General features: G+C 44.0%; 1 protein-coding gene and 1 long non-coding RNA gene across 2 annotated transcripts; both read right to left on the bottom strand.

Moving 5' to 3' along the window:
• Positions 1–23,488: 23,488 nt before the first annotated feature.
• LOC130544905 (uncharacterized) lies at positions 23,489–30,797 on the bottom strand. The gene is made up of 3 exons (XR_008961604.1): positions 30,511–30,797; positions 25,564–27,698; positions 23,489–25,235 (listed from the first exon to the last, which is right to left on the bottom strand). It is a non-coding gene; the product is annotated as an uncharacterized LOC130544905 (long non-coding RNA).
• An 8,674-nt stretch (positions 30,798–39,471) lies between these two features.
• mafba (MAF bZIP transcription factor Ba) lies at positions 39,472–42,778 on the bottom strand. The gene has a single exon (XM_057319068.1). It carries the CDS (start codon positions 42,314–42,316, stop codon positions 41,240–41,242), a length of 1,077 nt encoding a protein of 358 aa, XP_057175051.1. The 5' UTR covers positions 42,317–42,778; the 3' UTR covers positions 39,472–41,239.
• Positions 42,779–72,089: the final 29,311 nt, after the last annotated feature.

Below are 72,089 nucleotides of genomic sequence, written 5' to 3' on the forward strand. Positions count from 1 at the left end.
AAACACAAATCCATAACTTCTCACCCAATTCCCTCAACATTCTATGTTCAGGTCAAAATGAAGCTCTCCACTCAAAACCATTCAAACTTGCTGAAAAAGCAAACGTTTCCCCCAAATATGACACACAAGCCCTCAGAAACATTCACGCTAGTCTGAGACACTGATGAGATCAATTCACAACACAGAGTCATTTGACAGCTCAGTGTCTATTATTTTATACAACCTAAATGAGTGCAGAAAGAGCAAAATGCAACAATGAGCTTTAGGGAAAAATAAAAAATGATGAAAGATAATCTTAGATGAAAGTAGATGAAGTATACAAGACAAGAAAGTTCAAAAACCTAAAAACAATATACAGTAAAAAATGCCACACATAAACTTGACAATCACAGATGTGAGGGTGTACACATGCTGCAGTGTACTGAATACAGAACAGTGAAATATCTCTCATATAAAGTGTGTACTGTAATTACTGTATGTTTACAGTAAGTAGTATAAAGCCCTGTAGATGATTCTAGGATGAGCTCCTATTGACATGATCTTGAGATTCCGATGGGTGTGTCATCAGTTTTGCTTCTGATGGATACGTGTGCTATTTACATCTTGACACTTCAGTTAATTATATTATGTGTTTTCTGAATGAGAACAGGGTTCAACCTTTGCAAAATGAGGAGGTTTTTGTGTGGGGTTTGTACAAGTCGGTGTGTTGTTCTGGGAATGTGTTTATTGTTGTGAGAAAATGGTGAATTGTTTCATGAATTGTGTGTTAGCAATCGAGAAAAACTGTAAACTACAGTTGAAGGGTAGCTTTCCTAACACCACGTGTCTGGTGCTAATAGTACCAAAAGCACGTTATGATGGACTCCCTCAGGGGATCATTACAGCCTTCTCAAGTATCTTTCAGTGGGTATGATATTTTCCTTGAGAGAGAACAAAAAAAAATTGTTACCAATCTAAAACCACTGAGTCCATGTACTGTAACATACACACTCAAGGCACTGTAGGTGAAGCACATTACAATCAGTCAATTGCCGTCTTTTCTTGTGCCACATTTCTGTGGTATTTAAGTGAGGTGATTTGGCCTCTGCAGGACAACGGTGCAAGTGCTGTATCTGACAGCTGTAAAGGGTGTGCAGTTACACAACAGAGCAGATACACACAGTTAACACTCCACAGGCACAACAAATACCCTAAAGACTCTCTAGGGGCACATTCAGCAAGCACTTAGCAAAACAACACAGTAAGCGGGGGAAAACGATAAGCAACCGACAGAGACCAGCTACGCAGAAACAATTTCATGATCCAGTAATTGATTGGAAAAGATTTCATCAGACTGTGTTTCATGCTAACAAGAATTCAGTGAATGTACAGTAGAGTCATAACGTAGCTTCTTACACAGCTGAAGTGTGTCATGGTCAGTAAGGTCAAAGTGTTCTCAGCTGAACATGTGTGCTTCCACTACCATTGGGCCCATCTGGCAAACGCAAAGCTGGCGCTAGCATTTCATGACTTATCGGCAGCTGTAGTTTACATTAAGGCATCGCTTTCAATTGAGAATTTAGGGTGAGACACCATAGCACAGACTGCCAAACTTGTTGCCAGCATTGTACATACCTTATAGATACGATTGAAAACTTCCATCACAGGTGGCCAATTGAGTGAGGGAAACGTCAATTATAAACAGACTTTTATTCAGAAAAGCATAAGTAGGACACATAAACATTTGTAATGTGTCATTTAGCTGTTCTTCCATGCTTCATTGCACATCTTTATTCTTGCTTTGTCTGTTGTTATGATCCTTCTATTGTACACACAACCAACACGTACATAAACAGAAACAGTGGAAAGTTGTATTCAGAGAACCACTTGCTAATAGGCTTTAAGCGGCCAACAAGAAACCTGCTCTTGTTTCTCTAGTCAACTCTGCAGTCAAACTCCCCCGATGGAGATGATGCGGCTAAATCCATCAATCCCCCCACGCTTGCTCCTCTCTGTTATTCTTTAATTACACCATGTTTGTTTTAATGATGTCTCGACAGACGCATACTCCTCACATTCAGAGAGTAAATATCTGCCTCATGTCTAATCATACATCAGCATCCCAATCGGCACCCTTCAATTCCTCTTCGAGACTTTGTGCTCATCTATGAGGAAAAGGAGAAGGCAATTGATGCCATCCAGGAATGTAACAAGTCTGGTTTCTCCAGCTACCAGAGTACCCTGAGAGAAAGAGTGTAAGCCAAGCCATGTCCGGATTATCATACATATGCACCCGAATTTCCCTGTAACGTGGAGTTTCCCATGTGGGGCTTAGACCTTAACAATTACCCAGTTCATTTTTTAATGCAGAATACAGCCATTTAGATTTTTGCCTTATGACAACATTTTGTAGAGGACAATCCTCCTCCCTTTGTCTCTGTGTCTTGTAATTGACACATGATGGTTAGAGAGTCGGACTCGTGACCAGAAGGTTGCCGGTTCGATTCCCAGGGCCGGCGGGTAACGACTGAGCTGCCCTTGAGCAAGGCGCCTTACCCCTACTTGCTCCCCGGGCGCTGCAGTGATAGCTGCCCACTGCTCCGGGTGTACGTGTGTTCACCACTTGTCTGTTCACTACTCTCTGGATGGGTTAAATGCAGAGGTCACATTTCGGGTATGGGTCACCATATCTGACTAATAGGTCACTTTCACTTAAAGAAAAAATACAGTACAGCAGGTCAGACAAAAAAGGAAATGATCTCATCCTAGTATGCTGCAGAGAGATCTGGCTGGCAGTGCCAAAGCACCAGGCCTGAACTGAGTTGGCCCAGAAATAAGGTGTAAGGAAGGAGTGTCGCGCATTTCCAAAGAATGACACTATGAAGTTGGCAGCCTAGGTGGGCAAGCAAATACCATATTGAGGTCGTGATCATGCGGTAGAGGGTGATCACACATAAATACAACACACGCAACTGGCCATACAGAGAGGAGAGGCTGAGATGAAAAGCATCCCAGTGGGAACAGCTCTTTTTCTCTACGTCGTTCATGTTGTATACTTCCATGTCCACACTTAACCATGCACTGGCTTCCGAGACTCCTGCCTGTTTTTCTTGCCAGCCAAAGTGACCTTGCAGCGCTCGTGAGGCAGATTTTTTTTTGAGCTCTGCACCCCGAGTTGACTCCAGAACAGAAATGGGTCCAAACATCTGGAGCGCATCAGCGGTTTGAAAACAAATAGCTGCTACTGGTCCCGGAACTACTGCCACCGAATTTGCTACATTGAACAAACGGTGCTCTGTCTCAGAGTGCGTAAAGACGATGGGATGAATACAGTGAAAGAGAAAGAATAATGCTCTGAGTCCAAAAGTATCAAATGGTTAGGAAGCCGAGGATGTGCATAACAAGCAATTAAAATGGATTCATTTGCATTGAGCGGATCTGAGCAAAATAAACTACTGCTAAAACCCTGAGTGTGGTCCCTGCGGGGCAGCGAGCAGGCTAATGCCAGCACAGGACACGGGACGCAAGCCACCACACAATGCACCAGTGTGCCCACTTAAGCTGGCACCCACCCAAAGGCAGACAGTAAGGAGGACATTTTTTGTGACTGAATAAAACATACTTTGACCAACGATATGTTAAAACTTCCACATGCGATCTCTCTCTCACACACACACACACACACACACACGCGCACCCCTGAGCCCCCGCTTGGGAAGTGTCCTTGGCTCGGTGTTGTTTTTCACGGTGAATCCCGAAGTCCGCCCACACTGCCCACCATGCAGAGACCTTCTGTTCCGCCAAAAGCTGGCCACTGCAATACAGCACGAACATAGACACAATCTGCCTCATAATCGTGCCTAAACCCTTCAACATTCACATGCATACATTCATCGTCTTCCAAATGTAAACGTTTTGGTTAGCAAAAATAATCGTATCGCTACAGAAAAACACTAAATTGTGGATTATTTTTAGAATGTAACTAGTCAAATCCAGACTGACCAGTCTATATATATACAGTAAGTGATGCACCTGGAATAGTCATCAGATATCTGGGTTTGTGTCATTCGTGCATGCAAATTCATTTACCAGGGATTGGGTTATACTTTGAGATTAACTGGTCGGCGCGTTGACACAATTTTTTTGTTCAGGGGGTTAATTCACACTGTGTTGTGTTCTTCCGTACAAGAAGCTCTTGCTGTCAAACAACAGATTACCCAATCTCAGGCCGCTTTCATATCTAGTTCGATTTCTCCCCCCTCCTCCCTCCCCCGCTGGTCTGTGTTCACATTGTAATTTTTGCATATGAACCGCGGTGCGCTTGCGTCATCAAGCGACGGCCACGTACTCATGTTGCTGGGTTACCGCTATGAAGGCGACAAGGCGCCAAAATGGATGTAGCTGCTCGCATCACTTTTGTTGTTCTTTTTTTGAACCTTTGGTTTTGCTTGCAAAGAAAAGATAGAGAAACACATTTGCATTTGTCTGCCGCAAAAGTATTACGATTGGTCCGAAGAGAGTGGGCTTTCCGCCAGAGATTTTTTTGGCGGGGGCACGCAGAAATATTCGCTCTGTTTACAGTGCGTCTCGCCTGTCGTCAAGTTAAGTGAGCATATATACACACACACAAGCACACGCACGAAAAGCATGCGTTTTATGTCATCAATAGCGGTTCACTTCCGCGATTTGGTACGATTGCATTCATATCAGCAGCGAAATGTACTGGAATTCACATGAACCGCAACCCAGACCTCTCTTTTTAAGCGGACTCGGGTACAGTTCGCGGGTGCGCACCAAAAGTGCTAATGTGAAACCGCCCTCATTGTCCATTCTCGATGATCTCCTTCTGTCTACACGCAGACAGCGCCTGATATCCTGCTCTGACCACACTCCATCCTGCAGACACACACAGCACATATATGCAACAGAACTATCTGGAAGTGAAAGAAGGAACTTTCTGCCCCTTCCTCTGCGCAGCGGCTTTGGTTGCTCATGTGGTTTGAGTTTATAGGACATTTACGTTACGTTTACCACGGAATAAAGTAATTCCCTTGATCTAGTTAGCCGAATTTGGTTCGCCTGGACTTGTTATCATCTGCGTTGGTCAACACGGGTTTCGTCTTTGATGTGTACTCCCCAGATGTGTACTCCTTCTTTATATCATTAGGTCATTAATGAAGAGATTTAAAGGTCTCCAAATTCTCAGATTTGCCTCCTAAGTAATGTCACATTTGTGTCCTCTAGAGATGTCACATTTGCTCAGATACCAAATCCTGCAAGTCTCAATGAGATCTCAGTATATATACAATATATAAAGCATTTTTTTTCCAATTTAGAAGAAATTATCTAAACCAGACCATCCACATAAATGCCTCTAAATGGATGTAAGGAACTGAGGCGTTTGCGTCGCATTTTTAATTCTTAAGAAATTGTAACAGAAACATCAGAGATTACCTTCTCCAGGAGTGACCTACGTGCAATAACTTTTAGTTATCTCTCTTCCTCTATTTAAAAAGTTCTCTAAATGAAATCTCTCTGACGAAACAATCTTCCATTCCGTCACCAGTGCTCGTATATTCTTGGTAGCAAAGGCACTTTCCATGGGCATAACCTCACACTGTCTGCATGGATATGGATACCTGCCCGACAAACCATCTAAGAGCTTTAGTTTTATTTACAGTAGACACGTCCACCAAATGCACACATACTGATAAAAGCAAGCCTCCATTCCTCTGTGACATGTCTGTATGTGGTCAGTGTCATGCTGTAAAGTCCTTCCTCGGTTATTTCTGCACAGTCATTCTTTCCACTCTCAGTCGTGACAAAACTGCAGCGTTTGTACACAAAAATGCTGAACTCCTTTTCCACAGAAACAGTGAAGGAAGACTCAGTGTTTCGTAACCCTCTTTAACCATTTCTTCCATGTCCACTTGAGTCAGACGAAAAAGGGAAGCAACTGAAAGCAGATGAGAAGAAGGTAAGGAAGGAACTGAACTGCGAAAAGGAGAGTGAGATCGCTTGTGACAAACAGTGAAGTTGATGTCCAAGCAGACATTTTTCTTTATGTAAATAAAGGCATTTAAACTTTTGATTGGGTGAATATAATTTTTGGGGGGCATTTTGTGAATATTTAAAAAATGTTAGTAATATAGGTCTTCATACTTTACATACCGTTACAACCCGACACGGCTGCAAAAAAAACTGAATACGAAGTTTACAAAATATAAAATAAAGACGAAAAATGACATACTCTGACCTATTTTTAGGTCACTTGTCAAATCAGCTAATTTAGTAATCGTGGGTCAAACAAAGTTCTAAAATCAACTCTTCACTTTTGTGCTTTATTTCACAATCAGTGACAGTGCTGACGGTAAGGAAGATCATGCTGGGTAAAGCCAGTTAAATATATGAACAGACTATATGATGCACAGAGAGAATCAGAGGTCTCTCTCTCTCTCTCTCTCTCTCTCTCTGGGTGAAGATGGTAAAGCTGTAATCAGGACATGCTTGTTATTTTACTGAAGACAGTAATCACACACACACACACACACACACAGACAGGGCGAGGGAAAGCAGATTAGGTGCAGATGAGGTGTGGACGGCTAGACATAAGGACATCTCGGGATATATGTGATGATTAAAAGATCTGCAATTTGGAGAATCTTTAGTGAATCAACATCTCTTGGCTGATTGTACACATCATTCCTCATTGAGATGCAACAAACCTTGTTTATGAGGGTATCCTTTCAAGAGTAATGATAAAATATACAGGATGTGTTTTTCTTTCTTTTACATCATTCTTACTCTGTTGGAAATGAAAGCGTATGACGGTGACACTCACAAGCCAGCGTTCAGAAGCTCAAGGACACCGCGGCTCCAAAATATGCCACACCTGCCAAAAAGACATGAACCGATGCAGGGGACCAAACATCTGTATGTTTTAGGCGTCATTGTAAAAGTTATTGCTAATTCATGATTTAATATGCTAGTTCCCTTTCTGTCGGTCTCTCGACGTTGTGTCGAACCGACAGATGGGGTTCGTCCTTGAGAACCAATCACTTCCGACTTCTTAGAAAAGGCCAATGAAAATTGGTGAATGAAATTTGCATGCCGGATTCCGCCCCCGGATATCCGGGTATAAAAGGGAGACGGCGTGCCTCATTCATTCACCTTTTGTTCTTCGGAGCCTTCGCTCGTGATCAACAGACTTCGCTACAAGACTGCCGGCTCTACGACGTGGTGCAGCAGACTGTCCCTTCCTGCAGCGACTTCCCCTGGGCGTCTCGGTGGTTCCAGAAGTGTTCGAGTTTTTTTCTCTAAAAGAGCAAATTTCTCCAGTGTGGCATGTCCCGCTGTTCTCTTGGGTGCAACACACTCATCGAGGAGGGGGACGGACACGATGTCTGCTTCCAGTACGCTGGGGCAGATGTTGTGGATACGTCCTGCCCGCACTGCGGGCGGCTGACGATTCAGACGTTGCGTCACGGGTGGCTGTGTTCCCACGGGACTCAGCCACCACCTCGTCTGCTTCCCGTTCCGTGACGGCAGGACTACGGCCCTGCCGCCCGCTACGGCGAGCAGCGAGCGTGATATGAGGATTACTGTGAGCGCTAATCCGTCAGCCACTGGCTCGCGGACCGTTCGCACCTCGCCTTGCTCGTCTGACCGTTCCCCATAAGACGGTCCGCTGTCTTATTCCTCAATCACGTATCGGACACGGTACGTGATGATGAGGTGTCTGTTGCAGCATCGGAGGGTGACTTACTGGCATCAGACTCCGACGATTCCTTGAAGCTCCCTCCCTCAGGGGGTCGAGATCAGGAAGAAGCGGATGTCGAAATGTCAGCCATGCTTTCCCGGGCCGCCGGCTTTGGGTTGCGGTGCACCGCACTGCCTCTCCCAACGCTCGCGGCTGGATACATGGTACATCGGGCTTGAGAGCGGCTCCAAGCCGCACTCGCCCTCAGTGCCGTGTTCCCCCGCAAGTGCATGAGGAACCTAGTATGACCTGGAACGCCCCCTTCGGCGCGTACACGTCAACTAGTTCCATCACCCTTTCTTCCCTCGATGGTGGGGCAGCTAGAGGATACGTCGATGTCCCCCCGGGGCTCGACCTAAACTCCCGTCCAAAGCACGTAGGCTTTTCAGCATCTGAGGTGTCGAGAGCTTACTCTGCTGCGGACCAAGCTGTCCCCTCTCTCCAAGCTATGGCCTTCCTGCAGGCCAATGCGCGGAGAGAGCTCCACGAGGGTAAGACCGACCCAGCGCTTATGCAGGAACTCCGTGGCTTCACCGACCTCGCTCCGGCGAACAAGGTGATCGCGCGGGCCCTGGGTCGGGCGATGTCCACACTTGTGGTCCAGGAAAGACACCTCTGGCTGAACCTTGCACAGGTGAGTAACTCTGAGAAAGTCCGCTTTCTCGATGCACCCATCTCGCAAGGGGGGGCTGTTTGGTGATACTGTCGGGTTCGACAGTTAGGGAGCAGACAGAGGACATCACGTATGTCCTCCCCAGCCACGACTCAACCGCACTCTCGCCGCCAAGATCCCGTGCACCGTCTGCTTCCCAGCAGCCCTGGTCCTCTTTGAGACATCGAAGAGGAGACCTTTCTAAAAGTTTTCTCCCTCTCTGGGCGTTTATCAGCCGCTCTCACCCTCTACACGACGGTGTTCGGCAACTCAACGTTGCGTCACGGCGAGACCCAATGTCGAGGATAATCAGCAGCCTAAGCACTCTCAATCGACGGTGCTTTGTGCCACATATCGTCTGGGTATTATCACAGCCGCTCTCACCCTCTACACGACGGTGTTCGGCAACTAGACGTTGCGGCAAGACCCAATGTCGAGGATAATCAGCAGCCTAAGCACTCTCATTCGACGGTGCTTTGTGCCGCATATCGTCTGGATATTATCACAGCCGCTCTCACCCTCTGCACGACGGTGTTCGGCAACTCGACGTTGCGGCAAGACCCAATGTCGAGGATAATCAGCAGCCTAAGCACTCTCATTCGACGGTGCTTTGTGCCGCATATCGTCTGGATATTATCACAGCCGCTCTCACCCTCTGCACGACGGTGTTCGGCAACTTGACGTTGCGGCAAAACCCAATGTCGAGGATAATCAGCAGCCTAAGCACTCTCAATTGACGGTGCTTTGTGCCACATCATCGTCTGGGTATTATCACAGCCGCTCTTCACCCTCTACACGACGGTGTTCGGCAACTTGACGTTGCGGCAAGACCCAATGTCAGGGATAATCATTAGCCTAAGCACTCTCATTCGATGGTGCGTTGTGCTACATCTTCGCCAGACAGGTAAAACTGCAGAGCCGATCTCCTCCCCGGGGGTCCCCCCCACGGCGAGGGATCCGTACTGCCAGCCATCGAACCACCCCCGGGAGGTAGATGAAGCAGAACATACCCCTAGCCTCCCTGTCGGTCCCTGGGAGCCTGACAAGAGCTTCCCAAACCGTCACGGTGACTACGGGATACGGTCCGTCTCGGCTACGCGATCCAACTCCCCGGACGCCCGCCCAAGTTTTGGGGCATCCTCTTACCTCAGCTGAGGCTAGGATGTCCCGTGCTTCGGGCCGAGGTCGCCACCCCTCTGGTGAGGAAGAGATCATGCTCGTCCCTCTAGCCGAGATGTTCAACGGGTTTTACAGCCCGTACTTCATCGTCCCCAAAAGAGCGGGGGTCGCTAGATCTGCGTACCCTGAACAGGCACCTACTCAAGCTGCCGTTCAGGATGCTCACGCGGAAGCGCATCCTGGCATCTGTCAGATGTCAAGATGGACTCATGGCAATCGACCTGAAGGACGCTTCCTCTCATGTCTCTTCCCCCTTGTCATCGCCCGTTCCTACGGTTCGCTTTCGAGGGTCAGGCATATTAGTACAGAGTCCTCCCCTTCGGCCTGTCCCTGTCCCCACGAGTCTTCACGAAGATCGTGGAAGCCGCCCTCACTCCCCTCAGGGAGAGAGGTGTGCGGGTACTAAACTATCTCGACGACTGGCTCATTTGACACACTCGTGAGATCTGTTATGTACACACAGGGACCTAGTGCTTCGGCACCTAGATCGATTGGGACCACACGTCAACCGAAAAGGAGCAGGCTCTCCTCTGTGCAGAGCATACTCTTTTTTGGTATGGGACTCAACTCTGTCTCCATTACAGCGCCACTGCGCTCAGTCAGTGTTGAACTGCCTGGAATATTTCAAGCAGTCAGCGGGAGGAGGTTCCTGGGTACATGGCATCCTCGGCGGTGGTGATACCCCTCAGGTTATGCACATGAGACCGCTCCAACACTGGCTGCAGAGTCGAGTTCCCTGGAGGCGTGGCACACCGGCAGCAGGCGGATGGTGATTACGCTTTTCTGCTGAAGCACCCTAACCCCTTGGTATTCAATGACCTTTTCTACGGACGGGGGTCCCTCTCGAGCAGGCGAGACGCGTCAGTCGACAGACGCCTCCCTGCAGGGTTGGGGTGCCGTGTGCAACAGGCACGCAGTGTCAGGGCGATGGACGGGCCCCCGCCTGCGCAGGCAAATCAATTGCCTAGAGTTGTTGGATGTGCTACCCGCACTGAAGGGGTTACAACCTCTCATGCTGAACAAGCATGTGCTGGTCCGGTCGGACTGCACAACTGCCGTAGCGTTTTAACCGCCAGGGTGGTGTTCGCTTATGGCAGCTAACACGACTCGCCCGATGCCTCCTCCTGTGGAGTCCGCAGGGCCACACATATCCCAGGTGACCTGAACCAGACAGCCGATGTGCTCTCTCGTCAGTTGACGCCTCACGGAGAGTGGCGACTCCACCCCCGCGTAGCCAGCTCATTGGGGACAGTCAGGGCGGGCTCAGGTAGACCCCTTCGCCTCCCTGGACACCACCCATTGCCGCTAAGGCATTCCCTGCCACGGCACGGAAGCTCTAGCGCACAGCTGGCCGTGGGACAAGCGGAAGTACGTCTTCCCCCAGTGAGCCTCATTGCACAGACCCTGTGGAAGGTCAGGGAAGAGGAGCATCAAGTGTACTAGTTGCACCATACTGGCCCAACCGGACTTGGTTCTCGGAGCGAATGCTCTTGACGACAGCTCCCCCCTGGCCGATTCCCCTGACGAAGGACCTGCTTTCCCAGGGGAAGGGCACGTTATGGCATCACGGGCCAGACCTCTGGAACCTCCATGTCTGGCCCCTGGACGGAACGAGGAGATCCTGAGTGGCCTAACCCCTTTGGTGGTTAAGACCACTACTCAGGCTAGGGCCCTGGCCACTAGGTGACGATTCGCCTAGTGGTGCCTCTTCTCATTCTGGTGCTCTTCTCGAAGAGAAGACCCGCGGAGTTGCTTAATCAAGTGGGTGCGGTCCTTCCAGAGACTCGAGAATAATCTCTCCCCTTCCACACTGAATGTGTATGTAGCCGCTGTTGCCGCTCATCACGACCCAGTTGCTGGTAGTCTCTAGGACAGCACAACCTGATCATTTGGTTCCTAAGAGGCGCGGGAAGGCTACCACCTCACCCACGCTCCGTACCCTCTTACGACCTTGATGCGGTCCTGGAGCCCCTCGGAGATGCCGCTCTTTCTCACTTCACGATGAAGATGGCTCTCGGGAGGACGCTCAAGAGGGTAGCGGACCTACAAGCATTCTCCATGTCCACAGATTGCCTAGAACTCGGGCCCGGTTATTCTCACGCTATCCTGAGACCCCGGCCCGGCTACGTGCCCAAAGTTCCCACCACTCCCCCGAGACACCAGGTGGTGAACTTACAGGCGCTCCCCACCGGGGAGGAAGACCCAACCCCATCTGTGTTGTGTCCAGTACGCGCATTGCGCCTCTGCTTGGACCGCACGCAGAGCCGCAGTAGCTCTGAGCAGCTCTTTGTCTGTTTTGGAGATCAGCTGGGAGGGCTGTCTCAAACAGAGTTTGGCGCATTGGATCATGGACGCCGTCACTATGGCGTACCTGTCCTAGTTCGCCTACGCCCACTGGGTGAGAGCTCTCTCTCAGTACAGCCTCCTCGTGGGCACTGGCTGGCGCCTCTCTGGCAGACATCTGCAGAGCTGCGGGTTGGGCTACACCCATCACCTTCGCGAGGTCCTACAGCCTTCGCATAAAACCGGTCGGCGAGTCTTGCGGGCATCAGGCAAGACAGGCGACCGGTAGGGTGTACGCCTATGACAGTATCTGACCCTAGGGGGTCAGCGTACTACTAGCCTCCCTTCTTCCCCCACTGGGTGAAGAACAGGCACTCAATCCATCACTAGCAAGCACCTACTGTGGGCGGGCTGGGCAGAGCAGCCCTGCCCCTTGGGCCGGGTATCACCTGAGTTATTCGCAACATAGCTCTAACCGGACCTAGTGCTACCAGACGTTGCAACCCCCCAGCAGGGCGGTTCCGTCTGATGTATCCTCATGCTGGTTCCCACCTTGGTAACCCATGACCTCCTTAGGTGGACCTCCACCTCGCGGTTAACTCATTCAGTCCGCACTTTCTTCCCATGAGTTCTCCCCCATCGGTGAGACCATGTTGGTATCTCCACTAGTCTCCTCCCTGTGGTAGGAAGTGGTCTCTGTAGCGCATCCCCCACTTGAGGAAGTAGCGCTTACCCAGTGGCCTTACGGTTCCGGGCGGCTTCTCGCTGTTAGAGAAACAAGGCCGCCGCCTGTGAGGCCAAAGGTAGGGGCCTTCCCACCTTTCAAGAAAGCTCTGGGACCCCCTACCTACCCACTGGTAGGTTACAATTTCGCAGTAGCGTCACGGCTGACACGCCCAGGCCAGTCACCGTCGCTTCGTTGAGATTGTGACAGGGCACAGTGTTACGGCGTTTTCCTTTGGAACCCCATCTGTCGGTTTGACACAACGTCGAGAGACCGACAGAAAGGGAACGTCTCGGTTACGTTTGTAACCTCGGTTCCCTGATGGAGGGAACGAGACGTTGTGTCCTCTTGCCACAACACGTGCTGTCCACTGCAGCAGTCGTGAGAGGTCTCAGGCTCCTCAGAACTAAGGTGAATGAATGAGGCACGCCGTCTCCCTTTTATACCCGGATATCCGGGGGTGGAGTCCGGCATGCAAATTTCATTCGCCAATTTTCATTGGCCTTTTCTAAGAAGTCGGAAGTGATTGGTTCTCAAGGACGAACCCCATCTGTCGGTTCGACACAACGTCTCGTTCCCTCCATCAGGGAACCGAGGTTACAAACATAACCGAGACGTTTTTCTGCATATTATCAGAACAGTCTTGACTGACGTGTCTCGGTCTATTTAATCTATGAGGCAAAAGAAAGAACTACACAACAGTCACGAAGAACTACAATACTGTTGCAGTAACAGTGCATAGTATTAAGGTAACGAAACTGATTAGAGAAGTTTACAGCTTCAGGATGAATGCCAGAGTTCTTGACATTGATCAGAAGATATGACGGCAGGTATGTAATGTATCTCTGTGCTGTATGAATGTTTGGTCTGTGGATGGACTGAAGGGCTCAGGGAGACTACAGTAAACATGAGAGGTATGTTGACATAACGGAGATCAGACAGTGGTCTCTCATCTGCCCTCAGTCGCTCATGATACCATCTCATGTTCCTCCCGTGGTCCTCATATGCCACAATCTCCCTGTGGAAATCATGTGAAATATTCTCTTTAAATTATTAAATAATCAGCCCCCCTCAAACCTCACGCCAGTGTGAAACCACTTCAGTAGCAGTGAGGTTTCTTGATATGGTGTCATCATGATGTTCTGATGTTCTGATGTTCTCATGACATGCAAAGACCAATGGCTTTGACCTCCATGACACGCTGAGTACACCACTCGAGTTATCTGGTTACTTTTACGTTAATTTTATGTCCTTGAAACATTCATGGTCTCTGGTCTTCGGTGTTCTGCAGAAGAAGGACAAGTCATCTGGCTTTAAAAAGGAGTAAACGATGGGAGCTTTATTTTTATTTTTGGGTGAATTATCCCTCAAACAGACTGCAGAAATATGACACTGAAAATGGTGTAGCTGTGAGAAGACAGACCGACCATGATGTTCACAACAAAATAAACAGTCAAATTCAACAAACCTCACGTTCTAATATTCATAACAATAATGTCATTTACTGATCTATTTAAGATATCTCATTTGGTGATATCATCATCTTGATTTCCTTGCCCTTTATTGTGTTCTGTACGAGGAGTAAAAAGCAGTTCAATCCAAATTGAATTCACATGTCTTATTACAATGATTCAGATTTTGGTAACACTTTACGTTAAGGTTCCCTTTATAAAGCATTTATAAATGTGTTCATTAATGATTAATAAGTCATTTACAAATGCATTATGAAGCAGTTACTGCGTGAATAAAAAGGGATTCTAACTAAATACCTACCAAATAGTGAGCCATTTTTAACCCACATGTTATAAATGCTTAATAAATGTATTCATTATTTATTTGCAAAACGACGCTGTCAGACTGGAGACTGTAGGGTGTTATGTTGGCTTTTCTTATTATTGTATATTTCATATCTTACGTCACTTTTCAAACCATGTTGCTTGCTTGATCTGATTCCGAATGTCATACGGTGCCCTCCAGAATGCCTTCAGATCATGATGCTTATCCAAAGCAGTTTTTGCTTGCTTACCAAGATAAATTTGAAGACATTCGGAATCGGATCAGGAAAGTGACATAAGATATGAAATATACAATAATAATAAAAAACCAACATAACACCCTACAGTCTCCCGTCTGACAGCCTATTTTGCAAACAACATGAAGATAATAATGAACCTGCTTTCAAGTCAAATAAATAATGAATAAATACATGTATTAAGCATTTATGACATGTGAGTTAAAAATGGCTCACTATTTGGCAGGTATTTCATTAGAACCCCCTTTTTATTTATGCAGTTATAACTCAACTCAAGTTTATTTATATAGCGCTTTTTACAATTTTCATTGTTACAAAGCAGCTGTACATAAGACATATTGACTATAAGCAAAACAATTAAAGTTGTACCTGCAAAAACAAGAAAAAGTTGAAAACACAGAAGACAGACATACCCACATACAAAACACTCCACACACACAATATGCACACATACTAACACACATAGACATAGACACACACAAACGTACACAGCCAAGTACACACACACACACACACACACACACACACACGCTCAGTGAGAGCACACATTTAAGATAAAGGAGAGAGAAAAACAGGTCAAATATAACAGATAATAAATTCCTATATGCAATATTAATTGAGTAAAACTTTAAAATTCTAAAGTACCCCCCGGCCAGGCAAATAGTGCAAAAAACAGTATGCAAACGGTGGCGAGGAACCCAAAACTCTAATGGAGAAGAAAACCTCAGGAGAACCCAGGCCCAACCAGGGGATTCCAGTTCCTGCTGCTGCCTCTGCACAAGCTCCACAGAGCTTGCACAACAAGGCCAAATAAAAATAAACTTATTAATAAGGTAAATTATAGTTTTAAGATTATCATTAATAATCTAATAGCATTTGAAATTTTGTGGTGAAGACGTGTCAAGTCACCGCGTCCTTCTTTATCCAGCTCTATCATCTCAGCTCTTGTGAGGTCGCCGCTTCCCATTCTCCGCTCTACCATCAGGTCAGGCCATGAACTGCTTTTTAATGCATTTGTAAATTACTTATTAATCATTAATGAACACATTTATAAATGCTTTATGAAGGGAACTTTAATGTAAAGTTTTACCGATATTTTCTCACAATTTTGCATTCTGGCAAAGCAGCTACACAGTAAATTCATTTTAGAGGGAGGCACATGAGAACAAAATGACGTGCGTATTTATATGTTGTCACATAGCGGGTCCATACATGCCAAGTAGTCCATTAAACAATGCAGAAAGTGAGAGGTGAGTTTTCAATGATCATCAATGACTTGATTATGAATGTCAAGCACCATTCCATATCCACTGCAATTCACAGGTCTGCTTACATATTCTTGGTATAAACGCAAGGAAAGGAATTAAACAGATGTATCAGAATTTAAAGTGCCATTCAACTGTATATAAAACCTGTTCTGTTAGTACAGCAGCGAGCCGCAGTGCCACTTGAATGTCATCTCCGTACTTTTCCAGGCCACATACAGTATGTGATGAAATGGAAATCAAAGTAATTGGGATACGAGACGCCATTGTGTTTAAACGAAACTACACAAGGCACTGCGAAATAATCATCTTTTAGGATGGACCAGTTTTTGCTAGCTGCATTTTCAAGCTGTGCATGACGTTCTGGAAGCGCACAGCGTGACGTTTTGAAACCAGGGCACCTACTGTACAGCAGCGTAATGTTTTCCGTAGGGAGAAGCCCATCGCAGTCCTCTGGGAGCATGTGTGTGTGCGTGTGTGTGGTTATAATTATCCTGCGGCCAATAAAGTGTAACAACAGCCTAACCTTGTCCAATGTCTCACCTTGTGCAGCCACACCCTCCAATAAAAGACATTTGAATATAAAGAGCTCGGGAATGTGCTTAGCTGTGCCTCCTAAGCAAAATCTCAGAATAACCGCTGTGAGGACTCCTCTTACTGCTACAGCTATGGGGCTAACCTTGCCTTAAATATCCCTCGCCTATAACTCGCGTCCCATCACGCACACTGTGATATTGATCCTAACCTTGTGTTGCACCTCAGTCACCTTTGGAAGGTCGGGAGTCACCATCAACCTGCAAACTCTTCAAACTGACCGGTGTTCATGCACAGCCTGCGCCAACCAACAATCAGCCACCCATCCGAATGGAAAACCAAATGTAAAATCAAGTGATGTGAATATCTGCATTTCTTATGACCAGCAAATAGAAAGGATCATTTTTTTCTTTCTCTGATCAAAAGACCTCAAGACCTGTGGACTGAAATATGGCATTTAACCCTAGAACTGAGGCTTTTCGATGTCTGTTTTCTTTGTAGTGTGCTTAGCAGTCTGCAACAATACAGGTGGAAGATTTAGCAACATTTGTGCAGCTCATGCTATTGAATCTGTAGCTCAGTTGGTAAAGCATTCAATTCACACTAAACTCACACTAAACAATAAAAATGTATGGCTTAAATGCACTGCTAAAAGCATCTGCCAAATGCATAAATGTGAATGAAACATTGAAAAAGTTGGAAAGTGATATAAACATAGATATGGAAGGAACATTACATTATAAACTACACATAGCTGTTGGTCAGGCTGAACTTTGTGTCCATTACACCCATAGAAAGAAATGTGTATGATAGCCTACATGCATCACACTGTGATTAACAGCAACGCTAGTAACCCACCACAAGTGTTGTTCACCACACAAACCTGTTATATGACGTTTTTGTTGTTACTTATGAACTGTCATTGACATAAAACAAGTCACATAGGGGTTGGGAACGATATAAAGTTGAGTGACTAATGGCAAACTTTTATGAACTGCTTCTAAAGTAAGAAACTGGAAAACGTTATTGTTCAGTGGTTGCTCTTTCATAGCTCAGGAGGTGTTTTTGATCTCAGATGTTTCTCCAAAAATTATTCAGGATAAAACAATAATCTACTCCATTTCCCAGGAGGTCTTTTTTCTATCTGTTTACAGCAGCTTCAGCTATTGCTTTCATATTTACTGAAATAAATGTACAGTCATGTCATAGTTTCCTGAACGGTTAAAATGTCTTAAATGACAAACTGAAGGTTTTACACAACATGCATGTGATCTTCCTTGCATTCAGGGACATTATGTTAAGATTGTAATCTTTGTTTGAGGAAAGGAAGGGGTGGGGCATGAAGGAGTGTGTGTGGGGGGGTCAGTGGAGGTGGCCGGGGGGGCTGGTGTCCGAGCCAGGCTGACGCCACGCTAAAGCAGACACCTTCTCTCTCTGTTGACTCAGCACTTGGCCTCGGGCTCAGAGAGACAGTGAAAACTCCAGGGTCCTGATGTCTGACTCTTTGTCATGCTTTGGCCACTGAAAAGAGAAGAGTAAAAAAACAAAGTTGCTTGATGATGACTTTGACAGCACCAGTCAAGCGTTTAAATGCTGAAGCAAACCGTTCTGGACAGGTTACGGAGCTGCCAAGGAAAACCTCCATTTAGATCACACCAGATGCGTAACGCTTAGCTGCATATTTGCCACTTCTGAGACACTAAAAAGTCCTGTGAAAGTTCAAATCTTAGATGTGTCAAGAACTTATGTAGAGTCAATGATCTCTGTATGTGTAGCAGTGTTGGGTGTAACTAGTTACTAAGTAATTAGTTACTGTAATTAATTTACTTTTCCCTTGAACAAGTAAAGTAAGGGATTACTCTTATTTTTCCTGTAATTTAATTACAGTTACTTCTGATGTAATTAAACTAAATACTTTGTGTAATATGTGTGTGTGCAGAAGAGGAATTTACATCAAAATTCAAAGTCTAACTTTAAAATCCGTGCTTTAATGTATAATTCTCACATTTGTAATTAATAATAATACTTTATGTAGTTTTATATTATTTATTTGAATGAATTAAAAGAGTTGATGTAGGATATAGAAAGTAATTATTAATAAGTAATTAAATACTTTTTGAAGAGAGTAACTTGTACAGTAATCTAATTACATTATCAAATGTGTAATTAGTAACTAGTAATTAATTACTTTTTCAGAGTACTTACCCAACACTGATGTGTAGGCCTTTTTTCCATAGGTTTGATGACAGTTAATTCAAGTGATTGGTGGTATTACTAGAGCTGCCCTCGGGGAGGATCCCGTCCCATCTCCACTGACCTCAGCAACAGCCTAAACAAACAACTGACACTCACTCTTGCTGTGGGAACCAGGCAAACACTTGTTTCCTTCGGTTAATGCTGGTGTCTTGCTTGACTTCTACAGCAGGTAGACCTTATTGCTTTAGATGATGTCAGCGAGCTTACTAACTATGCAGTGATTGGCTGATAGGGGATGGGTTTCTGTCAATCATCTAAGCATATTCTAATAAAGATCTGAATTTAAAAATGTTGCCATAGTCAAGATTTTAAAATATAGGCTGTCACTAATTAAATGAGTACATTTTCAGCTAATCGTTTGCCTCATATATTTCTGCATCTCGTAAACAATTAGTAAATCAACCTTTGAACGAGTCTCATACTGAAGGTCTGGGAACCATTGCTGTCATGGTCCTGGCTTCCTGGTTCTGTATTTCTAGTCATGTGGCAGAATCGGGACGGAGCCCTTAGGTTATATGTGGGAAAGCCATGAGATGTTTATGTTTTTGACATCTCATGTGTTTTCCCACATATAACCTAAGGGCTCCGTCCCGATCCTGCCACACGACTAGAAATACAGAACCAGGAAGGCAGGACCGTGACAGAACCAAACTAAACACTTACTAAGACTGACAGGACACTCCAAACGGAACACGAGCACGGGAGAAACAGGTAATCAGGATACAAATAACAAGGAACGCCACCGAAGACACCATATACAATGCACGAGCAACAAGACAATGAAACAAGAGGGCATTAAATAGGGTAAGACAAACGAGGGATAATGACACAGGGCAGGTGGGAAACATTAGACATGGCAGGGAGGCAATACACGAAACGAGAGGGGCGGGGCCAAAGACGAGACACGAGAAAACACATGAGATGTCAAAAACATAAACATCTCATGGCTTTCCCACATATGACTTAAGGGCTCCGTCCCGATCCTGCCACACGACTAGAAATACAGAACCAGGAAGGCAGGACCGTGACACATTGATGCTTTGAATGGCCAAGAACCACCCAAGAGGCCGTATGACTGACAGGTAAAGCAACCAGACCTTTCACTTTATGCCTTGGAAATGTCCCCACAGTAACAGACCGGTGTAGATTCACGAACGCGTGAACGTTTATGAGTTTATGCCGCAAACCTTGCGTAAAGATTGTGATGAGTTGTCATTAAAAAGGACAGCTCACAGGACGGCTTTGTGTTGTTTTCAGGCCTATCGTTGAAGAACGCGACACGCATGTCTCCCGACAATCCTGTAGAATTTAGTCAGTCAGAGGACGACTTTGAGTCTGCTGAAGTGTTTTCAGTTAAGTGTGCCTTATGCAACAGACGTTCAGCCAAAGAATCGTGGCTATGAGGTCTGAGGCTCAGACTTCCTTTGAACAGACTAGAATATCCGGAATGATACCATTAAGGCGATACCTTTTCAAAAGCTTGTTGTTTCTTTCCAAGCCAGATTGCTGGACAGTCCCATATCTTTTCACCGATTTAGAAACTGATTTTATGAAGTTCTAAACATAGGTTCAAGAGGAGTGTAAACATTCAGTCCTGTCAATCATCATCAACACATGCCCATGACATTACAAGTAACCCTTGACACAATACAGGTCCAGATTATCACATCACACACAGGCATAGATTATTTCCAATTCAGCAAACCTATAGAACTACCAAACTCAAAGTGTTTACTGGCTATGATGCTTTCATTCACTTATTTTATTATTTATTCAACAGAAGTGATGGACTTACTGTGAGACATGCATCGCAATGTAAAACATGCCACATTTCTTATAGACGGCACACTTCTGTCTGAGAAGTACTTGACTTTTCTGCTGTGTCCCAACTGCAGAGACGGATGTAACCGAGCTTTATGTGCCATCTGCTGCAGGACGTCCTGGAACCTTCTGCCTGCCATGAGCCAGGAAATCCTCTAAAACTCTTCTCTTACCATCAGTGCACATGCTACACACAAGCTGCCATTGTTCTCTTGAAAGAACAGGCAAATAAAAGAGACCCGATGAAATCCCTATTTATCATGACACGTTCAGAACTGTTTCCCCTGAAGCGACCTGCAGGGGTGAGTGCCCGAGTTGTACAAGGTCATAATGGATATCATGCTTTTTCTGTGAAAGATCACAAATGAGATCTGTTTTACAGAGATCCAGATTTCTCATGAACTTCTTAACATGTCAAGGACTGTCGTAACTGAAGGGCTCTCTACAGTCTCCAGAGCAATAGAAGAGCAACATCTGCACAATACAACTGATTTCTGTGTCTTTAATTATGAGTGACCATACACTGAAGGAGGACCTGTTGTCCAAATGTGACCAAAATCTGACAAATATCCGAAAAACAACCTCTTTGGGGATGCCATCATTTGTAAAAAAAAAAAAAAAGGGCTATGAAAGGGCTTCTTCAATACAGTTTTTTTTTTGTTCAAATTTGTAAGGTTATTGGAGAGTGTTTCTAATTAACGGTGTATAAAAACAATAAAAGTCCTCATTTAGATACGACAAGTGTGCGTGCGTGTGTTATTCTAGGGGTTGGCCCTCATGAAACCCCTTTGTCTCAAAATTCCCAAACCATTGTTGCATCATCAAAACATGTTCAATCAATTACCTCTCTCTCTCTCTCTCTCTCTCTCTCTCTCTCTCTCATCTTAATGATGCTGTAGAGACAGCAGTGGGTTCTGAAGGTTAATACTGTGACTGAGATAACAATCACTCCAGCTCGTACCCTGACTGATGCTCCGGAAGAGAGACGAGCAGCGGGAAGACCGGTGGGTGGGTGGGTGTTGGGCTCTTTTAACAGAGAACAATAGCTCTTAAATTAATGTCTGCACTCATAAATCTGGGGAAAAGAGAGAGCAAATTGGCCCTGCGATTGTTGAGATATGGAAGGCACAATCCAACTCTAGAAGGACGCTTTATCAAAGCGCTCGTACAAATGCTTGAACAAAAACCCATCGCACATGAAATGGACCATCTGACGGCAGCGATAAATAATACTTGTAACAATACATTTAAGAATGAAGGGATTTAAATTGTAGAATTAACAGTTGAATTGAGCGTCTATTTATTGATTTCGTGCAGTAAAGGTGCCATCAGCGTTATGTCCAGCACACGGTGCAGGCTGCATCACACATCAAAGCGTTATGAGTAGAAACTGTCTTACCTTCTATTATTAGTTATTTATTTATTCATCATCTACTATACAAGATATTTCAATTGCCAATCTTTTGTATACATTTATTTATAAAATAGCAAAGGATAAAAATAATAGAACTAGCAACAGCTTTGCCTGAGTGCACAAATCACGATGTCTTGCTCGCATAATAAATCACGTCATTGAAAAAATCCAGATGTTTGAGAAGCTTGTTGGATAAACGGTATTTCTGTCAGGTTCACTACCGTCAAAAATGATTGACAATCAGCATACAGTTTAGACTGGTGGTATGGTTCTGTTCTGGGCAAAACTCCCAGCCCATCCATGCAGCCAGCATGAAGAAGAGAAGGGGTTGCAGCGATGACCCCCCTTAGAGTAAACAGAACAGAACAAGCAGATGTCATGAGTTCTTAAAGACATTTAAGTGTAACACATCATTAAAATGTAGTTGAGACTTATGAAAAGGAATAACAGAAGTCAAGTCCCGGTTATAAATGCGAGGAGGAGTTGGGGATGGAGGAGGGTCATTTGCTCCTGAGCAATGCGATATGTCGCTATTAGCTTAATGAATTTAAAACGGAAGATGTGATTGCGTCATATTTTTATAGGTAGAGGAGGATCAGCTGATGCAAGCTTGACTCACGAGACCAGCAAGAACTAACGCTACACGCTTGATTTGTTCATGTCTCTCTTGTGAAGATTAGCAGAAAGACACTGGAGTGTAACTGCACACCAGCGTAAAACATTATAGATGTGAAAAGTATCTACCCACCACTTTATTATCCATCTGACACAAGCCCCTTTTACTCATGAAAATCGACTCATAATATCACGAATCACTTGTCAAATAGTGCAGAATAAAAAACTGCAGATATGAAAACTGTGTCATTAATGGTGTTCAAACCACCTGTAGTGTCATCCAGGGGTCAACAAATCTGCTATGTGGCCATGCTGTGTCAAGATAATCTGTACATTTACTGTAGTGAAATTTGAAGTGTTTTACGTTTTTTTTTTTTTTCACATCAGATTTCTTTATGGTAGATGTTCACTGTCTGTGTAAAACATTTTTTTCTCTAGCTAACACTTTGCTCACATGATTGTGCATGCGTGTGTGTGTTTTAAATAGGAGTTGGAGGGTGACATCATGCAGTGATGTTTTTTTGCAGTGTAAATTGAAAGTCTTGGCTTCTGCTGAGATAAACACACACTCAATGAGACCAGCTAAAGCTGCAGCACATCATTAACCTGTCTGGAGTCTCTCTCTCTCTCATCGTGCGCGTGTGTGCGTGTGTGCGTGATTCTAGATTCACCATAATGGGATGTAATTCTCTATTAACTGCTGTCATGGCCCGGAGCAGTTTTAAACACAATGGACAAATCAAGATACAGCATATTTGTTCAATGTTCAATCTTAATCATCATTTCATCATTTTGCATGCTTAACATGTTAGACTTTTATCATGTATATGATTGATATTGATTAATTGTGTATGTACACACACATATGTGTTTCTGAAACTGGATAAATACTTTTTAATTGACTTACATTGCTTTTTTCCTGAATCTGTAACACCTCTAAAGAATGTTTTATTTATCATGTTTATTAATTCATTCTTCAAAGCACACAAACCAAGCTGTTTTCCTCAAAAAAGCTTTAAAAGTTGAAATATTTAGTGGTAATGTTTTTTAAAGGAGGCTTTTATATGATGCTCACAATGAAGAGTGTCATCTGTGTCTGTTTACTGTAAACACCTGTTAGCTCAAAACATACAAAATCACACTGCACTTCACACATCCATACATCACATTCTCTGTCTGTCTTTCTCTCATAATGTTTGTATTTACCTGCTGCCGCAAACTCACAATTACATCTCTCCACTGATGAGACAGCAAACGTCTTCTCTCTGTCTCAGTCTCTCTTTCTATTACACTCTCTTTTAGCCACAATCTGACAATAACATTCACAAAACAACTTCTATTACAGTTTTTGTCTATTGCTTACACACTTTTTGCAGAATTTGGCTCATTATGTCAAAACTCTACACACAAGCCAATCAGACATAGCACTTGGAAATTAACAACTCACATCTATGCCAAAATGAAACACTGCAATCAAAACTTAACACTCCTTTCTAAAAATGAAATTCTTGCAACAAAACCATATACACAAGCACCATTTGAATTACTCTTTCATATAACCAGCAACACACGGATGGGCTTTACTGTATATACTGTAAACTGTATATAAAATATTTTTATTGTCATTTTCTCAGACTCAGTCTTCTGTAAAACTCAAAAGTAGAATTTTTGCAGTAATCAAACAAGAGTTTTTACAAAAAACAAACATTCTTACAGAAATAAAGAAAAATAGAATCACAAATCATCAAAAAAATACATATACTTGTTTTGTGTGTGTGCATGTATGTGTGTGATGGGAGGCTGGGGGGGCTTATGGATCCCGCCTTCTGTTCGGATCTGGCCACAAGACCTCGTCAACATCACAGGCGTTGTCCTCGCGGGCTAGGCATCGGGGAAAATATCGCCTTGTGTACCGAATCCACCCTTGGATTGATCCCACCCAGAGCATGTGAGTGGAGCTGAGCGGTGAGAATTTCCGCTCCCCGCTCACGTGGGTGTTCGCTGCCACCGCTCAATTTCGCTCCCCGCTCACCTACAATTTCATCCCGCTCCGTTGAAATTGCTCCACGCTCGCTCAAATTGAAACTTCCTCTGCATGCCTAACACCTGCCGTTTTTAACCGAAGCCTTACCCCTCGTTTACACCACACGCATCTGCAGCACGTTACGGCTCTGACGCGGCTACCGGAACTGATCGCGGTCTTTGTAGTCTATGCTTCAGCTGCGATCGGTGCCTCCTCTTCAGCGGAAGCTGGAAATCATTCATGTGGTTACCGATCATACACTTTCCACCGCCACGCTGAAAAGAATTCCTCGATTGCATTTAGAAACGGGATTTAAGGGGGCAAGTATAAAAGTGTGAAATGGTTATGGTTGTTGAACCAATCTTGGACCAGAGCAGCCCGGTGGAAACTAACATTATCCCAGATGACAACAAACCTGGGCTGCTGTGGTCTGTCCTGCACAGCTGCATGTAGTGCATCTAAAAATACAATGATCTGTCCTGTATTGTGGGGACCAAGAGTGACATGGTAATGCAGGACTCCTTGGACACTAATTGCAGCACACAAGGTGATGTTTCCCCCACGCTGCCCAGGGACATTTACAACAGCCCTTTGTCCAACTACGTTATGGCCCGACGCCTGGTTTTGGCCAGATTGAAGCCTGCCTCATCCATGTAGATGAACTCGTGGCAGTTCGGCAGCATAAAAATCCAGAACTGTCTGTAACAGAAAATATTTAATATTGTTACTGAAAACACATACAGTAAATACAATGTCTATATTTTCACACAAGTAGGGGCTGGGTTGAGTCAGTATAGACAAAAACTACAAGCTACAGGCAGGGCAGGTGGCAGCATAAACCCTCATTCCCACATCACAATATATAGTGTGTAAAGTGTTCCTCTCAAATGGCACCCTGTACAGCTGCTTCATTCTGAAGTTATGTTTGTGTAGAAATGCTGACCCTGTTGATATTGTTGAATTCATTTCTATTTGCAACTATGTGTTGTTGCAACTCACAAAGTCGGAGTGCATTACTTTCTCGCACCATTTCAATGATGGCAAGCTCTTGTTGTTGAGTGAAGAGCCGTTCCCTTGCACCTTGATGAGGTCGTCCAACCATTCTGTAGAAAATGCCACCACAAGATGTCATTGGTTAGGTTCTTTTTCACATACTGTACTTTCAAACTGTACACAGTACTGTAACATCACAATGGTATTCCTTTACATATACCCATTTTTGTATAGTACAGTTAGTACAGTAACACTGTAATATGAATCAGAATCCTGTGACACATACAGTAGGTACAGTCTGGAGTAGAAACTTGAAGATATACCTGTTCTCCAGTCGGAATGTCCTTATTATGGATGCTACTGTGTAGCGACTGAGGTTAGGCCCTCATGGACAGGCCATGATTTATCACATGGTCCACCAGAGTAGCCCTGATGTCATCTGATACACGTCTCCGCACTGGTCCACGTCCGACTCCTCTCTCTCTTTGTCGTCCTCTGACTCTCATTACCTCCATGCTTGCAAAGTTCTCAAAAGGGCTTACCTGAGGCCTATTTGTAGTGCTAAGGCTCAGACCGATTGGTGTTCTGTTTTCTGTGCAAGTGTTTTCAGGTGTGTATGTAAGTGCCCACAATTGTCAGATGAGTTTTACATTTTGAACAGAGTGTTTTCCCAATGATAACAGGTGCTTTCGTTTTTGAACAAAGTGTCTAATGTATGAAAATGTGTGTAGTGTTTCGCAATAAGTGTGTTAGAGAATTGCAAACAAAGTTCAAAGTTGACCATGCGTTTAAGCTATGGTTACACTGTGTTTAAGGTATGCTACATGAAGTTTAGTTATTGAGACTTTGGTCTAAGCATTCGGTTTTAGTGTGTAAGCAATGGGCAAAAACTGTAAAGATAAGAAAACTGTATTAAAAATCTGTGTAAACTGTAACCTGCTCCACTGAAATAATATATCTGTCTGTCTACAGTCTATCAGTGTTTCAACGCAAAGTGTCTTTATTGGAATGAAAGAACTGTCCAGTTTTATTGTCAAAGCATTTGCAGCTGGACTGGATACAAGTGCAAGTGTGTATTCAAAGAAAAAAACAAAAACTATGATGTCATGTAGCGTAGAGCAAAGTGAAATCATTAAGTAAAGTACAGGGATGAACAGCAGTAAGTGTGAGATGTTATGTGAGTGATTATGGAAAGACCCTAAATGAAAGGATATATATATACTGTATATATGTAATATATTTTAAGACAAACATAATTGAATGGGATTATATATTTAGATGTCAATGGATCTGAAAACATTATGGACAGTTGGTGGTGGTGTATGGTGATTTTTTTTCTGACAACACTGGTTCTTTCACATGTGCTGTGATTAATTGTCTTGCTTGAAAGAGTGGTGTGTTATAATGCTCAGTTTAATTATAGACCGCCTCTTTTTTCTGCTCTTTGGTGGGACTTATATCAACTTATAGAGTCTGTCTCAGTGAGAGCAGCAAACTCTGAAACCCGTGTGCGTGCGTGTGCGCTATGTTTTCATTGCCGAGTGAAGCAGGGTTTTGTGCACCCGCATGAAGAGGAAGTGCTGAGAATGATCTAGCGGAAGAGCTGAGTGTGGAAACATCTGGCGAGAGCTCCACAGAGAGCCGGTCACTCCTCCAGCCCTTTCTCTATTTCATCTCACAAATATCACTCCTTGACATCCTTTTAAAACGCTTTTAAATCAGTTTCATTTAAACGCCTCAATGTATATTGTTGAGAAGAAGCTTCCCAGGGAACACCACTGAGCAACTCAGAAGTCACCGTGAGAGCCCCTCCTCCTCTGACAGAAACATACATGTGTGTGATATTAGTTAGTTAACAACGATTCATTGTGTGTGAAATGTTTGAACTTTATCCTGAAAGATCTTCATTTCTAACATCTGGATCACAATGCTGAGCATTTTAATTCATGAAAGCTTCCATCAGTTTCACTCTCACTTTTTCAATGCCATCCCTTTCTTTTTACACACACATTGAGATTTTCTGTTGACAATGAAACAGGAAGTGTCATGCAGGAAACAGGAAGCTGTGAGGATGTAGATTCTCTTTTTCCCTTTCATTTTCCTGCTTGGTGCTTCTGTGGTTCTGGCATACAGAGGCGTGCGTCTCCGTCCCACCACCACATGACAATTCTGAAAAAACCAAACACATGCTACCAGATCACCTCTGATATAAGCAAATAAAAAAACACCTAAAGTCAACAAAATAGGGTGAGGATTCTTACAACTATTTTGGCCCTGCAGACTTGTAGAAGTGTTAAGAACCGAAACGTTTAAAAGTTTATCAACAAAGACAAATGCTTTAGCAGAATTCTACACTTTGTATTATGTGTGGAAATGTTTTTATTTCAAAGGCCAAAGTATTAAATCGGCCTGAAGCAAGTTTTGCTGCTTGCATTTAATGTATCCTAACTACACCCATTTAACAATAGAATTCTATCGCTACTGTTTAGCATGTTGACAAAATTTTATATGCTATTCTATTTGTCACTTAGATAAAAGCCTCTGCCAAATGAATAAATGTAAATGTAATTCATGTGTCAAACTCCTGGTCTGAAATGCCTGAAAGACACACACATTAGCCTGCGTGCGTTTCTATGCGTGTGTGTGTGCGTGCGTGCTTGTGTACGCGTATGTGTGTTTGCGTGTGTGTGTGTTTGTGTGTGTATGTGTGTGTGCATGTGTGTGTGTGGACTTGGTTTTTATATGTTAGTGGGGACATAAACCTGAATGCACACCAACACATGGGGACCTGTGTCACTGTAGGGACCAAAATTGAGGTCCCCATGGGCAAAAAAGCTTATAAATTGTACAGATCGATAATTTTTGAAAATCTAATAATGCAAAAAGTTTGGGTTAGGGGTAGGGGATAAAATATACAGTTTGTACAGTATACAACTCATTATGCCTATGGACTGTCCCCACGGAGATAATAAACCATACATCTCATCTCAACTCAACTTTATTTATATAGCGCTTTCTACAATTTTCATTGTTACAAAGCAGCTGTACATAAGACTTATTGACTACAAGCAAAACAATTAAAGTTGTACATGCAAAAACAAGAAAAAGTTGAAAACACAGAAGACAGACATACCCACATACAAAACACTCCACACACGCAATATGCACACGTATAACAAACATAGACATAGACATACACAAACGTACACAGACAAGTACACACACACAGACACGCACGCACACACACACACGCTCAGTGAGAGCACACATTTAAGATAAAGGAGAGAGAAACACAGGTCAAATATAACAGACTATAAATTCCTATATGCAATATTAATTAAGTAAAACTTTAAAATTCTAAAGCAGCCCCCCCGGCCAGGAAAATAGTGCAAAAAACAGTATGCAAACGGTGGCGAGGAACCCAAAACTCTAATGGAGAAAAAAACCTCAGGAGAACCCAGGCCCAACCAGGGGATTCCAGTTCCCCTCTGGCAAAAGCTACTGCCTCTGCACAAGCTCCAGAGAGCTTGCACAACAAGGCTAAATAAAATAAATAAACTTACTAATAAGGTAAATTATAGTTTAAGATTATCATTAATAATCTAATAGCATTTGAAATTTTGTGGTGAAGGCGTGTCAGGTGACCGCGTCCTTCTTTATCCAGCTCTATCATCTCAGCTCTTGTCAGGTCGCCGCTTCCCATTCTCCGCTCTACCATCAGGTCAGGCCATGAAGACGTGTCAGGTGACCGCGTCCTTCTTTATCCAGCATGTGTGTGTGTGTGTGTGAGTGTGTGCGTGTGTGTGTGTGTGTGTGTGTGTGTGTGTGTGTGTGTGTGTGTGTGTGTGTGTGTGTGTGTGTGTGTGTGTGCGTGTATGCGTGTGTTTGTGTGTGTGTGTGTCTGTCTGTTCCAGGGTTAGCGACAGCTTTCCATCTGTATCCAGTATAATTCTAATCCTGCAAGTGATGTGTCATGAATATGGAGTTTAGCCACTGAAATCCCCAGGGAAGACTTCAGCTAATAATAGATACATACTGTACATACAGAGATGAAGCCATAGAGAGCGAGTGATAAACTCACGATAGAGACAGGCAGGCACAGAAAAACTAAATGCTGCCCGTGAAAGAAAGGTGTCAGAACACCACAGAGTGCTCACGATGAGCCGCGTAAAAGAGCCGGCAATGGGCAGGTGAGCGTCAGAAGAGAGACTCGCTATGTATTCGTTTCTCTCTCTGTATTTATCATATGATATACAGTACGCATTGCAGACGTGTGCAGTGATGTGTTTGTGCAAGCAGCAGGTCGGACGGGTTATTGAAAAGAAGTGCCACCTGGAGGAAAACACCAGAGATGGGCGGAGGAGAGAGAAATAAACATTAGAGAAAGAATTTTGACGCAGGTGTGAAGATTTGTACTCGTAATCGCGGAGCAAAAGTTTGCTAACAGCCTGCAGTCTGAACTTCTACAGCAATGAACATATTGTTGTTCCTGCACCATTAAGATCAGCCACTGAACGTCTTAAGAGCTGTTTAACACAGACAGATGTTGAAGGCAGATGCTTTCCTTTTCTTTCTTTAGATAGGGCATTTTAACACCTTAGTTAAATGATCTTAAATGTTGGGAGCACACTTGTGACCGATCTGTGCCGGAGTGTCATTTTTTGTCAGCATTTACACACACACCGGCTTCATGTCCCTCCTCAGTTTCATCCTGAGGCGTCTTCCCCTGTCATGTGCGCTCTGTTCCAAAATGTCAACTGTAAATATTCTCCTCTGCTGTATATGCAAATATAGTAAAGTAAACAAATGTTTAAACTATAAAAATCATTTGCTTTGAAATTGTAATGACTCCGCATGAATGTATAATGACAGACATGCCTAAAGCATTTAGATGAGTCTCTCTCTCTCGCTCTCTTTTTGACTTGTATCGTGTTCCATCTTGTTCATGTAACCCATGAAAAATATGATCACATGCACAAACCTCTGACATCCTATTGGTGTATGATCTTTTCATGACGCCGTAGCTTCCTGTATTTTAAATGACAGTGCAGGAAAATGTTCATCTGGTGGCTTTAGGGGAAAAAAATGCCCAGGGCCGGATCAGGAGCTGGCGCTGGGTTGGTTTCAGACCCCTGGGGGTCCAGCTGGAGAGGGTACACAAGCTGCAAGCACCAGAGACGACGCTACCTCAGATCACCTTCAAAAAAGATCCAACTCTCAGAGGAGAGGGAGAGAGAAAACACACACTAAGCGTGTGCTGCTCGACCTGTCTCCCTCCCGCCCGCCTCTGGCATGCGTTCAGCACAAGCATGTGGACACTTGCCCTTCCTAAAGTGAAGCGCAGTGAAATCATCTGTGGGAAGATGACACAAAAGCGCCCCTGTGTTTGGTGAAGACACAAGATAGCACCTACAGCACTCTTTCACTGGTGTATCACTGCACTTTTGTGGCAGGACTTCATCTGAAACAGGGTTTTGCTGAATATTTGACACGTCTTATGTATGCAGCTTATGTAAGCTCATTCATTCATACACTACACCAAATATTTGTACTTTTGATCACATAGAGGACTAGGCACTCCACACGAAGGGAGCGCGCATATGCAGGAATATGCACATGCATGCGTTCCTGCACGGTGAAATCAAAGACAACAGCTACAACATTGTCTTTAAGAACTACCTGCGTACAGTTCGTGTGTTTGCAGGCTGCTGCATGTATGCGCATGAGCATCCCGCTCGTATGTCCCAGCAGCATGCATATGCAGAAGAGCGTGTGTGCGCGCAGACAGGACCTTGAGCTGTGCTCTGGGTCAGCAGTTTGTTTAGCATCAATTAGAAGCTCTGTCTTCATCAAGGCAAGCGTGAAGGAAGAATTAACATGCGGAGACAGATTCCCATACACCAGTGTGTTATTACACACACCATCTCATTGGCAGCAGACCCACTGTTCGTGCGTGTGTGTGTGTGTGGTTGCGTCGCCGGTGTGATGGGGCGCCTGTTGTTGTGTGTGTGTGTGTGTGTGTGTGTGTGTGTGTGTGTGTGTGTGTGTGTGTGTGTGTGTGTGTGTGTGTGTGTGTGTGTGTGTGTGTGTTAGAAATGTTTTCAAGTGTGTCTCTGAGTGCTCTCTGGCTCATTTTAGACGCAATCTCTGTTCAGTCTCTCTGTCATGTTTGGTTCAAGACTTTGTATAGAATTACCCACAATGCATCATTACATTTGGGCGAACAACAGCAGGAAAATATTGTAAGTTATTACTTTTGTTTTTACGTTTTATCTGATCAACCGGTTCAGAATTTTCTCTTGAAACACTGAAAGAAAACACCGGTTTTGTGTTTGATTGTGAAGTCCTCTTCAGACCGCGGTTAGAGAATACTTCTTCATTAGAAAACAGGGGTGTGTCCTCTCTTTCTCTCTTACTTTTAAACTCCTCCTTCGTTTTCCTCTTTTTTTCTTTCCACTCTTTCTCCTTTTCTCTCTGACCACAGTTTTGCCGCAACTATTTCCCGTGTTCATCCTCTGATGGGCGAGAGAGCTGCACTACAGCTCAGAGCGGATATAAAGTACAGACGTAGCACGTGTAGAGCTCTATAGCACACATCATTTTTACTCAACTTTTACTGTCACACTATAATAATAATAATAATCATCAATCTATTTAAGCACACAAAAATGAACACATCGTGAAAACTTTATATCAAAGCCAGCTTTTTAAATCAAATTCATCTTTTGTAACGATTGTTTGTTTGTCCTGTGTTTTTCTTTATGAATTTTGTAAGTTTGTGATTCATCAGCGATGATTGTGATTGTTAATGAAGCTTTCTGACGTGTGATCTACAGTACTGTGTGTGTGTAAGTGCTTTAATTGAACATCATTCAGGTCTGGATAGATTGAGTTGAGTTTGGAGCGGGGGAGCCCTTCCCGACACTGTATAAATAGGTGGATATTTTTACCCCGGGTTTTTTGCGCAAAGGCGGCCCTGTTTGATTAGAGCTCCGCTGGCCTCTGGCAGACGCACTTATTCATGAGTTTCTCCTTCACTTTTCCTCTTCCCTGGAGAGAATGGAGAGATGCTGCATGTGAGAGAAGGAGAACATCTTACCTCCCGCGGATGCAGATCTCTTTATGGGACCTCCTAACAGCAAGAACACGCTCGATTCAGGAACACAGAGATCGCTCGTAGAGACAATGAAAAAAGGCATTTTCTTTTCCAAATATGTAAGCATAACTTGCTTACTTGTGTTTAATGTGTAAGGAAGTATGTTTGACTAGTAAACAACTAGTACTGATCTTCTGGGAACCTGGCGTGTTTATGGCCTGGAACAAAGAACATTGCACAGTTACAGCTTATTGACAATTTGACAAAAGGCCAAGAACACGGTTAATGCATGTAAGTATGTAACGTGTTAAGCATGAGTTAGGAGGATCTGAAGTCCAACGTTGTCTTCTAAAGTGTGTGCTGATGAAGAAAACATATATTTTAGATGTGACAGAATGATGATGCTACTTGATCATAGAGTGTTGTGTAGAATTGAAATGGTTTGGATTAGGTTCAGACTGACAAACAAAGCATTTCAGGTGTCCATTCACTCTACTCTTGATGTGTAGCTGGCATTTCTTCTCAACCGCCGCATCAACGTGTATTCAGAGACAGATCACATGAAGCTCACTGATACTTGCCATCATAGTTACGCATTAGGCCGACACTGGAATTCAAAGGCATGGCCTAACTGCTTACTGTACGTGAGAAACACTGAATCAAAGTGTCTGGTAAATGTGATGAATTCACATTTGATGGAAGCAATGGAAGGGAACGTTGCTGTTCTTCAGACATCTGTTAACTGTTTCCTCATCTGCACCACTGAGATCAAACTCCATGGGGCTCATCAGTTTGAATAAACCATGTCTACTTTTCATAATCCTCTGAAAGTGCATTGTGTTTTTAATCCATTTCCCTGTGTAATCCAAATCCGCCCTAACTTTTCAGGTCAGACCCGTTCACACTTAACGTACACGGAGTTGCTGTTATTTAAAACTTGCATTTGTGATTTGGTGAAAAAGAATCTGTGCTTTGTCTTACACTAGCAAAGTTATTCATGAGTTTGCACAGAAGCATATTTGGTGTGCTGTCCGAGGGGAGTGCTCGACTGTGATTGTGAGTGCAAGAGTGAGGTGATGGGCTGGCGGACGGATGCTGCAGAACTGTCACGGGACCTTGGAGAGGGACGGCTATACACACGGACCTCCTCTCGCTCTGATTACATGATCATGCTCCTCCCAAACTTTGTTACATGAACTTGTAGAATTGTGGCATGCAAACTGTGTCGCCAACTTCATTTACAGTAGAAACCAAAATCTGCAGTATCTCACAGTATTCTCCTCCTCGTGCACCTCGTGACTTGAGTCTCTACATCGTGAGTCTCTAGTTTGAAGTCATTTGCCTACACGGCCTAGATCGTTTTCAATCTAAGTGTGACGCGAGCATCTGTGGGCTGTGTGCAGTTATTTGTCCGCGTGTTTGTACTATTCTAGCTTTCTCTAATTGTTCGCAAAGCTTTGCACCTCCAAAGCACTTGCAGATGTTTACTGTTGGATGCCTAAAGCATTGTTTCCCTGCAACAAAATCTAAAACGCAAACACATGCACACACATACTAATGTATGGGAAAGGATGCAACCTTCATTAGCTCTAAGTGCTTAGGGCAGATGGTTACGCGTTGGATTATGTTGTCCAAGAATGAATGCACAAATGCACCCATAACATTGGCATAAGCAGCAAATTACTGCTGAAACGTTTGGAGTCATTTGAATTCAATGATATGTTGAAACACTTTTTCGCATCACATTAAAGCGTTCTTTAGAAGTTTAAGAATGCTGTCACAATGAGCACTCCTGAGAAGAAAGAAAACCATGAATTTATCGGCATTTGACATCATGCCTCAATAAAAGACTTTTGTGACTTGTCTCTTAAAACGTGTGAGGAATGAATGTCGCACACCGTATATTCCACGCTGTTTTCAGATTTATATCCGTGCAATAATTGAAAAACCTGAGCAAAGTCAACACACAGTTTCCTCTCATTTCTTCAGGGTTTGTCTGCAGAAAAGATCCTTGTGGCGTAATTGAACGAAACGCAAACTAAACTGCATCTGACTATATGCCAGTAGACGGATGTCTGGATGACATGAAAAGTGACTGGAGATCTAAATCCCTATTTGTTTTACCAGACATGAACATCTAGTGGGAAACACAATGTGAAAAAGCGCTGAGGGCCCACCCCGTATGGCAAAGGAAACTTTCTCTGCTGAGGAAAAATGTGATTTTCCTGTGATGAATGTCTGCTCTTCCTGTAAGAGTAAGTCAGCTGGAAAACAGAGTTTGCCGAAGTCAAAACTTCAATAGAAGTTGGAATATAAACTTTCAGTGTTTTCTTGGCTTTCGACTGTTTGTTCTGTCTGGGGTAAAAAATATCTTACATAGGTTGTAAAATGTGGGAAACTCACAAAAGTGCAGTGTTGTCTGATGAGAACTAGAGTAAACAGCTCGGAATGCATCACTAGTTACTGGTTTAGTTCATCAATGCCTTTTACGTGTAGAGAAGTTGACAGATTGTTTCTCCGGATGGCACTGAGGTCATTTTGGATCATGTGGATGAACGTCAGGTACAAGAGCCTGAGTGTCTATATTCAGCTGTAGTATACTGCATCATGGATTACATTATGTGACTGTGGTAGCAGATAACATCCCAAACCAAAGTGCTGTGGAAGGCACAACACGCATGCTCCTGACATGTAGGAGGTGTGGTGCTCCCCTGGGTCTGGCCTGCATCATGTCCCAGTTCCAGTGTATTATAATACATCATGTTATTGAAAATCTTTGTACTCAATAAATTGATGTTACATTTCTATTGTCTGTCAATAGTAATGAGACTGAAATGTCTAAAGATTGCAATCTCTTTCTATGTACAAAAAAATGACTGAGTGTGGACAGACATCAGAAATACATGTCATTTCATGCATTTATTTAATACTTCTATAGAATTGATGGTCGTTACATGACCAGTATGAAGTACGTAAGAACTGTTTGAACCTTATGCAACAAAACCCCAAAGATGTTGGCAGTATCTGGTAATCTAAGGTCAATTCAGTATACTGACACACAAGTACACAATGTGAAGAAGTATGATGTAAATGTGTAGAGTAGCCATAGATTTATGTCAGTGCGAACTGAAGAGAAAGGACAGTGACAATGAGCGCTGATGGAGCTTACAGGTCCTGACGCAGTCCAGACTCAAGCCTGCGTCCTCATGGGAGCACCCCGACATGTCATGAGCACGTTCACAACCACTGCACTGCGGCTCCAATGAGAAAGTCTCATGCTATCATGAGATGACGGAACAGACGCCTGCTGGGCTCACACAGCTACACAAACTGTTGTCAGGGCAACATGCCAAAAGGTGTCGTCTGGTTTGCATATTACACAATCCTAATTACATTTTTTTGTTTTTGTGAGTCCAAGTAAATATTATATTGTGTGAATGTGTAATTTTACATTTACATTGAGTCATTTAGCAGACGCCTTTATCCAAAGCGACTTACAGATGAGGGAAACAATGGAAGCAATTGGAACAGCATAAGGACAACAAAAAGCATAAGTGCAATAAAAGAAAACGGGTCTCATATAGCCTACCACAGTATAGAGAGATACGTATTTTATTTTATTTTTTTATATAGAAAGAGTAGAAAAGAGATAGAAGTCAGAACTGATCAGTCAGGTGTTGACGGAAGAGATGTGTTTTCAGACGCTTCTTAAAGATGGCCACAGAATCTGCTGATCTTGTAGCAGCGGGCAGATCATTCCACAAATGTGGAACCGACCCTGAGAAGGTACGTGAGAGAGATCTTTTTACCTTTTTGGGATGGCACCACAAGACGTCGTTCGTTTGCAGAGCATAGGGATCTACATAAGTCTGCATTAGCGAATGAAGGTAAGGGGGTGCCAAATCAGTGGTGGTCTTGTAGGCCAGGAGCAGAGTCATGAATTTTATTTGAGCGACTATAGGGAGCCAATGTAACTTAGTGTGACGAGTGACGTGCGCTCTCTTCGGTTCATTGAAGACCACTCTTGCTGCATTCTGGATCATCTGTAGAGGTTTAGTTGTGCAAGCTGGAAGTCCAGCCAGTAGCGCATTGCAATAGTCCAGTCTGGACAGAACAAGAGCCTGGACTAGGACCTGCTCGGATAGGAAAGGTCTAATTTTCCTAACGTTGAAGAGGATGAATCTACAGGACCGGGTGGTGCTGGCAACATGATCAGTGAAGTTAAGCTGATCGTCGATCACCACTCCCAGGTTTCTGGCCGTTCTGTGTAATGGGAAAGTGATTGTTCTGCTTTCAAAAATAATGCAAATTGAAATTCTAAATCAAATCAATATTTGGTGCTTTGAGTTCAAAGCAGCTTTTGTCCAAATTCAGCTTTTTCTCTTCATGTAATCTCAATGATGATGCTGAGATCAGATCTTGGCTGCTCCCTGTACATATATAAATATATAACAAAAAGTTTGGCTCTAATTTCAAAAAGCATCCATTCTGCCGTCTTCAGTTGTTAAAGTGTGGATGACGGCTCTGAGGCCAGAAGGCGATGGGTGTATATGTACCTGTACTCACATTCACAGCCCAGCCCATACTGTGTGCATGAGTGTGTGACATTCTCAAATATGGCTTTATCTGTGAACTGTTGTTCAGTGTGTGTCTATTTCATAATTGTAGTGCGTCTCTGGCATAGCAACATGAGATTGTACAAACCTATAATAAGAAGCATACGAGTCAAGAAGAGAAAATCAACAGCATCCCAAACATGAGTGTCAAGAACGGGTTAATGATCAAAATCCATAACCATTTGAGTGAGTGAGTGTAATAAATCTAAAATTAATCCAGTCAGATGACTTTTCTTTTAAATGAGCATTTTTCATCCGGCTCCTACATTTACTTTCATTGATATCAGATATTTCAGAGCGGGCAGAGAGTGGCATTTAGCGGGTTTTGAAGCAAAATGATTTGAGTGACATGTGGAGAGCATTTCCTCAACATTGTAATCTCATTTTTGACAGGGGCCACCTAGGGCGGTTTGCATCTGAACTCTTCATTTAATCCAATAGAGAATGTGGGTGCATGTTTAATGATTCTTGTTTATCAGAGGTAAAGCATAATTGCAGCCAGTTTTAATAACAAATGTGGCCTTAAATGAGCTGCTGTGAAAGATACTTTCTGTCTAGTAAATGTGGAATAATCAGCACATTCTGAATTGATAGCGTTATTGTGATAGGGATTCGGGGTTGTTTCTCATACAGTATAGGTTGTTGTGAGAGTTCTGCTCTTGGCTCGGGCTTGGCTACTTTCGCTCTGTCCTTGAGATTGTGCAGACACGCAGCAGATAATGTTCTGACACCAGAAACTGAAAACCATCAGGAAATCCTAACAACTCTCTCTCTCTCTCTCTCTCTCTCTCTCTCTCTCTCTCTCTCTCGTCCTTCTCTAATGCTCAGACTTCACTGACCGTTAAATGCATCTGTTCATCCTTACCATTACTCGTCAGAATGGTTTCAGTTTTGTGAACTTTTCAAGTCAGTGCTGTTTGATTTAGGTTATCCACTTTCTCTGAGAAATCACAGCTCTTTGACAAAATGTAAGCGTATACCAATATGAAACGCTGTTGTGTTTAAATATTTTACTACACATCATAATAGCCACTTTATAGTAAGGCTACATGTTACACATAAAATGTAACGCAATCGAAGAACAATAATAATATGTACACACAAGCTGTTCCGTAATAGAGACTGGGACTGGTTGTCTATAAATTTACACTAATGTCTGTGAGCTAAATTCCAGTATCATAATTTTGTAAGAGCTGTTATGTAAACACATGAAGCCAATAAAAGCACACTTGCTTGCATTAAAGCAAATAAAAGCAGAAAGATTTTAACAGAGGTTTTTAGGACATGGATATTTCCTATAAATGTCAGGATGGGGCAAGCTTGTGTTTTGCATGTTGTAATTTAATACAGGTTAGTTATTAATTACATTATCTGTTGCACATAATTGTATTTTTCATCTTAGCTGTTTCATTCATACTTTTAAGCTGTTTAAATTTTTGAAAAGATAACGGGTGTCTTTTCACAAAAGATCATACATGTGTGTCTTTTTCCTGTGCAATAAAGGAGAATTATCCAACATCTCGAATTTGACTACAAATTATTATTATTGCTATTATACTCAAGTCTAAATTACAAATCAATGTTTAATCAGTATTAGACCATATTTACTTATGTTTTTATGAAGTATGACTACCAGTGTGTGAGCGCGCACAATCGCACCGACATCGAACAGCACGCACAAAGCTTCAAACATTTAACTGATATCGGCTTCTTGAGCGAGCTGTCAAATGCTTTAGAAATGTTGGTTGTATTGGGCAGCTGAGGGGTTCATTGTCCTGTTCCCACAGTCTGAGCTTTTGCGCACAAGGTCAAAGATCTCGTGTTACCGAGCGCACATGCGCGCTGCATTTCTGCTCGAGTCAGCACCCCGAGGCCTAAAACTCGCACTCGGCAAATGACAGAACCAAACATAAAGCGCCCCTGAAATCCTTAGAAACCTAAAGCTTAAACGGCTTTTGCCTTCTTTATAAATATATGCATTACATGTCTAAATAGTCTGCATGAACGTGACCGCATCATGCAGGCATTAAGTTTAAAATGTCATTAAAGCGCATCTGCTCTTTCACTTATTAGTAAGAACATGTACAAGACAAGGTCATTGATAAACAGAAATATTGAAATTTACCAAATGAGTGATTAAATGTGACACATAAAAACAACGCAGTGTACCATGATGTTGCATAACTTTGAGACAGGAATTGACGCAGTAAACAAGCGGCTACCGAATCAATGCCATTTCACTGACTTTAATAAGCAAAATAGGAAACCATTTCTCCAAAAAACAGCAAGAACGAAACAGAAACCAGCCTGAATGGAACTCTATTCATTTTCTATTTATATAAACAGATTTGAAAATTGATCCCCTCATTATAATACATGAAATTAACAATGAAAACGACAACAACCCGCTGCTGCAGTAATACGTTTGATTTCAACACAGTTGAATCAGTAACAAACCAAAGAGACTGTTAAATGCATGACTTTTTAACAATAGTTCTTAGATGCAAGCACCATGCTTATCCAATATGATTTGACAGTTTGTTAATTTAATCATTAAAATAAAAACTATGCATCCGGCCAGCAGAACCAGAATCTTGATAAAATAACAGAACGAACAAACAAATAATAATAAAAAAGAACAATAACTTGACACGTATAATTTTCATTTCGAGATTATGCAGAACCTGAATCCCTTATTTTTTACTGACCGGCAGAAAAAAAAACAAAGGAAAACATTTTACATTGAAATGCATGCGTAGTTTTCACATGAGGCAATAATACACAAACCCCTGATTTCGGAAGCCTACACCATCGAGCCGGAGTATAATAACTACACTTTGAAATGTTGCTTTATAAAACTGGCAGCTCGTGTAGCTACTTAAAAAAGGTTAATGCAAGTGTGTCCATCAAAAGTAAAAAGTTACGATCTAGAAGTATTGCTTATAGTATAGAATAGCAATAGGTTATGCAACAGCCTGCGTGAAAAACAGAATTCCTTATTACAACCAGACATATGAGCACCAGTTCAAACGCGTGTTCCTGTTATTTCACGTCTCTGTGCAGTAAACGTCTTCCTTCCAGTACACGATTTCAATAAACAAGCAGAGATAAAAAACGCCAATATTACCACCCCTCAAAAAAGTGCGCTTCTTTTACAAAGTTTGTTGACTTGCTTAAATTCGGTCGAAAGAAAAAAAAGCCCAATGCTGGTAATTCATTCCAAAGCATGAAGCAAAATCTGAAGAAAAAAAAAACACAACTCTTTCGATGTCGGTTTCTAGGTTTGCTGTTGCGTATATTTACAAGTCCAAATAAACCCACATAACACGAGCGACCGGAGAGCCGGGCTCGTGAGCATACCCCCCCCCCCACCCCAAAGAGCTAGAGATCAAAAACATGCTCTCTGTGATACACAATGAACAGAAAAAAAAGAGTGTATAAAATAGAAATTATTATTACCATACATGTCCAGCATGCAGGATTAATATCTTGATGCAGATTTATGTGTTTGTTTTTGTTGATTTTCCCTTTTCTTTTAATATATATATATATATATATATTCATTTATACATCTATAGATAACCAAGCAGGCAATAAACCAATGAGATGTTGCATAAAGTTGCCCCTGTCGCCACACTCGGGTGGGATATTACAGGAGAAGTGTCATGTTTTGCATATTCTGCTGCCCTCAAATCTGTTGTTTTCTCTTTTTTTTAGCCAAGTGGAAAAAAGTCCAACGTTTCTCTCTCTCCGCTTTCGCGACTTCTCCTCAATACAAAAGGCCAGTTCTTTAATTTTCTCTAAGAAAGGGGTACTACAAGCATCTAATCTAGAATTTTCCCTGGAAACAGTCAAAACCGTCTTTTACCTGCCCTGCAAGGTCGGTGGCGATGGTTACATATGCGAGATGATCGTTATTATTTCTTGTGGCTTATTCTGCGAGTATAGATTTTCGCACGCATCGCGGTGATAGTAATGTCTCTCGGGCATAAGGACACTCACATGAAGAACTCTGGAGAGGACGGGTTGTCGCTCGTGGATCCCGCCTCGCGGAAGCCGTTCGCTCCGCTCAACTTCTCGCACTTGAGCTTGTAGGCGTCTCTCTCTCGGGCCAGCCGGTCGATCTCCTGCTTGAGCTGCTCTACCTGGTTGATGAGATGGGTCTTTTCGTTCTCCAGCACGTGCTTCTGCTGCACGCGCTTGAAGCGGCAGGACTGCGCGTAGCCCCTGTTCTTCAGGGTCCGGCGCTTCTGCTTCAGACGGATCACCTCGTCCTTGGTGAAGCCCCGCAGGTGTCGGTTGAGCTCGCGTACGGACATGGACACCAGCTGGTCTTCGGAGAAGCGGTCCTCCACGCTCACGCCGTGGTGACCGTGCTGGCCCGCGTGGGCGTGCGCGTGGTGATGATGATGCCGGTGGTGGAGCTGCTGGTGAGAGCCCGGGGAGGTGGGAGAAGGGCTGTCGGGGTCCTGACTGTTGTTGTGGTGGTGGTGATGGTGGTGGTGACCGTGCGCACCGGGGTGGCCCGGCAGCTCGTCGGGGTGATGAGGGATCCCGCCGTATTGATGGTGGTGGTGATGCTGGTGTTGCTGCGCATGGCCGTGGTGGTGATGCGCGCCCCTGTACCCCTCGAACCCTCCTGCCTGCAGCTGCTGCTGCTGCTGCTGCTGCTGCTGCTGCTGCTGCTGCTGCACGTGAGCTGGCGGAGGGTGCCCGTGGCCCGTGACACCGATCAGTGCCTCCACGGCGTCCTCGGGCGTCAGGCTTAACGTCTGAGGGTCGATCTGCTGCGGGTAGGCGCCGCTGGGCATCCAGTAAAGCTCCTCGAGGTGGTTCTTCTGCTCTGTGGGGCTGAAGCTCGGGGAAGACGGGACAGAGCTGCAAGGCGTGCTGATCGGGGTGGACGACACGGAGCCCTGTGCCTGGAGGCGATTGCACTGACGTACGGTTGAACGCTCGTGCCCCGCCATGGCCTCTTTTTTCACTTCAAATTTCATTAAATCAAAGTCATTGACATATTCCAACGCCAGCGGGCTGGTGGGCAACTCAGGCCCCATGGCGAGTTCCGCGCTCATCGTGTCCCTGCTCTTCGGCAAAGTGTTCACCGGCGTCGCGAAAACCGACTTTTGCCGTTCTTCCGCCTCTCTGAGTGATGAGTCTCCAAACGCGACGCACTCGAGCGCTGTGTCACTCGGCGTATTAAAACAAGCAAGCGAACAAAGTTCCTCGACTAATGTACTGCAAAAGACATTTGCCTCATGCAGAGTTGCAGTCTTTCAAGTCTACTCACGGGACAGGAGCAAGTGAAGCCGTGGTGCGCCTGTAGTACGCGTCCTTTTTTCTCAAAACCATCAAAAAAGGACACAAACGAGTACCGGTGGAGGGCTCCCGTCCCGATCCCGGATACTCCAAAATATGTCCTGCCTAAGCCAGCAAAGCAGCGCTGAAGTGGATGACTGCTGTGTTTTTCCAGCTCTGCACTGCAGAGGACAGAGCTTGCGCACACTTCTGAGTATTCACACTGTAGCGGGACGCCACGCCGCACTATGCTGTTATAGTGTACACGCCGTGTGACGTCAGACGGGGCTGGCGTCCAATCAGATATGGGAAATGTATAATTATGCATATATTTAAAATGTATACATAATGGGTGCGCGTGCGCGCGTGTAGTCAGCTGATGGAATGAAGAAAGGGAGAGTGGTTGCGCTAAAAACCACAGAAAACTCATTTCGTTGTATTTAAAGATTGGTTTTGGAGTTGGAGTTCTTTTTTGAATTCTTCATAAAAATCAAACACCCATCTCCTTCTTTTACAAAGTTTTCCATCATGTAATGCAACTGTTTTTAATATTAATAATAAAGACCAGAAGGAAATAAACATAGAGTAGGCCACCCGCTGAAATTACGACCAAATCTTAAAGTGAGTCTTTGTAACACATCAGAAAGTTTACATAAAAATAAAATAAATCAAGAACAAAGGCATTTAGGAAAAGTTCTGTAATAAAAAGATATGAAATCTCAAATATAACTAGGCCTATTCAAATATTTTGTAGCTGTCGTTATTGCTGCTGGTGCAGTTGTTGATGTTTTTTTTATGAACGAGGAAGCTGAATGATTTTGAAAGTGTGTAATGTCGCTGTATTATTGTTTATTTTTCACACTACGGGCAGAGATGGTATTTGTTGAGAAGTGCACGCGCTGTGGGGTCTCAGTGGAAACGCTGCCCTCATGTGGTGCATCTGACGCGCGCTCATCTCACAGCTGCTGTACAGGACGATGCCAAGATGCGTGAGTTTATCCGTTTACAAATAGGAAGGACTAATGAGAATAAATACATGACTGTTTTACAAATCTGGTCAATTTTAAGTTGCCACTCAAACTTGCAAACAAAGAAAACGTAACATTGTTTAAGAACGAGTCATCTGATCATTAATATTTCATACACTCGTTGGTTCTAGCACATTGATTATCTGTGTAAGACACGGATCCTGTCGACAAACGCATTAAGTAGTATTTATTTAAAAATGTGAAGGATACTACACATATTTCGGTAAATTGCTTTGCAAATAATTATGTTGGTTATTTTCAATACAGATTTTACCTTTTTGAAATCTACATTCGCTCGAAACAGGAAAAGCGATAGACATGAAACGCAGAAAGTGTTATTATGTTATTATTATTATGTTTCTCACACTTTACTCATTATTTCGATTTTCGCTTACACGTTCATTAAAACACAATATTATTAAATCATTTTAAAGATAGTCGTGTTCAATGTATATTTACAATGCGAAAATGTATTAAGCAAAATAAGAATTACATCATAAAAACCTCTTACCAATTCGTCCTTATTAAATGAAATACGTTGGATTGATTAAAAACTTTCGAAAGTATTTTATTTATATAATATCCTATTAAAGTAATTTCAACACACATTTCTGTCTAAACTATTTTTCGCATCACTAAATAGTCTACACTGCATATATAGGCTGACACTGATACACAGATAACAAGAATTACACTTCCAGAATAGCATGTCCTTTGCGTGCGTACCCAAGGACCACCTCAAGCGACGAGTCGTGTTCAGTCCGACAGCACCGGGCCTGTCTCGCGCGTTACCGGGCCCGTTATTACCGTGCACTCATGCTGCTGTTGCTGCTTTCTCGCTCTCTCTAACGGAGAGATGTTAAAAACTCTCATGTCAGCAGCATATTGGTGGTTAATGATCTATTAAGCGATCCTCTTGCTTATGGACAGAGGAAAAACTGTTGATGCACGCTTATTTGGCCTAATGAGATTCCCATCCTACGATTTTTATAAATCAGCTCTGAAATGTTTCATAGTGCACTGCAGATGTTGAGAGATCGCGCGTGCACTGCGTGTCCCGGGCCCGCTCTGGATTTGGAAAACACGCTGCTTCAGTGCCATCTCATAATCTTCAAAGGATACGAGCATTTAGACGTGGACATGATGATAAGTATAACATTTACTGCTCACTGTTTGCTCATTATAATGAATCACAACGCTCGATCGGAGTAGGCTATGCGTCTCTGCTGCTTTTTCAATTCATATGATGACCTCGATGCTTCCTAAAAGCAAAAGAAAAGGCACGTGCAATATTTTTCAATGATTAACGAAAAAGTTATTTTAATCAGCCATTTCTTCCTTACTGGAACAAAGAGAGAGAGAGAGAGAGAGAGAGAGAGTAAGTTTGTACATATTGTATGTCTTTTGTTAAATGTGCAATGCTTTGGCAATTTTGTAAGAACGCGCAATCATGCCAATAAAGTATCTTGAAATTGAAAATCGAAATTGTGAGTGTGTGTGTGCGTGCGTGCGTGCGTGCGTGCGTGCGTGCGTGTGTGTGTGTGTGTGAGAGAGAGAGAGAGCGAGTCGTGTCCTTACCTCTTGTCATTCGCCTGTTGAAATTTCAGACTTATTTTGCCGACTTATTTTTATATAATTTCATTTCAATAAGCATTTATGTGTCATGTTTTTTGTTATGCTGTTTTACTTGTACTGTTTTTATTTAATGTTTACACATTATTATATTTTAGCACAGAATCATTTATTGACCAGATCAGAAAAAATGTTTTTTTAATTGCGCTTATGCAGGTAGGCTACATTTTTTTTCAATTTAACTGCATGTACACAAGGTCCTTGGGATACAACTTTGTTCCCAAAATGTACAACATTTCGTTTTGTACCTGTTGAGGAACTAAAAGAAACGCTGGAGGGTACCACCCAAGTGACAGCTTGTACCTTTTAAGAAAATAGAGAGCTATTGTTTGCCGAAAAGAATCATATTTAGACGTGTGTTAAAGTAAAGAGTAAAGAAGACAGAAGAAGGGAGAGGTGAGGGTCGATCACAATAAAGCGCGGTAAACTTTCAGAAAGGCATCATTTGCAGCATGAACAGCAGACAAATTTACAGGAGTATGACGCCCCTAGTGGCGACATGTGCAGACACAGCTGTGCGGAGAGCAGCACATCAAGCCCTGAGACTTCTCTAAGCTTCTGCTTTAACGAAATATGCAAGCAAGCAAACAAATAGGCCTATATATATTACATATTTGCTGAAACACATCGTGTGAGCTAATTCTTTAACATTAGACTTTTGTTGTTTGAAAGTTTTTTGTGTGAGACATTACAATGTTTGTTTTTATTTTAAACGTGTTTATATTGATGATAGCGTATATCTGTTAGGCTATTATTTCATTTAGATAAATTGTAATATTAGGCCAATTAAATGTCATTGTAGTTTACAATTGTTGGTTATTGTATGTTACGAGATCACTGTTTTGATCAATTATTATAATTATTATTTCTCCTTAAAGAAAGAAAGTTTTAAATTCTAGCATTTGGCAAATAACGCGCGAATAAATAATATAATAAAAACAATAATAATAATAATAGGCAAATAATAATAAATAAAAATCATTCAAATGTCTTGTAAACCAAGAGCTTAAACATCTTTATATTAAGTTCAGTGAATGTTTTGTAGGCCTATTAAGCGCCGCCAATTAATATAGGTTTGACACAGAATTCTGTTTTATCAGAAAAATCATCAACCCGTTATCATCCATCATCACTTTATTATTAATACACATCATTATCATTACAAACGGACGGCAAAGGCAAAAGGATGTCAATTGTAAGGGGGGCTAATAAATTAAGTTATTTTGAATTCTGCTTGTATTTTTGTGTGTGTAATCCGATGGACTCCCAGTCGTTTTAACTTTATTTTAAATGTTGGAAATAGATCTGTGGGCTATAATAGATGCTGAAGAATTTGGACTAAATATCGAGTGAATTGTGAAGTGTGTCCATCACCCCACAGAATGTTGGTAAAGCGAGGGAAATTCAAAACTATATGTCTTATGTAAATAACTGTGAGCTGCTCGGCGGATGAGCAGAACAGGAGGAGACGTGCAAAAAAAGGTTGCTAAAAATCATTAATCTTGCGGGGATCTGTCACGGCACGCCGGCGACACAAAGAGGGTCCAGAGAGCGGGAGCAGTGAAGTCAGTGACCCGCTGCCAATTGCTTGTGAAAAGCCCACCAGCCTTTAATAGACTTTTGCTGATCCGACACTTGTTTGCGGGCCGGCACAAAGGGCCGATGTGAGCACATGACAGCAGCCCGCAGGCCCCGAGCTCCACTCCTGCCCCGTGATGAATGACCCTGAGCCCGGGAGAGAGAGATGGTGGCCAGAGACGAGCTGGGGGAGCAGGCAACCATGAGTTTTGGAAAGACTGGACAGGCCTACAAATGAAAAAGACGCCATGCTGATTATTATGATTATTATTACTTTGTTTGTTGAATGGATGGCAGCGTTGCGCTAATCTCATGAAGTATCTGCCCACTATATGAAAAGAGGCAGGGCGATTTAGCTAATGCATTTCATTCTTCCTTCACATACCCCTTCCTCCATTAATAGCTACATGTTTAAATAATGAAAGCATGATAGATAAACACACACACGCACTTGCGTGAATAAGCAGTGTATGCCAGTCTACAGTCTCCGTCATGTCATGATAATAAGGAAGATGTTTTCTGTTCTTAACAGGTTTAGTGATGGATAGTTATAGTTGTGTATCATGTAAAATCACTGCTTATGAAAAAACGCGAACTTTTCCCACATGTAGCCTAATATCTGTTTAAAACACATCCGTGGTGACAACAGCAATTTACACTAGATGTAATGTTTCCACATAAACGCACCTCTCTTTCTCTCTCTACCCTTCTGCAGGCCACTGACAGATAGAGTACAGCAGTCCCCAGGAACTGTGAGCAACGGTAAGTGATCTCATTCATAACCGCGTAGGCTATTTCACGCGCATGACAGAATTATACGCGGCGTATTTATTTTATCACACACAAAAACAACATCACACGTCAAACGCACTTCACCAAACCGTTACAAATCTTTTGTGCATTCAGAACAAACCTGTTTACAATTGAAATGAGGATGATAAGAAAAATAAAGAGGTGAGTGTGTGGTGGGGGGGGGGTGGCTTGTACTGTAAATAAATCTGTTTGGGAATTGGGGGTGCACAGATGAAATATGGAGCTCAGGATGTAGAGCAATGTGAAAAACTAGGGAACGCGAGGGAATAACAAATCTTCCCACGTAGCTCCCCGGAAAAAGAAATACGCGGCTCTATAAGAGCCATCCATCTGGGATACGAATCACAGCAAAGACGTTCCCTGAGCTCCCCTCCTCTCTCCCCTGCCTCCTCACCCAGCGCTCTTACTTCTCTTCATTTATTCCCTCATTTTTATTTGCATTTGTTTATTTATTTGTTTGTTTGTCAAATCAAATGGAAACTGCCGGTGGGAGGGTCGGGGTTGTTTATTGGTTTTATAAATGAAATGTGATTTTTCTCTCGCTTAAATGGTTTCAGTGATGATGGGGAAGGTGCGCGCGCGCGCGCGTGTTGCTCTAAGTAATGACCGCACACAAGGGATTTTATAAAGCAGTGCCACCCGTGACCATTTAAAGGTCTTGCTGCTGTATTGGATTGAAATACATGCTTCATAAAGCCAAAGCCTGACACACACATTAGTATTCGCCATCACTTTAGGTCAGAGGGACATTAAACATCTGTCAGGAACAGCAAGGAAAGGGAATGTAGGGGGTTTTCAGTTGCATATTTACCCAGAAATCATTGCAGACAAGATTCCTCTATTATAAATCTGCTTGTGTGCTGCGAGTCTCTTCTCCATAAGCACAGCAGGCCTTTACTTTGCCCAAATATCACAGCATGTCCGTGTTTGTTTAAAAGCTGAATGAATAAATACATGTCATTGTCAATATGATTTATGGTCAGCATAATGTTACTTGAATAAAATGATTTGATTATTATTCAACAAAATATTCAGGACGAAAGGCTTTTTCCTACTAATGCATTTTCCTCTTACAGTGATGCTGAGGATGAGGAAGAATTTGTGATTCTCTTTAAGAGCTCAAAGTGTTTTCATCTATTCTCGATTGCAGTTTTTACAGTTGTATATTGTGTTTGTAATTCTAGAGAAGGCTTGACTGAGGTCTGAATCCAAAGTTCCTCTGTGATCTGATCTTCGTGTCATTCTTTGAACTGCTCTTTAGATGTTTTCTGTCCTGTCTCGTGCTTCTCTCCTGCTTTGATACAGATAAATGAAGACAGTGAGGATGCAAGTCTATTTGTAGTTATATAAGAACTGCAGTTTTTTTAATAGATACTGAGTATTCAACACGCTCCACGTGGTTAATTTTTAGCGGATTTTTTTATATTGTAAGGGACACGGCCGTCGGACAGAATATGGAAGACCACTCCAGCAGCGAGGAACCATAAAGGTGATCGTTTTCATTTTAAACTATAATGTTCTTGGTCCTTTTTGTGTTTTATTGCTCCTAAAGGCAAAACGCATATTTTTCACTGTATAGGTTGATGTCTCCAACCGTATGCCATCAAGACCCATGCATGCGTACCGTATAATAATAAGTAACCGTATCGTATGTGTGAAAGGGTTGCTGGTTCATGAAAGAATCCTGTCTGTTTGCCAGTGGTTTTAGTTTGGTGAAAGTGCTGCTCCCTGAATCAATTGGCATGGAAGTGTATTAGCCATTTTTGTTTGTAAATAGGTGATGTATTACACCCATATCTGCTGTGGTGAATGTTTCGAAGAAATTTCCTCTCCTTTATCAACGGCTGAAGTAAACCATGTATCACTGCCAGCCCTGCCCACGTGCCACATAAATTAAATGCGTTTCCATTTGCGCTCCCACCAGCACGTCACCATTGTGACTCTTTCCATGTTCCTTCCAATATCATCCCTACAACCTGCATTAAAGTAAACCATAACAATTCATCTCTGAACTCTGTCTGTGCTCTTTGAACTTGACCCCCTTCTCTTTCTCTCCTCTTATGGATGTGTAAATCTCACAGCCCATATAAACACGTCCGGGCTGTATTTCACCTGTAAATTAAAAGACTTTTATGACAATAATTGTCTCTCATGATGGTAGCAAACATTTCATTTTGATCATAACCTGTATTTCCATAACTTGAATTAATTAAAATATTGATGTAGGGGATTCTGTAAGACTGTAGATTTTCACATGGTGATTGCAGTAGCTGTTCCCTTCTGTCGGTCTCTCGACGTTGTGTCGAGCCGACAGATGGGGTTCGCTCTTGAGAACCTATCAACTTCTGACTAGTTTAGAAAAGGCCAATGAAATATGCATGCCGGACTCCGCCCCCGGATATCCGGGTATAAAAGGGAGACGGCGTGCTGCATTCATTCACCTTTTGTTCTTCGGAGCCTTCACACTGATCGACTTCGAGACTTCAAACTCTACGCCGAATTACTGCTGGAATCTTACGACGTGGTGCAGCGGACGGTCCCTTCCTGCAGTGACTTCCCCTGGGCATCTCGGCAGTGCCAGGAGTGTTCGAGTGTTTTTTTCCAAAAGAGCAAATTTCTCCAGCGTGGCATGTCCCGCTGTTCTCATGGGTGCAACACACTCATCGAGGAGGGGGACGCTGTACGCTGGGGCAGACGTTGTTGGTCCTGCCCGCACTGCAGGAGGTTGAGCCACCTGGGGGGCTCGACCTAGACTCCCGTCCAAAGCATGCAGAGTCTCGGTATCTCCGGTGTCGAGAGCTTACATTGCTGCGGGCCAAGCTGCCTCCTCTCTTCACGCTATGGCTCCTGCCAGGCCAAGGCGTTGAGAGAGCTCCACGAGGGTAAGACCGACCCAGCGCTTATGCATTTACTCCGCGCCACCACCAACCTCGCTCTATGGGCGACCGAAGGTGACCGCGCGGTCGGGCGATGTCCACACTTGTGGTCCATGAGAGACACCTCTGGCCGAACCTTGCACAGATGAGTAACGCTGAGAAGGTCCGCCTTCTCGACGCAACCATCTCGCAAAGGGGGGGGGGCTGTTTGGTGATACTGTTGAGCCGCAGTTCTCGACAGTAAAGAAGCAGACAGAGGATATCAAGCATATCCTCCCTCGCCGCGACTCGGCCGCCTCGGCCGTCGAGTCCCGTGCACCATCTGCTTCCCAGCAGCCCTGGTCCTCTTCGACGCCCTCCGGCTCTGGTGCCCCCCACTCAGGCGGCCCCCCCGGGAAGGGCCATCGAAGAGGAGACCATCGCCCCATCAGCAGCCGCGGCGAAAGCAGAAGCGGCCCTCATGGGAGGACCCCAGGGAGATCGAGAATGTCATCGGGCCCGACACCAGCCATTCCATCGCTGGGTGGTCGATCCGGGACGGTTCCTGCCCCGTCCCAACAGCCCACTCTCTTAAGAGTTTCTTCTCTCTCTGGGTGTTTATCACAGCCGCTCTCACCCTCTACACGACGGTGTTCTGCAACTCGACGTTGCGTCACGGCGAGACCCAATGTCGAGGATAATCAGTAGCCCTCAGCACTCTCAAACGACAGTGCGTTGTGCTACATAATCGCCAGGCAGGGAAGCAGCAGAGCCGATCTCCTCCCCGCGGCCTCCCCGGGGCCTCCACATGGCAAGGGATCCGCAATGCTCGCCATTGAACCACCCCCTGGGAGGTCGATGAAGCAGATCATACCCCTAACCCCTGTCTCGGTCCCTGGGAACCTGACTAGAGCGCCCAAACCATCAGGGTGGCTACGATCCGTCTCGGCTACGCGATACAACTTACCAGATGCCCGCTCAAGTTCAGGACATCCTTTCAACCTCAGTCAGAGGTTAGGATGCTCCTGTGCTTCGGGCCAGGGTCACCACCCCTCTGGCAAGCAATCGTGCTCGTCCCTCTAGCCGGGATGTTCAAAGGGTTTTGCAGCCCGTACTTCATCGTCCCCAAAAGGGGGGGTGGCTAGATCTGCGTACCCTGAACAGGCACCTACTCAAGCTGCCGTTCAGGATGCTTATGCAGAAGCACATCCTGGCGTCTACCAGATGCCAAGATTGGTTCATGGTAATCGACCTGAAGGACGCTTACTTTCATGTCTCACTTTCGAGGGCGGGCATATCAGTACAGAGTCCTCCCTTTCGGTCTGTCCTTGTCCCCACGAGTCTTCACGGAGATCGGGGGAGCCGCCCTCCCCTCGAGGAGAGAGGTGTGCGGGTACTAACTATCTCGACGACTGGCTCATCTGGGCACACTCACGAGATCTGTTGTGTACACACAGGGACCTAGTGCTCCGGCACCTAGATCGGTTGGGACCACAGGTCAGCTGAGAAAAGAGCAAGCTCTCCCCTGTGCAGAGCATCCTCTTTCTCGGTATGGAACTCGACTCTGTCCCCATAACAGCGTGACTGACTCAGAGCGCGGTCAGTCAGTGTTGAACTTCCTGAAGCACTTCAGGCAGTCAGCGGTCCCCCTGAAACAATTCAGAGGCTCCTGGGCACATGGCATCCTCGGTGGGGGTGGTCCCCCTCGGGTTGATGCACATGCGACCGCCCCAACACTGGCTACAGAGTCGGGTTCCCTGGAGAGCGTGGCACACCGGCAGCAGGTGTATGGTCATCACGCCTCTCTGCTGACGCACCCCAACCCCCTGGTCTTCAATGACCTTTTTTGGTGGACAGGATCCCCCTAGAGCAGCAAGGCAAGTCGTGTGAAGACAGTTGCCTCCCTGCAGGGGTGGGGTGTCGTGTGCAACGGACACGCAGTGTCGGGGCGGTGGAAGAGCCCCCGCCTGCGTTGGCATATCAACTGCCTAGAGTTGTTGGCTGTGCTACTTGCACTGAAGAGGCTGCAGCCTCTCGTGCAGGGCGAGCACGTGCTGGTCCGGTCAGACAGCACAACTGCCGTGGAGTATATCAATCGACAGGGTGGCATTCGCTCACGGCAGCTAACACAACTCACCCGACGCCTCCTCCTGTGGAGTCAGCAGGTGATCAGCTCCCTGCAAGCCACAAATATCCCAGGAGACCTGAACCAGACAGCCGACGAGCTCTATCGTCAGTCGACGCCTCACAGAGAGTGGCGACTCCATCCCCGCACAGTCCGGCTCATATGGGAGCAGTTCGGCCAGGCACAGGGGGACCTGTTGCCTCCCCGGACTCCTCCCATTACCCGCTTTGGTACTCCCTGACCGAGGGACCCCTCGGCACGGATACCTTAGTGCACAGCTGGCCGCGGGGAAAGCGGAAGTATGCCTTCCCCCCAGTGAGCCTCATTGCACAGGTCTTGTGCAAGGCCAGGGAAGAGGAGCATCAAGTGGTACTAGTTGCGCCCTAATGGCCCAACCGGACTTGGTTCTCGGAGCTAAGGCTCTTGACAACAACTCCCCCCTGGCCGATCCCCCTGGCGAAGGACCCCCTTTCCCAGGGGAAGGGGCACGTTATGGCATACCAGGCAGACCCCTGGAACTTCCATGTTTGGACGGGACGAGGAGATCCTGAGTGGCCCACCCCCGGGGGTTGGGACACCACTCAGACTAGGGCCTCGGCCACTAGGCGGCTATACGCCCATAAGTGGCACCTCTTCTCGTCCTGGTGCTCTTCTCGAAGAGAAGGCCCACGGAGTTGCTCGATCGGGAATGTGCTGTCCCTTCCTCAAAAGAGACTGGAGAGTAACCTCTCCCCGCTCCACACTGGGAGTGTACGTAGCCACCACGACCGCTCATCACGACCCAGTTGCTGGGAAACCTCTGGGACAGCACAACCTGTTCATTAGGTTCCTAAGGTGGCGCGAGAAGGCTACCGCCTCATTCGCGCTCCGTACCCTCTTGCGACCTAGGTGGCGGGCCTCAAGAGCCCCCCCCCCCTTTCGAGCCCCTCGGAGCTGCCGCTCTTTCTCACCTCACAATAAAGACGGCTCTCCTGATGGCGCTCACCTCCAAGAGGGTAGGGGACCTACAAGCACCCTCTGTGTCCACAGATTGCCTACTGTAGAACTCTGGCCCGGTGATTCTCACATTATCCTGAGACCCTGGCCTGGATACGTCCCCAAAGTTCCCACCACTACCCCGAGAGACCAGGTGGTGAACCTGCAGGCGCTCCCCACCAGGGAGGAAGACCCAACCCTGTCCGAGTTGTGTCCAGTATGCGCACTGCGCCTCTAATTGGACCGTACGCAGAGCTTTAGAAGCTCTGAGCAGCTCTTGTCTGTTCTGAAAGTCAGCAGAAGGGAAGGGCTGTTTCCAAACAGAGGTGACGCACTGGATAGTGGATGCCATCGCTACGGCATACCGATATCAAGATCGCCCCTGCCCATTAGGAGTGAGGCACACTCCTCATGGGCACTGGCTCAGGGCGCCTCTCTGGCAGAGCAACACCTTCGCGAGGTTCTAATACCTATGCGTGGAACCGGTGTCAGCCCGCGTCCTGCAGGGCAACGTGTAGGACCGGCAGCCGGTAGGGCGTACGCCTGCGAAAGCCCTTCCCCCTTCCTCTAGGGGGATCAGCGGCTATTACTCCTCCCTTCTTTCCCCACTGGGTAAAGAACAGGCATTCCATCCATCACTAAGCACCCTCCTGGGGGCAGGCTGGGCAGAGCAGCCCTGCCTCCTTAGGCCGGGGAACAGTTGAGTTATCTACCACATAGCTCTAACCGGACCTAGTGCTCCAGACGTGGTAACCCCCCCCCCTCCGTGAGCGGTTCCGTCTGATGCATCCTCATGAATGGTTCCCACCTCGGCAACCCATGACCTCCCTAGGTGGACCTCCACCTTGCGGTTAACTCCTTCAGTCCGCACGTTTTCTCATGAGTTCTCCCCTGATGGTGAGACCATGTGGTGTCTGCACTAATTCCTCTCTATGGTAGGACAGTGCTCTCTGTAGCGTTTTTCCCCCAGGGGGAAATAATGCTTACCCAGTGGCCCTTACGGTGCCGGGTGGCTTCTCGCTGATAGAGAATCAAGGCCTCCGCCCATGACGGCCGGTGGCAGGGGCTTCCCACCTTTTTCCAAAAAGCTCTGGGACCCCATACCTCTCTACTGGACAGTTACAATTTCGCGCTAGCGCTCACGTCTGACTCGCCCAGGCCAGTCAGCGTGTCTCCGCTAGAGATTGTGATGCAGCACAGCGCTGTGGCGCTTTCCATAGGAACCCCATCTGTCGGATCGACACAACGTCGAGAGACCGACAGGAAGGGAACGTCTTGGTTACGTATGTAACCTCAGTTCCCTGATGGAGGGAACGAGACGTTGTGTCCTTCTTGCCACAAAGCAGGCAGCCCGCCGCAGCGGTCGAGGGATGCTCAGGCTCCTCAGACCAAAAGGTGAATGAATGCAGCACGCCGTCTCCCTTTTATACCCGGATATCCGGGGGCGGAGTCCGGCATGCAAATTTCATTCGCCAATTTCATTGGCCTTTACTAAACTAGTCAGAAGTTGATAGGTTCTCAAGAGCGAACCCCATCTGTCGGCTCGACACAACGTCTCGTTCCCTCCATCAGGGAACTGAGGTTACATCCGTAACCAAGACGTTCTGAATAAGAAACTGTGCTCAATGTATGCTTACAACAAAATGTGACCCAGTCTGTGAAATCCAGACTAAAGTCTCAAAATCGAATAATCAACAAGCATCAAAGTTCAACCATTAAGTAAGGGATAATCCACAGCTAGCCATGCGTTAAAGGGTTTTAATGCAAGACGTGGAGGCCAAGAACCACCCGACACGAAACAATTTATACACGGTTAGCTGTGGATTATCCCGCCTATAACACGGTCATTTGCCAAGATAAAGCTGTTATTGAGGTTTCTAGTGTAATTTTTGATGAAACAGGTGATCGCCAGTTCATTTGAAATGTAATCAAACTGAATAGAGCTACCTGTGAGTAAAAGGGTTTTAATACACACCTTCCAGCCAATCAGAATCCAGTATTCCAACAGTCCATTGAATCATTTCACTATGAACTATTCAAGTTTTGACATGGCATTCCTCAATCAAAGTTCTGTTTTCACACAATTTTCTTGACATTATTCAGGACGATTTTATGTAGAAGACGGTAAATCATAAAGAAAATGACTTCCCAGGCACGGGGTCACACATTGTGAATCAAAGCGCAGTCCTGTGTGAATGTCATATCATCTCGACAGGAGAGAGAGAAAAAGAGGTCATAAGATCTTCAGCGTGAGACACCTGCGAAAGGACACGTAGCCTAGTGTTAATGGACTTCACTTATCACCTGTAGCTCACGCGGGCGCGAGGTCATAACATACAAACCTCTCTCTTAAAAACCAGCAATCTTGAAAAATTACCAACATTCCAACTAGGGGTCATAAACAGGGCTAATTATTGTGAGAGCGCAATTATAAAAAAAGTGCAGGTAGGAGTGGACGTTTCTGCGAGTGATTTACTGACAAGGAGCACATTATTAAACACAGGTCCAATCTTTTTCTGATCAACCCAATCTGTGAAGAGCAGCACAAATGAGCGCGGGGTTTAAGGCATGCCGCCAAACACCAGTGGAATGACGAGTGCAAATGGTGATGTGTGATTCATTTAAATATTCTCCTCCCATAAATATAGCATCTATACAAAATCAGTACGGTCAGTCGCATAAACAACTGTGTCCAAATCATGTTTCACATAAGTGTGTCACCATGAAATGTACGTACAGTACATAGTCCCCACCCAGATCTGGAAAACCTCTGCTGTGTAAAAACATCTGCTAAACATCTTAGAAAGAGCTGTTGTACATCCATTCTAAATCATACACATCTTACAGTCGTCTTCTAGAGGTCTATATGGCATCTGACAGCAGTCGTCTCAGAGATGTAGGGCAGATGAGCAAACAGCATTGCCAGATGTCTTCCAGATGAAAATGTACATGTGCTATCAGGGTTTTTACAGGCTATTGAGCTCAGAAACGCTGTAGAACACAAAGGTTTTAACTTTTCAATTACAGCATTAGCCTATATTCCCAGTGAACAAATCTGGCGCGTGGGTACGTGTGAAGAACAGAAGATGGACCGAGCCTGGTTGGGTCATATTTACATCCTACACAAGCGTACGTGAGAGTGCATGAACAATCGGAGGTAAATACGGCTCCGACAGCCCATTTGTTTTTGTGCTCATGGTGATGCATGCAGCTCGTGCAGCACTGAGCACATTTGTACTACAGCGGGCCAGCAAAGAGAAAGTGAGTAATGAAGTAGTGTTGCCTGTCCACTCTCAATGCTATTTTTATTAGTGTCTCTCTTACGCTTTTCATTTTTCATAGAGCGTGGACTGGATGACAGCGGGGAGCACGGGAGACACCAGCTGAGATGATGCGGTGTCTCGATCAGGACGTCCGGCTTTATTTACTACAGTCCTCATCGGTCTGCCGTCTCAGATGTGACCCCACTGCTAATAGCCACACAGGACGCACATGCATACATTGTCTGTGAAACACGTGAAAGCTAGATGTCTGTTAAAAATGTTTTAGCCTGCTTAAACGATTATGCTGTGGGAAAACAATGACTGATTTACATTATAACATGAAATATTCAATACATTTCATCAGATTGCACAGTTACTTTTGGATGGCTCAGTGATGATATCAACACTTCACAAATCACACTTTACAGATGCGGATGCACACATCAAACAGCCACTTCCACAGTGTGTTGTCAGTGTGACAAAAAAGATTACAACATACTTAAAGGGATAGTTCACCCCAAAATGGAAATTGCGTCACCATCAAACCTGTATAAACGTTGTTCTGCTAAACACAAAGGAAGATATGTGGAAGAATGTTACCAACCAAACAGATCCATTGACTCCCATAGTATTTATTTTTCCTGCCATGGCAGTATATGGGGGATGAGATCTGTTTGGTTACTGACATTCTTCCAAATATCTTCCTATGTGTTTAGAAGAACAATGAAACGTATACAGATTTGGAACAATGTAAATTACTTTGGGTGAGTAAATGTTGACAGAATCTTCATTTTTGGCAACAGGATTTGTCTATCACTAAACCACATCATTATCCATACAATGAATGTCAATGGGCGTCAGTGTTGTTTGGTTATCATTGTTCTTCAAGACATCTTCTTTTGTGTCCTGCGGGAGAAAGAAAGTCATGCAGGTTTAGAATGACATGAGGATGAATGAATGATGACAGAACTTGTTACTTTCAGCATAACCTAACCATCGGCATCATGCATTTTTGGCTTGTTTCCGTCGCTTTTGTTACGTAACTTTATTGCTTAAACTTGAATCTCATAAAAATGCCTCAAGTGATGAGATTATTGTGAAAACATGACTTTAATATTGTTTGCTGTGCCTTTACACTCATAACGCTATAACTGTATTCTTGTAACCGTGACTTAATTCTTTACCACTTAAATCTAAAACATTATGACTTGCAAAGACACAGGAAGTGAAAAAAGATTTGAATACTAAAATGCATCCAACTGGCCACAGACTTTCAGAAAAAAGTACCAAAAACGTTTCTACTTATTGTGTCTCTATATACAGTATAAATATGAAGAGTTTGGTTCCAAAATGAGATAAAATCATGTTTTTATTGTGTTAGCTGTATTTTATTGAGTTATTATGGTTTAAATCGAAACAAACCAACTGCAGTTTGATTGATATTCATTGGAATGCACAACAAAAAACATGATTTTTGACAATAATCTCTTTTTGGAAGCAAACTCATATGTAAGTGTGGACAGATATGTGAGGAAGGGGTTTGTGTAGTATGTTTGGGTGTGCACATCGCCTCAAAATAAACCAGTTCCCAAATGGAGTCATGATTCATTCAGATTATATTCTCGCTGGCGGCCCTGGGGATCGGCTGCGTTTCACATCCTTTAATTTAGCGCAGGCTTTGAAACAGGCAGATCTAATGGGGCTACTTAATTGGGATGACAGCTTTAGCGGTGGTGAGTTATAGGAGCGCAGCATGTTCACTGGTTAGGACCCGCCGAGGCCTCACGCAGGGTTAGGCTAATGTACGCTTCTCTTCTAGCGTCTCATTTGTTCCAGTTTCATTTGTACAGGAGACAGAGCGCTCACATGTCTGTGCAGCTGTCACAGGGCCTGGTCCACAGGTTGTTCGCAGAATACGGTCATGTGACAGAACTGGTGTCACAAACCTGTGATGGACTGGCCCCCCTCTCCCGTGACCCTGCAGAGGACTGGCGCATTCTGGGGAAGGATGGACGTTCACGTGACGGGTAAAGAATCATGAATTAGATGTGATGGTGCTTGCCTGGGCAAAACCCGCCAGTATGCTCTTGTTATGGACTGCTGCAATGGCACTGCCGTGTGGTGGCTAGTCCGTCGTGAGAACATCGTGATATCAGTTTGTTTCGTGTGTTTACGTTCTTTTAACATCTGCCAGATCAAAATAAAAGTCACGTTACTTATAAAGGTCATAGCATGCCTCTCTTCAACAAAGATGAGGTGTCATTCATGTCTGCATCACAGATGAACTCCGCCGGAAAGCATCCCCCAGCTGCTTTTCAAGCTACAGGAACTCAGAGAAATGCAAGTCAACACACTTTGTTACTCGTGAAACAAACGGCCGTCATGTTTTAACCGCACCCTCCTTCTCACTCTCTCCTGCTCTTCGGAGACTCGAGCGGTCCGGTCAAGCATGGTGATCCATCTCTGTCGGCACGCTAAAGTGATAATACCAATTAAATGAGACGGGTAATTGCCCCGCGTCCCAGCAGAGCCTCAGAAGGGCAGCGGCTGTGGAACAGAAATGAGAAGCTGACCCCTGGGGCCCGTGGAGCCAGTCATGGGGTAGTGACGAGACCAATGGGTGCAGAGATGCGATGTGTCATTTTTAACCTCGACTGATCACCATCGGCCTCCGTAGGGGAAGCACACGTGCACAATAAACTCAGAACCACTCGAGTTTTCACCAGATGAGATGAGATGCCCCATCTGTTCAAAAATAATAAAACTGGTACCAAGTTACTAATCTGTCTCTCAGAGAGTCGTTCTTTTGGTACAGAATTTGTCATTTGTAAATGAATTGAACCATGTTTTCTCAGTCCAGTGGTATTTTGTGAAGTTTTCAAGACATTCTCCCACCGTGTTGCATTATTACCATAATTATTTCACTGAAATTGAAAGACTTCCATGACCACTTTGTTCCATCGCATCAAACACCCGTAGCTGAAGCGAGAAGGCTCGGATTCCTTGACCATTATCCAACTAGCAGCTAATGTGTAGGGCGCCAACAATGCTTGCCGTTTCATTACTGAGATTTATGGCACGGGTGAGCCAAAATGCCAAAACGCACACGCTGCAGCGCACCGCTTCTCTCTGCTACTAAAAAATAATAACAACAATAATAACAATAATAAAAGCGAGTCATTGATCGTCTGCCGTAAACTCCCGGCCCCTCTCCAGCGCTGTTCGCCGCTGACTTATTGTGAAGTAGCAGCGTGCCAAGTCCATAATTAGACTCTTTTGTTGCCCCCATTGTTGTTGAAAATGTAATTATGAAAGATGAAACACAGCCTTCAATGAGATTGCTGTAAAATAGCATAATTAATATGGGGTTTTGTGTGAACAGTTCCACTTTACTGCGGCCCCTGCGTTGTCGGTGAAATTAATTAAGTGTGCCAGGATTTATGAGAGAGGTGCCAGAATGAAAAGAATTAATCGGAGTTGGAAGATGGATGGGTACTAGGAAACGATGAGGCCCGAGCGCAGGCTAAGAGCTAACTGCTTTAGGGGCGAGCTTCAGGGGCTGGCCAGGACGCCACTGACGCGATTACACACCTCTCACCAACAGCTGCACCAGGCCGAGAATTGGTTAATGTTTTTTCGGCTTTGGCTTTCCTTTATTAATCCAACCATCGGAGCCCACCCGTGCCCACCCCTTCTACTCTAAACACACCAAAGTAGATGAATTCCACCTGCAGTGGATGATTATTAATGTTTTATTACACCGGTTGCAATCATTTTTGTGAATCCATTTCTCTTTTTTTTCTCATTGTAACAGATTGATTAACACTCTCCAAGTAAACCGTTTCTAAAACGATTATGAAAAAATGAAAGCTGCACATGAGAATATCTCAATAAAAAAATAGGAATCATTAAGTTGTTTTGGTAGTGATTGCCTTGTTTGTTTCTACATGCTGTCTGTGATCTTATAGCTCTCGATTCACACACCACAAAACCCATGATAAATACCAAACTTGTGGGCAGGTCGGTGAGCGCTATAGGTTATGTTAGGTTCAGTGGGCTGTTGTGATCCAGCTCTTTCAGGTGAGCAGAAATGCACTGGACGGCACAGTGTGTCTGTTTAGTTTCAAAGCACTTCTTTACAGTTCACCATCGGCGTGTCTATAGGCCGCAGCAACGCAACGTTAATTGTGGCAGGTAAATGACGCTGCGTCTTGTGCATAATCTATAATAAGACTAAGGAATGTAGAAAGGAGGCGTGTTTGCACTGGAAAGAATACATATCCACAACGCAGCATCATTTAGTGCCTGGTTAATCTGCATTGTTGGGCATCAAGACATCTGACATTCGGCTAAGTGCCACAACTGTGTAACAAAATGGTCCCTACAGCGGTCCTAAATGACACTATCTAAATGCACTGTTTTCACAATTTAAATTAGAAGGAAGAAAATGGCCAGCGAATTCCCTGATTTATTTTAGAGGAGGGAGGGGGTGTATTTAGCTGACCCTTAGCATTACAGTTCCTGACACTCTCCATCAGTGGCAGTGGAAATATATTTCTTGACCTCTCCCCTCCTTTTTTTACCACAGATTAACGGAAGCAGCAGAGCCTTATAGGAGATTATTAGGCTCTTCGGTGACGGGAGGTTTCCCAGAGAGCTGTGATAGCCTTAATGGAAGACTAATTGGCCGACTCCCCTGTCCCAGACCAGTGCCGTGGCATCACACCATCAGACAAGCACTGAGACCTTGCGTGTGTGTGTGTGGTGTGGTGTGTGTGTGTGTGTGTGTGGTTGTGCGTGTGTGGTGTGCGTGTGGTGCGTGTGTGTGTGTGTGTGTGTGTGTTGTGTGTGTGTGTGTGTGTGGTGTGTGTGTGTGTGTGTGTGTGCGTGCGTGCGTGCGTGTGGCGTGTTGTGTTGTGTGTGTGTGTGTGTGTGCGTGTGTGTGCGTCGTGTGTGTGTGTGTGTGTGTGAGTGTGAGTGCACGCATGCGGAGGGGTGTTAGCGTCGCAGTAATTAACCCCCCCGTCCCGTCCCGTCCCTACACCCAGACAAGATAAATGAAGTCTTGGTAGGCGCCTGGCTGCAGAGCAGTTGATTGGACAGGTACGCCGGGAGTGTCTGTGGCCGCTAAAGCGTGTCCAACCCGGGTAATTAACTACACACCACCCAGCCGTACGCTTAAGACAACACTCCCAGCGTGGAGGCGCCCTTAGCTACAAATTGGCATCCATTGTCAGCGTTGTAGAGTGATTATGAAATATTGTTTAATTTGTTGGGCAGCAGAGTTTGGGGTTGATTTTGATGAATCACAGGCTTTTATTTTATCATACGTTTATTGTCTTGTGGTAAGAGACCTAGCACCAGGGGGTTTGACTTGTGCTGCGTGGTGCTTAGAAAAGGTGGGAAGATTGAGATGGGTATGTGCTGCTTGTTCCAATAACTCAACAGTGACTCATCTTAATGGCCTCTTAATGGTACACCTTTGTTTCAGAGCAAATGGTGGAAAAACATGAAGAAAGGTGGTGGAAAAGCTTCTGTGGATGAAAAGACAGCTGCATGGTCAATCAAACAAACTTTGAGACTTTCATCTGAAGCTGCTCTTACAAGAGTTGCTCATACATAGCAGATCATCAGCCATTTAGTCATTGACTATTGACAAAGACCCAGCAATGCATCGTCACTGAATCAAACACCTTTTATGGGGAGGAATCAGTTGTCCGTAAAGGTGGGCAAGATTGTTCACGATGAATATTATAATATGTAGCCAGCAGAAGACCTGACACCATGTTTCCAAACGTTTAGTCATGTCTAATAATGAACTATCGCTGCGTAAACCCAAAAAAGCAATTCATGTCAGTGGCCCACATCAATCATAATAACAGGGAGAGCATTGTGGCACAGCTAGCAAACCATTCTCCATACATTCCAGTTTCATCATTGAAGATATAATATAACCATACTTGTACAACATGCGTAGTCCTAAGAAAGGGCAAACTTCTAGAAAGATGTGCTGAGAGAGTTTGATAAATCAAATATATTCATGTTCTTATCTTCTAGACACCTCACAATGAAATTATTTGAATAGCTTCTCTAAATAATCATCATTGTTTGAGTAAGGCCATTTTCAATGGAGAGACAGAGTGATGTGACAGTATTGACATATAAAAGCAGCAGCTAGTAAGTGTAGAAAATCATCAATCCACATGACTGTGGTCTCTACAGCAACAGATCCTGTAATAATGACATCATGGTGCCATCTCTCTGTAATTTCCGATAACTAAATAAGCGCAGTTAATCATCTCTCCAATTATTCTGGTTTGTTTTACATGGACATGCACAACCCCTTACTCTCATCCAACCTCAGACCTGTCATGACATCATAATCCAGGAGCAAGCGTCCGTCCCGAGTGGCACGTGTGGTGATAACGTCAACCCCCGTAACAAACCATGTGATCGCTGTTTGGAGCGCTCGTAAACGATTGTTTGGAGAAGCGTAGGGGTATCAGGTTGAGCTTATTGAATTATGGCATGACCTATTCGGCATTCAATATTCAAAAAGCGTGTTTGGTTTCCATTAATGTAATATTCACGAGCAGCCTTGCATCCTGATGATCTGCATTTCCATTGACTCACATGAAAACATGTAGTTTCAAAGAGAGCAACATTTTTCGTTTGCTAATTCATGCGGGCTGGACCGGGACAGGGATTGTCGCACGGTTAACTTGTCTGCAGCTCAGTAACTCGCTGTGGTTTTGAGTCCAGTCACACAAATGTTTGTGTTAAAACCCCGGTGTGTAAAACCAATGACTAAACACAGTTACTAGAGCTGTTGTAAAACCAAACTGTCATCCATTATGCTGAGGTTGAACTACATAATGATTTGAACCAAACAGGTTTTCTTTCTGTATGTCGTGTTGGGGCAAGTTGTTGCGCGTGGCTTATGGGTCGTACTTACATTGACGTGTGCTTCATTGTTTTGTGTTTGATCGTTGAAACATTTTTGTCCTATAACACAATGTAAACATATTTTTTAAACTTGTGTTTCGCTTTAATGTTTTATTGATTCTTTATGAAGTTTAACATGCTGAATACGAAAATCACATTTATTTATTTTTTACCATTGACGGTACTCACAAATAAGCTAAGAAATATTTTCACACATTTATACATTTCGGTATTATTACAGTATTATAAGATACTGGCATAACACTAAGCTCAAAAAATCAGTTTAAAAGTTACTAAAAATGAGTCATGCAAAATGTCAGAAGTGTACATGTGATGGTTTTTGTCTTATATGACTAATACTATCACCCATCATCGCTTCATCCCACCTTCCCTGTGCAACAGACATTTCTAGAATTTTTTGACAGTGACAATTGGAAAATAATTGTTCAAATAGAATGAGAAAACATCTATTTTGATTTAGTTAAACATCTTCATGTAATTTCCAGGTGATGGTGATTTCTTACAAGAATGAAGAAGCAACCGTTCTCTGTTGTCCTTCACTGTCACTAACAGAGGAAATCTTGATGCTCAAGAGGAAACGCAATACATTCAAAGTCAGGCGTATATATGATTTGTTGAAATAATGCCCTCCAAAAGCTACAAAAATGTATACATGTTTCCCAGAAGACAAAATAATAACAAATGACACCAGTTATCATTTTCAGAGGTTTACTCCCAAATGCACTGTGTTGCTTTTTTTTGTTTGTTTAAAATTTGTATACAATAAAGTAGAATGAAACACATTTGTTTGCAGTGAATATGCTTTTATTTTAAAACCGATTTCTAATTTGATCCATTTACAATTTCATAATCACATGAATGCTGTGATTTGTTGAATAAGTGGTAATAATATGGTGTGATATATTTAAGTCAGAGTTTGAATGAGCTTATTCAATACACTCAGAAGAGAAATGGACTTTGTTTACAACGATGCTATTATATTAGATTTGTATGATTTTTTTCTGAATTTTTGTCACTTTCAGGCTACGGCAAGACTCCACAGTTTCACGACAAGTGCTTAAAAACACACACATGGCCCAATCAAGGACTGTGTTAGGCACAACATAAGGGCACATTTGTGGGATTAATATGAAAATGTGATTGTTCATAAACTGCATGGTTCTGTTGGGAGAAGCGTAAGCAAATGTCAGCATCAATTGCAGGTTGTAATATTTCCAGTGCAACGTACTTTAGTCGGTCACGCATTCATCGAGCGCAGCAGTGATACGCTGTTAATCATTGCATGCACGGGGCGAAAGTGCACAGGCTGTGATGACCATCCAGGGCTGAATAAATCTGCACCTAAGTACACACACACACACACACACACACACACACACACACAGGTGATATGCAAATATACACTAACAGCAGCACACACGCACACGTTTAAGCCCCCGCTGTGACAAATGGCCCATAAAAGTGCCAGACGTGTTAACATATATGTTTCCAGTGCAATCAAATCAATTTTCTCTAAGTAGTCATAAACATGTTGGCTTTTAAAAGGCCCTCCCCGGCCTCCTCCTCCGGCCCGGAAACAAGGGTCACAGCTCTTTGACGATATATCTCTCATTACCCCGTCTAATTCGTCTTGACCGCTGCTGAAGAAAGAAAGGGACGCCGAATTGAAATTTTTGGCCACGACAGTGCAACGTCTCGTTAATCAGCACTTTTCAAGAAACCCCTTTTGACAAAGAGAGCGACGGGGGGAAGCAGATCAGTGGCCCGGCAGGGGGCGAGTACCAGAAATTTGCCCCTGTTCCACCACAGGCCCTTTGGCCCTACGGAGCTGCAGTACACAAGGCACCCGTGCCCATGATAACAGGCGTCAGTGTCCCATCGGGATCTCGCGTTCTTTCTCTTGTCGAATGATTACATTCATCATATCTGTGTCTCTTTTTGGCTGTTTCTCCTATGTTCTTCATTCTCATGCAGTGGCTTGACTTTCTGAGGGGTGGCGCAGAGATGACAATTGGAGTTGATACGTCCCCTACTGTGTCTGATTGTAATTGTAATTGAGTTGAACAATTCTTTACATATGAAGCTTCTGTAGACCAGCCCCACCCCTGTTCGGGCCAAGCCTTGCCATCCGTCTCTTTCGTGGGATATGGCACTTTGCCCGAAATCTAGTTAATATTCAATGGCTCATTAAAAATAGATTGAATGGCTATAAAAAAAGCAAAGAAGGAGAGATAACCAGGCCCACACGAGAACACAAAATCCCTGCATTTATTTTTAATTATTCTTTATGTCTCAAATTTGGCTCGAGGGCTCCCCTGGCCCTCGTTCTCGTCCTGCGAAATATAGACGGCTTAAACATTGGGACGAAAAGGTCATAAAGAGTGAATCGTAGTCATTCTACTCCGGATTGGTCCTGGGAGACCATAGTTCATTTCCACTGAAATATTGAAGAGCCCATATAATGCTCCCGTAGACATCCTTCAGCTTTTCTGAATTTACTAGGTTTTCTTGCACGCTATAAGCATTTTTATATCAATAAAATAGACCAACATTTTTTTTTCCTTTCATTCCCTGTGAGTCTAACCCGTGACCTTGGCTAGAGAATATCGGGAGAAACGTGTCCTGCTTGATACTTCTACCACAGGTGCTGAAAGGCATCATAAAAATGCAGACGGCGAACCTGGCGCGTGGCTACCGTTGACCCAACGAGCTCCTGGGAGATCACCACAGAGACAGTGCAAACACAATTTCTCTAATGTCATTTGCGAAAGTGAAGCGAAACCCCAGACCTGTCATCAAGACTCAGCTCACAGGCAGAAAATGCATGCCGACAGATGATAGATTCTTGGATTTGTGCGTTCAGACAGCTTCCACACCCCCACAAACATCAAGCCTCGCCCCCACCCTCTCTGTGTCAAACGGGCAAAAATTAATACATTATTAACTCGCCAGAAGAGGTCAGGTCACCTCATCATAGCTAATCAAGTCAGGCGGGGCGCGTATGATTTCAGCGATTTGGAGAATGGACATGTGTGTGCGTCTCCTACTTCCTTGAGGAATTTGGGCCGATTGAGGTTCAAAATTCTCATTTTTGGAGCTCACACACTAGATTGATGACTTTGTCGATTGGCTCGCTGAACTTGAGTTACTTACATATGGGTGCAATGACCCCGATACCGCCCCAAAGTGGAGTTCTAAACAGAAATGCGCCTACTTATGCAACCTATATAATTGAGTTTGCCTTTCCGATACTCTATTTTTTATATTTTGGGGTAGACATCTACAGCCTTAAAATTCCTTCCTTATTACTTCAGTGATTCACATCTGTGTCTAAGAGAGAAGATTTATTTTTGAATGTGAAAAGTGTCCACTTCATATAAGCATGGTTAGAGAGTTGATCGTATCGTGTTTTCCAGGACCAATGACATAGGCCTACATGAAGAACGTAAACAGGTTCCATCTGGATTTTAAATGAAGACATCACGTTTACTTGCTGCCACGTGTCTTTGTCCTTCTGCTTCTTGGTTTTGACACAAGCTAACAGGGACCTGACCTCCACCCACGCTGCTCCTGTAACAGATATGCGGGGCGTACCGGGGTTCACCAGCAGATGGGTGCAGTCAAAGCATTGACAGGTGAGTGGGCGAAGGTGGGAATGGCCGATGCAGTGCTCGCTCGCTCTCTACCAGTGAGGAGGAAGCCAGCGGGTTAAAATTTAACCAGGCTCTTTCAACCATGATTCCCCGAGCCTCTGGTAAAGACAGCTGTGATGGATAGTCTCTGTCACTAGAGGTTCTGGGGCTCAGAGGGGAATGAGCCTTAATCTGACTTCTCTACGTAGGCTGAACAAGTGAGTGGAACGCAATTCCGACCTCGTAAAAACGTTACTCAAGATTAAAGGAGAAAAACGGAAGCCGTCATCATGGGATGTGAGGTGGTGCTTGAAATGTCCAGGATAAAAGGAGCAGGCAATTGCCCAGTGCCCACGTTAAACCCAACCAGAATCTTTCTGCAAAGCTCGGCGGGTGGGGAATATGTCGTGCCATGTTGTGTGGTGGACTGAGTTCCTTTTTATAACATTCTGTGGACAAGACTTTGAAGACTCATTTGTCTTACTACCTTGATATCCTCAAATATAACGAAATCATATTGTCATATGTTTTGTATTATTTGACAAAATGTGCTCTTCTCCGACCAAAGCTAAATCCATCAAATCTCTACACGAAAGGCATTTGACAGCGAGTAAAAATAAGGCACCTTCGTAAAGCCAAAATGTTTTCACAAGAAATCGACTCCTGGGACATAAAGGAGGTTATATATATATATATATATATATATATATATATATAGATTCATATTTGTATGGGAGAAAGCCATGCTTGAGCAGAGGTCAGTTGGAAAGTGTGGTTCAGAGGTTGTGTTTGTGCCCAGAGGGCTGGCTGCGAGCAGAAGAGAGTAAGAGGGAGGTGAAAAGAAATATCCACAAACCCCTTTTGCTTTTCTATAAAAAAATGTGCCCAGCGTGGGACAAGTCCATGTAGACTCATCCATCAAGCGCACCAAAATACAGCCCGCGCCGCTCTTGACGTGAGGTTAACAACTTGACACTGACAGCTAGTCAGGCATGGCTGCAGAGCGAGAAAAGGGCGAGACCAAAGTGGTGATCTGTCTAAAAATAAACAGGTAAAAATCGGGAGTCCAAACAAACGCTGACCACAAACAAGTGTTCAACAATTGTGTTTTTTCTTTGTTTGCATAGAAAATATGCTCATTGATACGAGGAGGTAAAGGCTGGAGATGGGTGCCGGCGGGGTCTCTAACGCGTGGCAGCCCAAAACACAGAGGTAAAATCTTTTTAATCCAACCCCCCGCTGGTTCTGTAAAATGAGATGTGGTTTCAAACGCAGGCCCAGTTTTTAATTGCACTTAAAGCAGAATGGCAGAACATCAATCTTGATGAGTAGATTTGCATCCCCACTCTCCCAGGCCAATTTATCACCATCCTCGCCTCCACAAACACACACACACGGTCCTATTAGACTAGCCCATCTGCAGATTTCCCATGAACGTCCCCCTTCTTTGGCCCTCCCAGTCTCTATCCTCACCAGCAAACGCCAAACTTCAGACATATACAGATCACGATCAATAATAAAGAAAATCATTCTTCTCTGAAAAGAAGTTGACTTGACCATTACAGACGTTACCAAAAAGCGATTTCTGTGTTGCTCTATGGCGTGTTTGGTTTTGATGCTGGTGGGTTTTGCTGGAAGCTAAGGAGCCCGGTCACGCCGTGAGCAGCTACAGTCGTCTGTCGGTGCTGTTGCGGGGTGGAGATTTCACGCCTTCTTGTGGAGTTCCGCACCCAAGTGTGAGAACATGTTCAGGTATTTCAGACGGAGTTTCAAGAGAAGTGTCAGCTGTAGGACACACTGTAATGAGTCATTCTGCTGAAAGAACAGCTGATCAAACTATGGTAAATGTGTGTAAGCTTGCAGAACGTCCCTGGTCATACACATGCCTTGTGCCGTTGGTGCTGGTGTCCTGTTAAACAAACTATATATCGGTATCGACAATAACCGCATGTTAAAAACCACAAATATCACATGTGATAAGAATGTAAATGATTCTTATAAAAAAAGCCACAGTGATTATAAACCTCCTATTTTGAGTGTGATTCATTGGCCAAAATAAGTAAAACACAAAATAAGCACATTTAAGATTGATGGTGGATAAATAAAACTGGATGAAACAAAAAATGACTAATAGCATAATCTATTTCTTAAAAAAACTATATTCATACATATTGTTTAATATTAATCAATAAGTATTGTGATAATATCGTCATTGTGAATTCTTTAGGCTATGATAACTGTGTAGTGAAAGTTGGAAATCATGACAGCTCTAAAACAAACATATCCAGCAAGACTTCTAATGTTTCATTTTCGCCACGCTCGCCAACACAAAGGTTGGTACTGGGGCAAACGGAGGACCCATCCTCTGATAAAGATCGCCCGCTATCAACGGAAGAGCTTTTACCAATGACATGTTTTAACGCCTTTATTTATTTTGTGGAAATGAATTACTTCTTGCTAACTGCTTGTGGAAGTACCGAACAACAAGGCGATGCGTCCATCATTTTACTTTCTAGTTTGCCGTTGCTGTGGCTTCTGTTCGTGTCGACTGCCCACGACTGTAACGTCGCACAGATATTTGAAATAAGATGATATGTGAAGCGTGAATGAGCCAAGAGACCAAAGAAAAAAAACTCCACGGATTTCAGGAATCCCGAAAGACGTCACATCTGAGAGAGAGGAGAAATGAAGAGAGCTAAAGAGGAACAAATAGAGGAGGGCAAGAGGAAGAGGCCGATGAGAAATGAGTGTGGAGGAGTGGGTGGCTGAGTGGGAATGAGAGGCGCTCCGGTCAGCTCTTTTCAATAGACTGAACATGACGGAGTGGACAGCTTATATGGGCACCCCTGAATGGGGCTTCTTCCCCCTAACATGATAACTTTGATCCCTTGTGCCTTACACTGCAGTCAGCAATATTGACTAATGGCTCTGGGTTAATACTTTAACCAACGCACAGCATGGGACGGCCTGAGATCTCTCAGCCCTCAGAGATCTGCATCTCAATCGATGCGGCGCATTCCAGTGCATACAGTAACGCAGAGCCCACAGACCGACGCATGCCGCATCCAGAACGGATGTACTCTTTAGGCCTTCAGACGACATTATTCTTTTCAATCCATTTCAAATTAAAGCGTTTTTCTGGTATGCTGGTATTGTCGATTGTTTAATAAGACTGAAGGTGCATGGTTTTACACATTGAAAGATTGATGTCGCCGGCACAGGCACACACAGAGATAGATGTGAGTGTGTGACAGCAGGGGGAAATCCTCACTTCCTGAAGATGACAGCACACACAATGCTTTCACTGCTCATCCATACAGCAGACAGAGCAAAGCACGGTTAATGATTCAGCACGGAAGACGTTATCAATTACCTCCACTTACAACATCATTACAGGAGCTGAAGTTAAGCTTCATTCGGCTGACTGGCTGTTTTTAACAGAGGTGCATTTCTTCATCCTAACATTAGCACATTATAGAGGAAAACAACGGATTTCGTTCCACCTGTAAGATGCACAGGCTCATACAGACAGACAAATGACGGACATCGATTCGATTCGATTGACAATGTGCATTGTTTCAAAGCAGCTTTACAGGAGAAAAGCAAAACACAGAAAAGGTCAAACACAGCACAGTGCACGATGTTTGTAGATCAAGCAAGGTCATTCTAATAAAGCGGAATTGACCGAACCTTTGATCTAATCTAGTATCTATATCAGCGGTCTCCCGGTGAGCAAGGAATCCAAACTCCAATGATAAATGCATGGAGAAACCAGTCTCCTCTGACGTGTCACAGCTGCACTCAGTGACTTTGATTAAAAGTTACTAAGTTAATGTTCATGAATAACAGGGAGAGCTTATTAGTTAGGATTTAGGTCATTTCATTTGTTGAAAACAATTTTTCATTTCTTGTTTAGGTCTAATTTTGTCTTATTTTGTGGCCGAATGTTATAAGCAGGGAAAATAGTAATGGCATTATGTAACTGAGTGTGGCTAGAACTTCAAACTGCTGTCATGTGATGTGAGTTTAGCATTAAATACTAAGTTTTGTAAATACTGTTTGGCATTAATGTGACAACAAGTAGTCCGTCTTTGCTCTTGGGTGGTGATGGAATTGCCTGAGCTGGAGCTGTGATGGTCATCACGATTCTTAATAATAATGCTGCTCTCACGCACGACTGAGTCACGTCAAGCCGTCCAGCATTTCACAGGGTCAGTCAGTCTGAGTATTATGCTTCAATGCTAAACGAAGCTCAGAAGGGGACGTCATCTCGAGAGACTGTGATGGGAATAGCCTGGTGTGCTGCCACAGTTTATTTACAGTATTACTCTAAATTGTGAAAAATATAAAAAACCATCCCTAAAAAACAATTCATGAGATGGAAATAGATGAATTAAGCAGCCAGCCTCACCAGCGGGGCGTCCCGAGACCACTCGCTTCCTATATTCCTATATAAGAGTTGATTGTTTTATTGTGCATTCCAATTAATATCAATCAAGCTGCAGTTGGGTGGTTTTGATTAAGTAATAATAACTACAAATGCAGCTAACTAACACAGTAACATACTAAAAAAACATGATTTCTACTTATCTGTTTTTGCAAATGAACACTTCGTATGCTTTCTTCACTAAACACAAATCAATATCACGGGTGATCTTGTGATGAAACGATACGTAGGCACTT

The sequence above is a fragment of the Triplophysa rosa genome, linkage group LG21 (assembly GCF_024868665.1).
Source record: "Triplophysa rosa linkage group LG21, Trosa_1v2, whole genome shotgun sequence".
Classification (NCBI taxonomy): domain Eukaryota; kingdom Metazoa; phylum Chordata; class Actinopteri; order Cypriniformes; family Nemacheilidae; genus Triplophysa; species Triplophysa rosa.

What these genes read in the sequence shown, in the direction of transcription:
- mafba (XM_057319068.1), bottom strand. Translation starts at nt 42,316, where the DNA reads ATGAGCGCGGAACTCGCCATGGGGCCTGAGTTGCCCACCAGCCCGCTG.